Source organism: Erythrolamprus reginae, chromosome 4, assembly GCF_031021105.1.
Source record: "Erythrolamprus reginae isolate rEryReg1 chromosome 4, rEryReg1.hap1, whole genome shotgun sequence".
Classification (NCBI taxonomy): Eukaryota; Metazoa; Chordata; class Lepidosauria; order Squamata; family Dipsadidae; genus Erythrolamprus; species Erythrolamprus reginae.
Window position 1 is genome coordinate 60,083,980 of NC_091953.1, and position 65,195 is coordinate 60,149,174.

General features: G+C 39.7%; 1 protein-coding gene across 3 annotated transcripts; it reads right to left on the reverse strand.

The window, feature by feature from the left end:
- Window positions 1–11,991: 11,991 nt before the first annotated feature.
- On the reverse strand, window positions 11,992–53,688 carry RCAN1 (regulator of calcineurin 1). Of its 3 annotated transcripts, XR_011558996.1 has the most exons (5): window positions 53,316–53,688; window positions 20,425–20,598; window positions 17,011–17,170; window positions 13,141–15,527; window positions 11,992–12,925 (listed from the first exon to the last, which is right to left on the reverse strand). XR_011558996.1 is itself a non-coding variant. In XM_070750383.1 (4 exons), the coding sequence occupies exons 1-4, from the start codon at window positions 53,655–53,657 to the stop codon at window positions 15,355–15,357; spliced, it is 849 nt and encodes a 282-aa protein (XP_070606484.1). In that variant the 5' UTR covers window positions 53,658–53,688; the 3' UTR covers window positions 12,937–15,354. The 3 variants fall into 3 exon arrangements, 2 of the variants coding, with proteins under 2 accessions (XP_070606484.1, XP_070606485.1); XM_070750383.1 differs by lacking the exon at window positions 11,992–12,925 and having other exon boundaries at window positions 12,937–15,527; XM_070750384.1 differs by lacking the exons at window positions 11,992–12,925; window positions 53,316–53,688 and adding an exon at window positions 24,223–24,610 and having other exon boundaries at window positions 12,937–15,527.
- Between the last annotated feature and the right edge of the window lie 11,507 nt (window positions 53,689–65,195).

Genomic DNA, 65,195 nt, shown 5'->3' on the forward strand with positions numbered 1-65,195 from the left:
GGAGAGAGAGAGAGGGAGAGAGAGTTGGGGAGAGAGGGAGAGGGAGAGGGGGAGAGAGAGGGGAGAGGGGGAGGGAGAGAGAGAGAGAGGGAAAGACAGGGAGAGAGAGAGAGGGAGATAGAGTTGGGGAGAGAGGGAGAGGGAGAGAGAGTTGGGGAGAGAGAGGGAGAGAGAGGGAGAGTTGGGGAGAGAGAGTTGGGGAGAGAAAGTTGGGGAGAGAGAGTTGGGGAGAGTTGGGGAGAGTTGGGGAGAGAGAGTTGGGGAGAGAGAGTTGGGGAGAGTTGGGGAGAGAGAGTTGGGGAGAGAGAGTTGGGGAGAGAGAGTTGGGGAGAGAGAGTTGGGGAGAGAAAGTTGGGGAGAGAGAGTTGGGGAGAGTTGGGGAGAGAGAGTTGGGGAGAGAGAGTTGGGGAGAGAGAGTTGGGGAGAGTTGGGGAGAGAGAGTTGGGGAGAGAGAGTTGGGGAGAGAGAGTTGGGGAGAGAGAGTTGGGGAGAGTTGGGGAGAGAGAGTTGGGGAGAGAGAGTTGGGGAGAGAGAGTTGGGGAGAGTTGGGGAGAGAGAGTTGGGGAGAGAGAGTTGGGGAGAGAGGGAGAGGGAGAGAGAGTTGGGGAGAGGGAGAGAGAGAGAGGGAGAGTTGGGGAGAGTTGGGGAGAGAGAGAGGGGGGAGAGAGAGGGAGAGAGAGGGAATGGGAGAGAGGGAGAGACAGGGGGGAGAGAGAGGGGAGAGGGAGAGACAGAGAGAGAGAGGGAGAGGGAGAGAGAGTTGGGGAGAGAGAGAGGGAGAGAGAGGGGGGAGAAAGAAGGAGGAAGAAGGAGGGGAGATAAAAATACATACAAAACAGAGTGAATGGAATGGCTGGAGAGAAAAGTGATAGAGAGGAATTAAGTGTTCTTGGTTGGGAATATCGGCAGGCAGCAGCCAGTGCTCCCAGGTGCGCGGCTCTGGTATGCGCAGCTGCACATTCCCAATGCACCCCCATGTGAGATTTGGCTTCTGCACATGTGCAGCAACCCAAATCTCGTACATGGATGCACGCAAGAGTGAGATTTTGGCTATTTTTGACCAATTTTTTGTTTCTGCACATTCTCAAAAACAAAATTATCAATGGAAATAGCCGAGATCTCGCTCTTGCGTGCATCTTCGTGCAAGATTTGACTTGCTGTGCATGTGCAGAAGACAAATCTCACGCCGACAGGCACGCACATGACCAATAGGCGTGCACTTGCTCTCAACGGCCTCTGAGGGAGTTCCGGTAGCAGGCAAGAAGAGCGGCCCTTCACTGGTTGGGAATAAAGAAAAATGGCATTGATTGATTGATTGATTGATTTTGTCCAATACACAATGAGGGTTTTAGTGGGTATACACATAGTAAAATACATAATGAAGGTTAGAGAGGATATACTCATAGTAAAATATATCTAAGAAAGAATAGAAGGAAAGATGTAGGGATAGAACATATCAATGAAAGAATAGAAGAAGAGATATAGGAATAGAAGAAAGGTATGGGAGATATAGGAGAGCAATAGGACAGGGGATGGAAGAAAGGAAGGGAAGACCCCATGAAAATGGAAAGGAGGGAAATGGCTGGTTGCAGAGAGTGTCTTCACTCAGGATGGAGTGGAGCCGGTGGCTTCGCCAGAGTGAGAAGCCCTGGTCTCTGGAGAAGGACTGAGCAGAAGGCCCTGAAAGAGGCTCTTTCCCAAGACAGAAAGTCAGGGGTTTGGCTGAGCAGATCCACAAGAAAGTCAAGCCATGGTGAGCTCACGGCAGTAAATTCCAATCCTTTTTATTCTCCCTCCACAAAGGGGAAGGGAGCTGAGGGTGGGTGGAATGAAAAGGAAGCAGGACGCTAGAGCAGTGTTTTTCAACCAGTGTGCCGTGGCACACTAGTGTGCCGTGAGACATGGTCAGGTGTGCCGCAAAGCTCAGAGAGAGAAAGAAAACAAGAGAAAGAAAGAGCAAGAGAGAGAGAAAGAAAACAAGAGAGAAAGCAAGAGAAAGAAAGAGAGAGAAAGAAAGAAAGAGAGAAAGAGAGAGAAAGAAAGAAAGAAAGAGAGAGAGAAAGAGAACAAGAGAGAAAGAAAGCAAGAGAGAGCAAGAGAGAGAAAGAAAGAAAGCAAGAGAGAGAGAGAAAGATATAGAGGGAAGTAGGGAGGGAGAGAGAAAGAGCAGAAAAGAGGAAAGAAGGAAGAGAGAAAGAAAGAGGGATGGAGAGACAGAGAAAAAAGAGGGAGAGAAAGAGGGAGAGAGAAATAGAGCAAAAGGGAGGAAGACAGAATTTTTTTGTCCAAACTTTTTTTAGCCGCCCCCCCCTCAATGTGCCCCATGGTTTTGTAAATGTAAAAAATGTGCCGCGGCTCAAAAAAAGGTTGAAAATCACTGCGCTAGAGAATAGCTTGGGAGGCGATTTAGGAGAAAGCTTGACGTCAGATGAATAGTAGTATTGTGCTGCATACACCACTGCAAATACCTATTGTAAATATTGTCACTTTATGTATCATTTAAAAAAGCATAAAAGTCTCCACTGCCTTATTTTTCTGTGTCAATTGCCACCCTTGCGCAACAATGCAACTCCAGTTCAAAAAGGGAAATCTGTCACACTCTGACAGCCCCCACCATATCTACTGAGGTCCTGAACGATGCTGAGATCACTTGAGTAAGTAAGCAGCTTTGAAAAAAATTGAAACAGGCACACCTTCCCTCACCTCCTTGGAGGTGCCACCTGAAGCCACAAATTATTACATTATTTCTTTCTGGAGTGTGAAAATGAGAATGAGCCCAAACAGAAGAAACTCCTTTGAGAAAATTGGCCACCATAAAATACAACATAAAGTTATGCTAAATAGCAGCAGAGCAGTTTGATGTCAGATGATTTACCAAGAAACTAATACAGTGATGCCTCATCTTACAAACGCCTCGTCATACAAACTTTTCCAGATACAAACCCGGGGTTTAAGATTTTTTTGCCTCTTCTTACAAACTATTTTCGCCTTACAAACCCACCACCGCCGCTGGGATGCCCCACCTCCGGACTTCCGTTGCCAGTGAAGCACCCGTTTTTGCGCTGCTGGGATTCCCCTGAGGCTCCCCTCCATGGGAAACCCCACCTCCGGACTTCCGTTGCCAGCGAAGCACTTGTCTTTGCGATGCTGGGGTTCCCCTGCTTTGATTCCCCTGCAGCATCGCAAAAACACAGAAGTCCGGAGGTGGGGTTTCCCATGGAGGGGAACCTCAGGGGAATCCCAGCAGCGCAAAAAACGGCGCTTCGGCTAGCAAAAGGGGTGGATTTTGGGCTTGCACGCATTAATCGCTTTTCCATTGATTCCTATGGGAAACATTGTTTCATCTTACAAACTTTTCACCTTAAGAACCTCATCCCGGAACCAATTAAGTTTGTAAGACAAGGTATCACTGTATCTTTAAAAGTCTACTTTAGTGCTCTCTAAGTAGCTTTTGAGTTCATTTGCTTCTGGATATTTTATTTCATTACTCTACATTAGGACAATAAGATTAATATAAGACTTCTTTCTATCTAATATTTAAGAACTGTACAAGATTTAAGCAAGCAAATGTATCAAGCTTTCTGCACAGGTGATTGTAGCAACAGAGAACAAAAGAAATAAGAAGGAAGAAATCTTCTGACCTATATATTGAAGCTGTATTATTCCGTCGCAATGTATAATTAAAGTTGCATTAAAATTTCCATATACAAAAGATTCTTGGCTTAGTGTTTCAGATCGGAATCTTCAGAATTAATCAAGATGTGATACAGTAAACCCAGGAAATTCGGTATGCAAAATGTTTTTACTTTTTAGCATTTCAGTGGTTTCCATTGATCTTGCACCACTGATGTACAGTATGATTAAACTGCCACAAGGACATTTGTGGGGAGAGTCTTTTCTACACTGAGGGGAAAATGTATTTAACTATTTTGAACTTTTATAATAATTTTAATTAAAGTTTTAAAGTACAAAGGAAAAAAAGAAACTACCGGTAATACAAATTAAGAAAAATATGAAAAAAATAAATAAATTGGAAAGTGAAAAGAGAAAAAGAAAAAAGGGGGAAAGAGAAATGGGGAAGTGCAAAAGAAAGAAAAAGAAAAAATGTTTTGGGGTCTTTTTGTTGGGGGGAGTAAAAATGGCTACCACAATTTTTGCATTTATAAATGCACATTTAATAATGGAAACTGATAGAATTCCAAAACAGATCTATTATTTGTCTTGACAATTGAAGAACCCTGATATACAAAGAATGATAGATCTGAACTTTGGAAATTGGCATATAAATAAATTATTTAATATAATTGTCAATTATATAATTGAACTGGTCAATTTCTAAAAAGGTTTGAAGGGAATGTGAATAAAGCTAACTATGTGTGCACAAGACTTGTGCGCAATGGGTGCTGAAGATTTTTCCTCGCGAATTGCTGATTTTGAAAGTTTTGGCTGAAGGAGAATGGATATGGTGCAGAGGCAGGCTGCCAATTTTAGCCCTACCAGAAGACGCCGAGAGTGCGCCACTGTGTGTGCGCCCGTGCTTGGTATGTGATTTGAAGACGTGCACGCACATGATTTCTGGGTTTTTTCACACGTGAAGACGTGCACGCACATGATTTCCGCACATACACTAATAAACTGACTTAATGTGATTTCACATTGTTCTACTACTAATACTCCTCTTCCTACTACTAATAGTATTAATGAATCTGGTTCACTCATACTATCAGGTGGTGCCTTGCACTGTTAAGTATTTACAAGTCCCAGACTGTCAATCGAATTGAAAATTAACCATAATAACAATAACACCCAGAATTAACGTTCTCAAACTCATCCTTTCTTCTTAAAGAATGTGATTTATGGAATTTTGTTGATTTGTGCTGTTATATTAATTTCAAAAACTGGTAAAAGTTGCATAGTTTCAATTTAACATTAAAGTGATTGGATAATATAATATAGTTTTTTGAAAGTTTTTCATGCTTTTCAAAAGACGGTCTTTGAGACAATGAGAATTACAATAATAAGTGCTGTCACCAAAGCATGTTAGACAATCACAACATTTGGTTAATTCAGTATTAGAAATATGTTGTAGATGAAATGAAATTTGGACAGAACTTTTTTTGGGGGGAGGGTGTGTGTCAGAAAGAGCATGTGCAAATATGGTCCAATCAGAGTCCAAGACTAAATATACAGCAAGAGTTACTTAATGAAGGCTGGTCCGTACTTGGGCTGACTTACAAGGGTAAAACCTGATCTTAAATAAGATGGAGGGACACTAAGAAATAGGACAGAATTCAAAATGCATATATAAAACCAAAATTATTTATAGGGCATATACCGGTATGTTAAACTCTTAGATATGTTGTAGAGGTAGAACAAATTAAAACTGCTAGAAAAACAGATGCAAAACTTTAAAGAATCAGAAGAAGGTTTTAGTATTAAAAAAGTAAATTGTTTTCATGTTACTTTTCAACTTTTTAGCAATGTCATACTAAGCATCAACTAAACTTTAAGCAACTCTATGTTCATCTATGTTTTAGACATTATATTTAGCATAAGCATTTTCTTTTTTGAAATTTATATTTTAATTTTTTAATTGTCACATTTTAATTTTTATTGGATAGTGCTTGATTTACCACCTTTTAGTGACCATTCAAAGTTACAATGACCACACTTACAACTATTGCAGCATTTTCATGTTCATCTGATAAAAAATTCAGATGCTGGACAACTGATTCATATTTATGACGGTACAGGACACTACAGAATTGGTATTGGTACATGGTGGATTACATACATTTTGAAATTATGGAAATAAGATTAAATAATTTTGATGAGAATAAATTAGAGAAGCTGATGGTGCGATGGAACAAGGTAAAAGATTATATGTTAAGTAGAATCTGTGATGTAAATACGAAAAATAAACTACAATCACTCTTTTAGTAAAAAAAGCGTTCAAGATAGAGCCAAGGATCAATAGAGAGACAAATAACTTAAAAGTCTTTGAATCCTCCTATAGGGGTGGTGGGGGTGACGGGTGTGTGTGTGTTGTTTGGTGATGGGCACATGCACTGTGCACTGTTATATGTTTGTTTATTGTAAACCTATAAAATCAATAAAATTTATTTTAAAAAAAAATATTTATGACGGTTGCAATGTCCTGGGTTCATGTGATCACATTTTGCGACCTTCTTACAAGCAAAGTCAACGGAGAAGCCAGATTCACTTTACAAACTGTGTTACTCACTTCAGAACTGCAGAGATTCACTTAGCAGTGGAAATTTTAGGCTCAATTGTAGTAATATGTTGAGGGCTATTTGTATATAGACACTGGATTGCAGTAGTTTTGTGTTCTCCAATGTATTATTGGTATTCTGCAATGAAGCAACTACCGTTATTTTTCAGACTATAAGATGCACCGGGGTATATAAAGAAGCACCTAAATGTTAGAGGTGGAAAACAAGGAAAAAGTATTCTGAGCCAAATGGTGTACTAATATATTATTTAATAAAATACCAGTGTAGCAGAATACCTTTTACAATCTTCAAACTTGACAGCTTTAAAACTTCTAGACTTCAACTCCCAGAATTCCTCCTCCAGTCATGCTAGCTCAGGAATGGGAGTTGAAGTCCACAAGTCTTAAACTTGCCAAATTTGAATACCTGTGCAGCAGTGAAGGGCTACCAAAATGTTTACCACCACACTGTGGGCATGGCTTATGCAGGACACCATGCATTTTCTTTCAACATCTTTCAATGCAAATTGGGTGCTCTGGGGTGGAGCTCCATTTTCACTACCCCACTGTGTTCCCCTGTGTCCAGGCAGTAACCCACCCCTGTCGTGCACCCCTAATCTCTGGGATAATTAAAAGGCAAAACCTTCTAATTAGCAGATTTTTATCCATTTTTCATAAAAATTGGGTGGGGAAAGGGTCAGGGTAGCTTGTAGAGAACTCTTGGTTGCTGGGGGATTGTAAAAATGCCTGTTTTTGTGAAAAACGGGCCATTTTTCACCTGCTTTTCCCCTGCAAAAATTGAGGTATTTTTGCCTTCCCCTAGTCCCCAGGAGCTCTCTGCAGGTTTTCCAGATCCTCTGTCCAAAAATGGGATGCAGGAGGAGGGGCTTCAGGGCAGCCAATGTGGCTGTATTCGGTGTATAAGATGCACCAACATTTCTACCCTCTTTGAGGGGAGAAAAAAGGTGCGTCATTGTTGTGGTTGGCTCGGCCAGGCAGAACACGTCAAATACTCCAAAAAATACAGTAATGTGTTTTAAAATGAAAAGAGGCAAAGAAAATGGTTACCTTTTCTATACATTTAGTTAATATCATAGTTTTTTTAAAAAATAGCCGAGTTCAAAGGGGAAAATTCCAAATTGAAATCAATGCATAATTGAAGCATGAGCAATAGAAGTCTTCTGATGCTAAAAAAAATATCAGCTTTTAAAAATGAAAAGATTTTTCTAACAGAAGGGATTAATTTCTATTTTTAAAGGTTTATATAAATATACATACCATTCACAATTTTTGATATGGAGCCAACTGGGAATATGATGTTTCCCTCCTATGTTACCATGGTTAGTTTCCCCCCACAATAAAAATTATTTAATTTATCAAAAGCAACCCCTTTACTTTAGAGGTGGGATTTGTTTGCAATAACCAAAGTCAATGTTAAAATCAACAGGGTCTATAATCAAGTTATTTCTTTCTATTAATCTTGCCTTGAACTAACAAAGCGTGCAAACACTAGTCAGCTCCTCACAGAAATGAATTGGTGTACAATTCACCGGGCCCACACATGGGGGTTTGCAGGGGGGCAAATGCCTGAATAGGTAAGCTGACGACCTCATGCAAATGCAAAACATTTACAGAGTTTTGTGAAAAGTTGGGATGGAAATATATATATATATAGGTGCATTAAATATATATATACAGGTGCATTAAAAGGATAATATTCCCCGCTGCACTTGTCATTTATTTATTTATTTATTAATCAGATTTGTATGCCACCCCTCTCCGCAGACTCGGGGTGGCTAACAACAATAAAAAGACAATGTAAACAAATCTAAAATTAAAAATAATCTAAAAAACCCCAATTTAAAGAACCAATCATACATACAAACATACCATGTATAAATTTCTATAAGCCTAGGGGGAAGGAAAAATTTCAATTCCCCCATGCCTGATGACAGAGGTGGGTTTTGAGGAGCTTACGAAAGGCAAGGAGGGTGGGGGCAACTCTGATATCCGGAGGGAGTTGGTTCCAGAGGGTCGGGGCCACCACAGAGAAGGCTCTTCCCCTGGGTCCCGCCAAGCGACATTGTTTAGTCGACGGGACCCGGAGAAGGCCAACTCTGTGGGACCTAACTGGTTGCTGGGATTCGTGCGGCAGAAGGCGGTCCCGGAGATATTCTGGTCCGATGCCATGAAGGGCTTTATAGGTCATAACCAACACTTTGAATTGTGACCGGAAACCGATCGGCAACCAATGCAGACTGCGGAGTGTTGGAGTAACATGGGCAAATTTAGGAAAGCCCATGATAGCTCTCGCAGCTGCATTCTGCACGATCTGAAGTTTCCGAACACTTTACATCATGATGGTTTGCTGCAAATGTGATTTAAAAGCTCAGTTACATAGTTTTTCAGTTCTCCCACTCAAACTAGTTAAAAGTTCAAGATTGCCATAATGAGTTCAGTTTTAAACTTGCCATTTTGAATGGTAGAGACTTTGCTAACTCTGGATAATCCAGGGGTGAAATTCTCCTGTTTGACTGGTGCCCATGGATTGTTGGAGAGGTGGTCATGAAGGTAGCGTGAGGCTCCACCCCCCCCCCCAGACACCGCCATTTGGGTTCTTTTATCCTCTACGCATGCACAGAATGCTTTGTGCATATGCAGAGGGTATAAGAACCCAAATGACGACCTCCTGGTGGGTGGGCAGAACCTCATGCTACCTTCATGACCGGCTCTCTGATAACCTGTAGGCATGAGTGAACTGGAAGCATTTTACCCACGGGATAATCTATTTTGGCAATTAATGGCAATTTCATATATGCATAGCATTTTCCATTTGTTATATGTGCGGAGGGGGGGGGGCGATATATACTAAAATGTTGCCTTTAGCATTTTTTGAGAAAAAAGGTTCGTGGTGGAAATATCAGTTGCATTCATAATATAAAGAGTGTAAATAACCATGTAGTCAGACTTCCTTAACCAAAACGTTAGTTAATGGTTGAAATCACAATTTTCTTCTTGAAACAATTTCAACAATTCTGCTAGTTATTAGGAAATAGGAACGGCATCAAAACTAAGCAGTATTGTCAAGTTTACCCTGCCTGGCTCATGAATGCAATAATAGAAAACCTAAGACAGTGATGGCGAACCTATGACATGGGTGCAACAGGTGGCACGCGGAGCCATATCTGCTGGCACACGAGCCATTGCCCTAGCTCAGCTCCATCTTGCATGTGTGTGCCGGCCAGATGATTTTGGGCTCACAGAGGCTCTGGGTGGGTGTTTTAGGGTTCCAGAGAGCCTCTGGGAGGATGGGGGAAGGCGTTTTTACTCTCCCTTGGCTCCAGGTAAGCTTTTGGAGTCTGGGGAGGGTGAAACACGAGCCTATTGGGCCCACCAGAAGTCGGGAATCATGCCATTTCCAGCCTCCAGAGGGCCTCCGGGTGGTGGTGGAAGTATTTTTGCCCTCCCCAGGCATTGAATTATGGGTGTGGCCACTCACGCATGCACAATAGCGTGCACGCACACTCATTTGGCACATGAGGGAATAAAGGTTCGCCATCACTGACTTAAGAGATTGGGTTTTTTTCCTATCACAGCAATACAGGCAGCCATTGAGTTATAACTGTTCATTTAGTGACCAACATTGAAAAATGTGACTTATGGCCATTTTCATATGACCGTTGTAGCATCTCAGTGATTCAGATGCCTGACAATTGGTTCAAATTTATGACGGTGGCAATGTCCTGGGGTCATGTGATCATTTTTTGCAACCTTCTGACAAATAATGTCAAATGGGGAAACTGGATTTACTTAACAATTCAATTAACAACTGTGGCAAGAGAAGTTGTAAAACGGGAAAAAAAATAACTTAACAAACATCTCACTTAGCAACATAAACTCAGGACTCAATTGTGGTCATAAGTCGAGGACTATCTGTTCATATTATTATTATTATTATTATTATTATTATTATTATTATTATTATTATTATTTAGATTTGTACGCCACCCTTCTCCGAGGACTCGGGGCTATCATATGATAGAAGACTTGAAACCAACATTAGTCTTGGATTTCTCTTGGAAAGATCCAATGATGCATGGAAGCAGGCAGCTTCAACATTAACAGAATGAAAAGTGGACATCGTGTCAAGGTGTTGGTTGCAAGCCAAGGAAAGACATTGCTTCTCAAAATATAAGATACAGTAGTACCTCTAGATACAAGCTGCTCTACATGCGAGTATTTCCAGATACGAGCTAGGAGGGGAGAGACATTTCTGTTCTACTCCCAAGCTGAAATTCGGGATACGAGCCGAGCCTCCACTAGGTGGCGCAAGAATCCTTGCTTTTGGTTAGAATCCTTGCTTTTGGTTATCTCAGAGGGGGAAAAAGTTATTTGTTCCAGAATACGAGTTGCCTCGAGATACAAGCTCCCTTATGGAACGAATTATGCTCGTATCTAGGAGTACTACTGTATTCCCATTCCTCTGACATATCACTGGACTAAGGTAGTAATAGATGCCTAGCAAAAAGTTGTCGCATATAAAGTTTGTTTGGAGCCATGGTGGCGCAGTGGTTAGAATGCAGTACTGCAGGCTATATCTGCTGATTGCCTGTTGCCAGAATTTGGCAGTTTGTTTCACCAGACTTAGCCTTCCATCCTTCTGAGTTGGTAAAATGAGGACCCAGACTGTTGGGGGCAATATGCTGACCCTGTAAACCGCTTAGAGAGGGCTATAAAGCGGCATATAAGACTAAGTGCTATTGCTGTTGCTATTATTTTGTCCAACCTGTACTGTATGAACTAGTACTTGGAGCAATGTTTCTCAACCTTGGCAACTTTAAGATACATGGAATTCAATTTCCAGAATTGCCCAGGCAGGATGGGTTAATGTTGAAGTTCTAGCAATGTATTATTACCCTAGTTCTGATTGGACTCAACAATGATAAAAATCAGCAAAAATAAATTTCCCAGGATTGAGTCACAGCAAACAGATAAGGATACAAAACAAATGTCTTCTTTCTCACCTTAGCAAATATAACACTATTTTTCCTTAAAAAGAGGAGAAAAGTCAAATAAATCAAATGTAGCACTTTTGGGGTGCTTAACATTTCTGTGAGAAAATATCACTCGATAAAACTGGACAATTAATGTTTTATATGCGTGCTATCAAAATATTATTAAACATCAAGTTTAATATTTCAGTGGCCTATGTAATAGGAATAGGAATCATAATGTCCATGGCTATCCACTTCCTTGAAATAAGACAGGGATGGTAGGATACATTTTAATAAGCATCATAATGGAACTTATCATGCATTTGTTCTGAATTTTCTAGGAATGTTCTAAGCAATCTCAAAGTTTATGCAAATTGCTTTTGCACAAGAAGGTAAATTTCTCCAGCTTATTGTAGCAATTAATTATTGAGTATTTAGCACCCCCTGCAGGACAAGAGAGGTATTTCAAATAATTCTTATTACCTGTCCTGCAAATAATATAGTACATATTAAATACAATTCTGAAAACTAAATGCTTGATATATTTTTGACACCTGCTTATAAATTTAATTTTATATTCTAATTTATATAAGATTCTTTGTATAAATATGAGTGACAACTAAGGAACACATATTTCTCTTTTATCAGTTATTTTTGTGAAGAATCTTCTGAGGAATCATTTTGTGTTCCAAATGTAATGAAATCAATAAAGACCCTAAATTCAAAAAGTATATTTTCTTGAGTGCAATATTTGGCAAGAACAAATGACTCTTCACAATTTTTTAATCAATTAAGTTCAAAACAGAAGCAAACACTGGAGCATACCTATTCAAGAATTCCACATCCTGCAGCATTACAGATGTCTTACAATGAATGGGTAAATTCAGACAGATGTGAAGTTTCACATTCTGATAAATATATACAGTACAGTACACTCATTTTTTTGTGTGAAATATGAACAATTGGTATCTTCTAGTCCTTAGAGCTTTCAGCCTACATTTATAAAGTATATAGGGCAAAACTAGAATATTAAAATACAAGCCATTCTGTACTGCTGACTTTAGAAAACTGTTTATTTGAGATCGGCTATTTGTGGGTATATAAACTTACATTGAAAGCCCTGGTATCATTTTTTGTAACTAAAGAATAGTTTATTTTCAACATGTCTCCTTTTGACATGTGTAAATAAAACAAAACAAAAAGCAAAATAAAATCTAACCAGGATTTTTTTAAAAAAATGTGAGCAGCCTGAAAATAAAAAGGTTGAAAAAACACTTTTTCATAGCCAGGCAATTGTAAAATGTATTTTGTTTTAAAGCTTTTAAAATCCACTTGAGAATCGATTTCTCAGAGGAATACCTAGAAACATTTACAATGTAATGCCATTTGGCAGTTGAGGTTTTTTTGTCAATATGGGGCAAAAAAAAATGGCTTTCAGTAATAGCTAATTGGTCTAAAGTGCATCCTTCAATAATAATTCGGAAGAAATATTTCAGAACTTGTACAAACTCTGCATTTACTATACAGAAAAAGTCTTTTTTTCAGGCTTCTGTAGAGACCTGGTAGAAAATGGCGATTTTAAAAAACTGATTCATCAACATTAATCTGATCCTTAAAGCAGCCACATTGCTTTTTAGGATCATGTGCAAGAATTAAATAAGCTGAGTTACCTCAAAAAAACAAAACAAGAATAAATTATCTACCACAATGTACTGAGAGAAGTGTTTTTAATAGGAAAGTGAACACAAGAACAAGGGGGCACAATCTGAGGTTAGTTGGGGGAAAGATCAGAAGCCACATGAGAAAACATTATTTTACTGAAATAGTAGATGCTTGGAACAAAATTCCAGCAGACGTGGTTGGTAAATCCACAGTAACTGAATTTAAACATGCCTGGGATAAACATAGATCCACCATAAGATAAAATACAGGAAATAGTATAATGGCAGACTAGATGGACCATGAGGTCTTTTTCTGCCGTCAATCTTCTTTTTCTGTTTATTAAGGAAAAACACTGATTTTGAATGCAGGGCTTTGAATTATAGTTTAGTTCAATAGTTACCAAGCTTTGTACTGTTAACAAACTGACAGGGGCATCATGCAATATTTTAATTTTTTCTCCATTTATTTGCAAAGTTACGGGGTTTTCAATGTCCAATCTTTGTAAATCTGATATTTTTTTTGCCAGTTGCTATGAAAATAGCAGGTATTGTGTGAAAATCAGTGTAGAACAGGCAATGAGAGTGGAGGTGTCCAATCTAATTCCAAGATTTGAGAAGTTGTGTGGCCAAACATATCCCTTTAGTAATTAATTGTGGTTATTTAAGAATGATTTTAAAAATCCTTGAAATTTATGTGTGTGTTTTTTTTTCAAATGACTATTAAGCTGCTAGGACATAAAATCTTACCGTTTGAACCTAACTTAATAAATGAAATTGTTAAAATATTTCCTTTGGTCTAGAGCTGCCATGAAAAAAAAATTACTGAAATGTTAATGGCTCTGTGAGTTAAGAAAGTTTGAAAATCTCTCATTTAGTTGATGATAATTAAGCAGAATATAGTTCTATTAAACAATTCGCCACTGGCGGAGGGAGAGACAGTGGTGGGATTCAGCCGGTTTGAGCCAGTTTGGCCGAACTGGTAGTTAAATTACTAGCTGGCTCCGCCCTTCCCCACCCTTTCCAGGAACCCCAAGCGCCCCATTTTGACTCCCAGCTAAGTGAGGGAGGCCTCTTAGGCCCAAAATGGGGCACAAGGTGGTCCAGAGAGCCCGAGGCCCGTTTTTGCTCCCAGGAGAATGCAGGAAGGCCTACTAGGCACAAAATGGGGCATAGGGGTGCAGCACAGCCCCCACTGGTGGCCCCTTTTTGCTCTCAGGAGGTGTAGGGAATTCTATTAGGCCCAAAACAGGGCATGTGGGAGAAGCGTGTCCCCTTTGCCCCTTTTTTGCTCCCAAGGGGTGCAGGACGCCGAGTGCTGCCTGTCACACTCCCTGCCCATGCCCACCATGACCAACCCACCCAGCCGGCCATTATGGCAGAGAACTGGTTATTACATAATTTGAATTCCACCACTGGGAAGGGGGAAATGAAATAAGCATTCAATTGTTGCAATAATCTTTCTTGAAATTCATGAGGAGAAAAAAGGCACTACATCTTCTCAAATGCCGGAATTCATGTTTCTTAGCAAGGCAAATATACTCAAACAACTTTAACAACATTTAACAGCAACAGTTATAAATGCATACATTTGTGACCAAGACAATACAAGCTTATATCCTCTCAACTGTTGAGAAAACTGTAACAGTATTTGCAATTCCTTTTACTTCTAGTCAATAAAGAAGTCAAGGTAGCTTAAACCAATATAAATAATTGTTTTTAGAATAATTTAAAGCACTTCATCCAAATGAAAGTATGCACAGATATTTTATACATTTTCTACAAAACCATACATTGGCAATCAACATTAAGAATCATTATTTCACTAGGCTATATTGAAAGTCTGTCCCTACTTAAACAAAACCCAAACAAATTCAGAAAGAAAGCTGAATATTTGAGATATTTTTTAACATAAATTAATAGTACAGATCAAATTGAACAAGTTTACTTTTTTTAGATCTATATGCATGCACAAAAATCCAATATGGAAAATGACTAACAATTTGTTATTTCAGCATCTGTATTTCCATATTACTCCAGCTGAAATTCCTAACACACTTATTTGTATGACTCACTGATTCCAATTTGTTCACTAGTGACTGTAATTTAGAAATACAATATAATTGTCTCATGAATTAGAGGAATTTATCACAGAATGAATACATTTACAGGGAAGGCGTCGTGCTAGATTTTCAGATACCTGGAATATCTGAGTAATTCCCTAAATACAAAGTATATATTTCTGCTCCCAATGCCCCAGTTTGATTATTCTCCAAGACAACCATTCAGAAAGTTCATACTGGAATCTGCCTCATGACCCATTCAACTATAGAGATGATAGCTTCCCTTTCTGAAAAGGATTTTTACATAACAATTTCTGCTTCCACCTCTTACGTCATCAAAGTGTGGCCTGCTATCTCTTTAAAGTCTCCTTGAACATGTCAGTTTGGAACTGAGAACTTTATATAGTTCAGCTTTGAATAGTAGGAGAATATTCTGGCCGCCTAGTTTTAACAATTTTTGGCTTTGGTTTCTTGGTTTCTTCCATTGTTTCGTCTGACTCAAATTCCTCATTGCTTTCACACACATGGACCACCACGCTAGGAGTAGTTTCAGTTGCAGCATGAAGTTCATACTGATCCCCTAAAATGTATTTAAAAAACAGTAAGTGATAATAGTACACGTAAAATTTCCCAATTGAATTTATTGCATGTCGCCATTGATTACAACACTCGCAATGTGATGAAGTGCATAATACCTAGCTGCTTGGCTTTCTGAATCCAGAATACTGCTCCTGGCTTTCCAACAGAGAATTTGGAAATATCTAATATCTTCTCAATTTTGATAGAATGTGTTAGTACAGGAGTACATGTGTGTTAGGGATTGCCATTGTAAACTGCATATTGTAAACTGTACCAAACTTGTACTTAAAGAGTTAATGTGCACTTAAAGGGTTAACTTGTACTTGAAGAGTTAATATTCAAGGCTGTTTCGTCACTTCCTCATTGATGCTATAAAAGCTCATTATTTTGCTAGGTCATTTCCTTTACTTTTTCCTGAGATGGGGAAGTTGTGCTTGTATTAGCTTCGTGCTTGTATAAGCTTTGTGCTTTTATCTATATTGTATTTTGCTTTGTGCTTTAATCTTGTAATTGCTCAGTGCATATTATTCTGTATTTGCTTCGTGCTTATTCTGGATTGTTTATATTTTGTTTATATGTAAATAATACTTATTTAACTAAGTTTGTGTCCATGCTCTGTTAAAATTCTCTGCTCGGTATTGGTTTCATAGCCTAGCTAACTGAGACAAGCCAACATAACAAAATATTATATTTTATTACTTCTGACTTAAGAATTGCAGTAGAACTGACTGAATTAATTTTATTTATCATATGAATTTCATTTACTCTCCCCCCCACTTAGATTTATTTTATTTTAATCAAAGTAACCTATTTAGTTTCTTACTATATTATAGCTGATGCATTATTTATCCTTTTGTTTGTTTTACTTCACTAATAAAAAAATTAAAAATAGGCAAAAAAAGTTAAGGATTCCATTGCTAGTTCCTGATTGTTTCATCCTTAGTCCTGTTCTTAATTAATCATTTAAAATTATTCTAAACATAAAGCAGGTGATCATATGACGTCTGACTTTACAACCTTTTTTCGTAATGCTCATAAAGCAAATGCTGTTGTAATTTAGTGAACCGTTTTGCTGGAAACCGAATGTAAACACTGCCAGAAACAGCATTTGCTTTATGAGCATTACAAAAAAAGGTTATAAAGTCAGACATGGTCTTGTGATCACCTGCTTAAAGACCATCAGTACTTACAACCATAATTGCAGGCTCAATTACAGTTGTTAAGTTGGACTACTTGTATACCACGTTTTTAAGCATGTATTTTAATGGATAATAGAGCAACTTCTTAAGGACCAATTTTTTCCAGACTCATGGAAGTCTAGAATCAAGTTCCATATTTTATGAGCGCGCGCATGCACACATACACACACACACACACACACACACACACAAACACACACACACACACAGAGTGATTAAATAAATTAAATAGCATAAAATAACATGAATTTGAGTCATTAAGAATTCAGATTTTAAATGTCTTACCTGGTCCTAATTTGGAAATTGCATATAAAAGATCATAATTAATAGCAGGTCTAGCATCATCTGCTTGTTCCCAACCAACAGGAGGAGAAGTTGGAGGAGAAATCAATAATTGTCTCTCTGGATCAGGTGGTGCTAAATGTGTAGTTCCAATGTGCAATCTCTGTAAAAAGTATTAAAAAAATATGCATTCCTTATGTTTACTATGACCATTATACGAAATGAAATGAAAAAAAATATGGTGGCATGCATATAGTTGGGCTGTTTTGTATGTCACCTCACTTCTATTTATAAAAAGAGCCGGATCATATTTTAAGCTTTTGTACCAGCTTGAAAGAGCAATGACATTGCTTTAAGGAATCTACTCCTTGACGTGACTTTTACAGCAGTTGGAACTATCTCTTTGTGTGAAAAAGTAGAAAAGATCAGGCTCATATAATGCTGCTGGGCTACTCATGGATTGAGTACTCATAAGACAATAAATGCTCAAGACATAAAAGAATAGAGCATCATAACTTCAGTTAAAAACCTGACTAATTAAATAAAACTTCAAAAATATAAAAGGTTTGAGCATTCACATGAAATCATAGTTAACGAGAAAAGGCTATGTAGGTTTTATGCAAATACTTTGAATTTGGCTTGGTAACAAGACCGGCAGTTAGTCCACTTCAGTGGTGGATTTCTTTCTTTCTTTCTTTCTTTCTTTCTTTCTTTCTTTCTTTCTTTCTTTCTTTCTTTCTTTCTTTCTTTCTCTCTTTTAAACTTTTTAACAGAGCCAGCCTATAGCCCCCACAATCCGGGTCCTTGAGTCAACCTTGAGCCGGTGATGAGATTTGAACCACTGACCTTCAGATCTACAGTCAGCTTCAGTGGCCTGCAGTACAGCACTCTACTTGCTGCGCCACCCTGGCTCTTACCTTCCCTACCAGTTCAGAAGTGCACGCATCATGCTGGAAGTGCCCGCTTTGCGCACGCATTACATCCAGGTGTTGACCCTCTGCACATATGCAGAAGCCTTTGTGCATGCAGAGAGGGTTCAGTGCCAGCTGCTTTCAAGCAGCAGCGACTGGAGAACCGGTTCAGCGGTGTGGCAAGCTACTACTGATTTGGCAAACGCAGCCAAATTTCCGCCTCTGGCTTGCGTGAACTGGCAGCAACTCACCACTGGTCCATTTCCTTTAGGCAGATATATATGTTCAAGCAACTTCCTCTCCTTCAGTCTTTGGTTCTCGGCTGTGGCATCTGGGCCAACTTTATAGGCCACTTCATATAAAGCTCACTGTAATAATCTCATCTTCTGGTTAACAGCTCACAGATCAATCTGGCCAAGTCTAAACTAAATCTTGGTGTTGTTCTGAAAAAGTTACTTTTTTGCACTTGTCCCTTTGTGGGTAATGATTATTCCAAGAGCAACCACAGACTCAGAAGGAATACATCCCTGTCAAGAATGGGCAATCTCTCTAATTTCATAAAACCTCTAATTTCATAGTATCTTTGTTTTGTTTTGTTTTCAGCATCAGCTTACTGGCTCTTCATTCAACCTACCACTGCAACCAGATGCTGATCAAATGACTGTATTAATACCTCTGTATTATACCTCTGTATTATATATATATAATACCTCTTATTATATTACATAAATAATACCTCTGTAATATACAGAAAAGAAGCAGAGCTGGGCATTCGCATGATAACTCATGCCAAATCTCAAAAACAAAAACAAAAAAACCCCCCACCTGGTGATCTGGGCTAACTATTTCATAGAGATATTAAATATTATTAAGAATAAAATGTGACCACACAGAACTGCACAGGTTAATTGTCCTGTGGCTGTAATATAATCATCCAACATTATCTTCCGTACTGAATAATTTTGTTGTAAGAACTGCGCGAGAGCTGTTCAAAAGCAAATTAATCCTACAATCAGAGAAGACAAATGCTAGAACAATATTATCCTCAAAACATGACCTTATAGGTACAAATGGTATATGCTGTGACCTGAGTTCACAATCTACAAAGTGGTTCTAGAAGAATGGTATATTAATCACTGAAGTTGAGGAAGATCAGTAAGAATGGGAGACATTACAGGTCAAGGTGGCAAAGACTGAGTCACCTCCACAACCAGCCTGCATGCTAAGCTTGCTGATTATGTTACTTGTAGAAGACACTTGTCGTTTCTTGCAGCAAGCATGGAAACCCAGTTGATCTTACTATTAGCAGTTAGTAATGGAAATTAACATCAGTATCTTATGTGTGCTTATTTAGAGGACAATTCAAGCTAGAAAAACAATTCCAGGAGCAACATAGTGATTACCTCTGATAAAGTTGGAATTAAGAAGAACTAGATGTAAACAGCTAAAACTAGATCTAACCAGATTTAGTTGAGAACTAAATCAAAATGGGCTGTTTCTGGTCTCCGAAGGTCCTCCAGGGGGGAGGGGAAGGCCATTTTCCCCCTCCCCAGGTTCCTATAAAGCCTCTGGAGCCAGGGGAGGCCAAAAAACCAACCAAGCCATTATGTGCCGAAAGCGGAGGAGCGTGGGGGGCTGCACATTGAATTATGGGGTTAGGCACAGTGCAGACCCACTGTGCCCCCCCCCCCCCCCCGCTTTTGGCACGCAACAGCAAAAAAGTTAGCCATAACTGCACTAGATAATCAATAGGTAAGTGGAAAAACTTTTGGGAAAAGCAGACCATGCAACATGCCTTTTTTTCTGAAGTATCTCTGAATGTTTTAAAACATCAGTACTGTAATCAAATAATAATAATAATTTATTAGATTTGTATGCCGCCCCTCTCCGAGGACTTGGAGCGGTTTACAACAAGCAATACAACATACAAATCCAATATTAAAAACAATTTTAAAACCCTTATTAAAAAACAATCATACAACCCAAACAAATCATACATAAAATGGAACAGCTGAGGGGTATATATCAATTTCCCCATGTCTGGCAACATAGGTGGGTTTTCACGAATTTGCGAAAGGAGGGTGGGGGCAGTTGTAATCTCCAGGGGGAGTTGATTCTAGAGGGCCAGGGCCGCCACAGAGAAGGCTTTTCCCCTGGGTCCCACCAGACGACATTTTTTAGTCGACGGAACCTGGAGAAGGCCAATTCTGTGGGACCTAATTGGTCGCTGGGATTCGTGCGGCAGAAGGCGGTCCCGAAGGTATTCTGATCCGATGCCAAATAAACCGTACATATGATAGATGAATAGATGCATGCAAAGCAGATAGAAATAAGTGAAAGTTATAAATAATGTTAAGTTTCACTGGTTTCTAGCTCCTATATTGGGTAGGCATGATGTATTCTAACTGCAGTATAGTAAAGGAATGGGAAGCTAAACAAAAAATAAAAATATAAGAACGGTTTAAAAACCTATTAAAGTATAACAGGTTAGATTACCTTGTCTTACCTGAGCAAAATATAATTTAATTTCCTTTCCAAGAAATTCTGTCTTGTGTAACCGAATTTTAACCTCAGCTGCTGATAAAGGATTGCTGAAGTTCAGCCTTATCCTTTTAAAACTCTTGAAATAATGAAAGGTGACATCTTTGTCGTATGTTCTAAACAGAGCTTCAAATCTGCCCTGAAAAATAAACATGTGAACAGTTAACAAGGATACAGCATTCCTGCGTATCATTTATTGTATATTAGTGCAAAGAAGAGCCATGTTTTAGGTTCAGTTTGAGGTGGCAAAGAAAAACAAAAAGCTATAGGACAATCCTGGGAGAGGCAACTGAGGGGCAGGTCAAAATTCTGTGACTGCCCCGTTCAAAGTTCCCCTCCCACCCATCAGGCTGCATGACTCAAAGCATATGCTCCCTGTCCTGTGGTTTTCAGTGTACATGTAGGCAAAAACAGCAGGTGCGACACACCAGGAAAGCAGAAACACATATGGATATAATACAATACACTGGTGTATAGAAGAAGGAGGAAGACTAGAAAGAATCCAAGAGTCCATGGAGAGGGGCAGCATATAAATCAAATAAGATAGATAGGTAGATAGGTAGGTAGGTAGGTAGGTAGGTAGGTAGGTAGGTAGATAGATAGATAGATAGATAGATAGATAGATAGATAGATAGATAGATAAGGGATGTTCTGCATGATTTCCCTACTTTGTATACTCTTAAGAACATTTTTATCAGTACTAAACAGCACACACCTTTGTTTGTAAATATGTAAAGGCATCCTTTATTTCTATATAGATATATAGGCATCCCCAGTAGCAGGTTTCCATTCTAATTATACATGAACATCAATAAGGAATGGGCTACTACATACAAAGTTAACCAAAATGCAGAGAAAAAACTGAAAATTGCCTAAAGACACTATTTTCCTTGTAAACCAGTGCTTCTAGAACTGATGCATAATGTATCTTTGCTTTTAAAGTGTTATAGTTGTAGGGTAGGGAACAGATCAAATTCAGAATCACTGGGAGGAATCCTCCAATTATGTTATCCATAGTAGCAATAGCACTTGTATACTGCTTCACAGTGTGTTTACAGCTCTCTCTAAGCGGTTTGCAGAGTCAGCATATTACCCCCAATAAGCTGGTCCCCCTTTTACAAACCTCTAAAGGATGGATCAACCTTGAGCTGCTCAGAATCGAATCCCTACAGTGAGCAGTGAGTTAGCCTGCAGTATTGCATTCTAACCATTGTGCCACCATGGCTCTTATAGCATCAGAACAGACAAAGGCTGTATGATGATTCCATGACTTAGCAACGACAACAAAAATCCTCCAACAACAGAGATGGAATTCAGCTGGTTGTGACCAGCTCTGGCGAACTGGTAGCAGAAATTTTGAGTTGTTCAGAGAAGCGGCAAATGCTACTCCTGGCTGGCCCTGCCCCCATCTATTCACTGCCTCCCGAGTCCCAGCTGATTGTCTGGGCCTTCTTTTGTTGCCCCGCACAGGAGAACAGCTGGTTAGTAGGGTGGGGAAGAAATGAGGATTTTGTAGTATTCTTTCCCCAAGAGTCGAGAAAGAATGGGGATTTCGCAGTATGGGGCTTTTTGCAGTATCCTTCTCCTAGAATGGGGATGGAATGGGGATTATGCCATATCCTTCCCCTGGAATGGGGAGGAAATGGGGGTTTTGCAGCACCCTTCCCCCAGGAGTGGGGAAGGAATGGGAATTTTACAGTATTCTTCCCTTGCCGTGCCCACTAAGCCACACCCACCAAGCCACATCCACTAAGCCACACCCACCAAGCCATGCCACATCCATAGATCCGGTAGTAAACAAAATTGAATCCTGTTACTGCCCCACAAGCTATTAAATTGAATTGAAATATTTTAATTTTTAATCTTGGGGTGTTGTTAAATACCGCTACTATCAACACTATTGCTCAATGGCCTTTGGAAGTTTATCTATTTGGCAGGGCTGCAAATTTTATCTATACCATCCAATTCAAAGGACAGTTATTTAAAAAACAGTAACTAATATGTAAAATTTAGCTATGAGCTACATTGTTAGCTATATAAATAGCCATTAGCATGATAATATATCAAAGGAAACAAGCTATACTGAATGTGTTACTGACAAAGACTTTTAACAGATCTATGAAAAATGTTTAACAACTATATCTCTGTCACCATTATCCTGTTCCAGGAAAATCAGCATCAACTACAGAGGTAGCTAGCTGTTTCTTACAAAATCAGAACATCTAACTCACTCTTTGTTTTTCCTAGTCATCCCTTGGATGAAAATTATTTGCTATTTTATTGTCCCTCTCCTTGCTTGCTGTGCAGCTATAGCCAGACCCATCTTGCAAGAAGATGGTAAGATGGCTGTTTTTGTTGTATGAGCAACTAGAGAAACAATATAGCACATCCCAATCCTACAGTATGTGCCAATATAAGAAATATGCAGAACTAGTAGATGAAGAAGAAGCAGGGTAAAACTTGATATAGTTTAATGAAGATACTGGGTGCTTCAGCATCTGAAGTAAAGTATGCATTTAAAAAGAAGTTCATAAATACAATAGTTGCTGCCCCCCCCCCCAAATATAACTTTTACATGTATATAAATCTGCCCCGCCAAATATAACTTTTACATGTATATAAATCTGCCAACAACTGCCTTTCCTACTGAGGCACTGCTATTGGAATAGCAATTAGAAATTTTAAGCACATATTCAATCCACATTTATGTTTCCAATATTAATAAAAATAGTTGATATCTTTAAAATATATAGTGAAAAAACTAGGAGTGGAATTTAGAAGGAGAGAACATTTTTATATCTTACTTTTTATTCAACAGCAGGAGCAAAATATAATTATCACACTTTAACTAACCTGAAAAAATTAACCAGTAACTGAATTATTAGGATTTTAAAAATATTATAAATTCTGATGAATTCAAATCAACAATAAAATTATTAGTATGGAAGAGATTATTTAATTACATCTTAAAATTTTTATTGTGATTGTTTTAGTAACTATTTTATAATTATAATTACTTTAGCATTTATATGAAAATTCGAACATCCTTAAAAATTAAAATATTCAGGAAAATGCAAGACTATTCCTTTACAACTACAGCTATTTGAGGTCCAGAGTATGAAAGGAATGAAAGACAAACAAAGCATAGAGTAAAATATTGGAAATGAAACAAAATATGACATAAAATAGGGAAAAATTAGCAACTAAAAAGATTACAATGCTGACCTAATGTAAATAATGTTTAATTCCAAAAAATACGGTTCTTGTTATATGCTAAAAACATCCCTTTATAATTAGAAAGCATCATTCACTTTTATGTCCTTAGATAAAAGTACATTTCTGCTGGAATTTGGGAAGTTGAAGGCTTTTTAATATTAGTAGGCTATATCTCATGGAATTCTTAGACAGATAGACTGCTAATCTTTAGTTCTTCTATTCCAGTTATTTGCACAGTGTCAACTAATATTGTTGCATTGCCAGCACATTCAGAAGCATTGTCTGCATAACCAATGATAGCATTAAAGATTTTATCTTCTGCCCAGAAATATTTCAGAGCTTGCAAATAATTAATGAACTATTTTAAGAGTCTTTACTAGCTTGCAGTCTAACATGAGAAATTTCTAAATCACACAAAAACACCAAAGGAATGTCAGTTTCTCTACCTTAAAATGTTAATTATTTTGTTAATTAATTCAATATTCTCAACACACTCACATTTCCCAGTATGCAATATAAATTTTTCCTTAAAAAGTTTTTTACGTACCCTAATTTCAGGTTGACTGAAAATCTTCTGGTCCGCAACACAAGCAATCAAGGAACCAAAAATGTAATCAATGTTCCTGAAATGCATTTTTTTTTTTGCTTCCTTGTAAAAATTGCCAGGAGCTCAGCACACAACCAAGAAAAACTCTTTTCGAAGAAGCAGTTCAGTATTGGAAAGACAGCTTATAAGAGAGACTAAGTCCAGCCTCTCAGCAAGCACAAAAAAACCCAACACCCCAAGTTTTAGAGCATCCTCTATGTGACAGCAAATTCCTAAGCAAAGTTCTGCCACATAGCTTCAGGCTGTCAGGGACAAAATGTAAGCTTTAGCTGGAAAGCGGTGACGTCAGCATGTTAGTCAGTTTCCCTATGCTAATTAACTTTGCTCTGGAGTATGGAAAAAACAGCTGAGGTTTTCATAGGCAGCTGCTTTATCAACTCCTCTTGCAGCATAGTTTCCATTGCTAGTAACTCCATTTAGCACTCAGACAACATACTCTTCACTTGAATAGGACAACCCATTTTAAGATGGAAAAAGTTACTATTTGAGGACTAAGGTTAGCTGCAATAAACAGTAATTAGCTGGCAGGAAATATTTCAAGACTTTGGAAAACTAAGGACAAATCTTAGTCACTATGCAATCAAAGCCAATGTATGTTTACTCAGAATTCAGTCCCACGGGTCTTATGAATGAAACAAATATAGCACTCCTAAACTTGCATTTTCCATGACAGAGGTAGTTTTAAAACGAATTCTAGACAAAAAAATACCAGTTCAGGGATATGCTGGCTCTTTTGTGGCTAAGAGCCTTGTTTTTCTTCTAAATTACTGACCCAATGCCATCCAATGAAGCCTGTGATCAAGTGTAGGGCTCCCCAATCGCTGGGCATAGGTTCGTGACATACCAGAACCCCCATCCGCAGAATGCAGGCAGCACATGAAACCACACCCTCTCTGGTCTGTAGTAAAGCTCTCTCCGCTTGAACCTGGTCCCTAGTGTCCAAATGGTTGGGGGCCGCTGGTCAAATGGAAACTCATCTGCATATCTGTCACTCCAACACTTTAACCACTACATTTACTATTCCATGCACCAGTGATAGTGAACCCATGGCACGGGTGCCACAGGCAGCACGCAGAGTCATATCTGCTGGCACGTGAGCCATTGCCTTAGCTCAGTTCCAACGTGCATGTGTTTGCCAGCCAGCTGATTTTTGGCTCACACAGAGGCTCTGGGAGGCCGTTTTTGGCTTCCAGATAGCCTCCGGGAGAGGGGGGGAATGGGGGAGGGCGTTTTTACCAACTCCCAGCTCCAGGGAAACCTTTGGAGTCTGGGGAGGGCGAAACACAAGCCTACTGGACCCACCAGAACTTGGGTAACAGGCTGTTTCTGGCCTCCAGGGGTTGGGGGAAGGTGTTTTCGCCCTCCCCAGGCATTGAATTATGGGTGCGGGCACTCACGAATGCACGATAGCGCATATGCATCGTCTTTTGACACCCAAGGAAGAAAAGGTTCGCCATCACTGCCATACACCTTCACTGTGGTGAAAAACAGAGGAATGTTTCACTTGCTTTTAAATCACATAACATACTCCTGTGCTATTATTAAAAGGTGAAGACTTTACACCATTGAAGCATTCAAATACCCTATGTTGTATGCAAGAAAGATAAGCTGAAGAAACAGGAAATACTTGCATTCTATCAGCTTTAATCAAGATCATGTTGAAGCTTTCAATACTGGATTTAGATTGCTATTGTGAAATAGACAAATATAAGATGCTCACCCATTTAAAAGTAAGGCAAATAAATTTGGGTGGAGATCCTCTTCAGTTCGTCACAAATGATTTTTGGCAAGTTGTTAATTATGCCTTTAGTGTATTCCATTTAAATCTTTCATCTAGCCTAGGTTTAGAGTCCACAAGTCCAGCAGACTTCTTCCTCTGCATCACAGACTGACCGAAGATTACATTATTGGAGAAACAAACTTGTCTGTTTAAATTTCTGTTAATTCTAGATGCACATTTAAATAAACAAATCTTAGCATATATGAAGATTAAGAAAAAAGTAACAGCTTTTATTGAATGCCTTAGAAAAGACATCAGTAACACATTTTTGTCCTCATAGACTTCTGATACTTATCCTCGTACGTTGCACTTAAAACCCAAACACCCATGGCATGTTCATTCATGTTTCTCGGAAGATTTTCCATCTCTATTTTTGTTACTCAAGTTTACTTAGGAAAATACAATCACAATTTTAAGGTGTACTTGACCAAGTAGACAAATTACAAAAATGAGCCTTACTAAAAGGAAATAATTCACTTACAAATAACTGTTATTAAATATTACAAAATCTACCTAAGCTTAGAATTAACCTAAAACCATAATTTTAAAAACGAAAGATAAATTACTTTTAATTAGTATTATCTTCATATTGTACAGCTTCATTGCAAACATTCATTTAATTTGATGACAAAAATTAAGCTTTTCTACAAATGGTTAGAAATTACCTAGCGAGCTGAGAAAGTCATATTTATTCTCCCACTCTATAATCATTCCAGTTTATGAAAGTGCCACTGGACTCAATAGCAGAATACGTTTCTATGTTTCTACAATTTCCTTTCCTTTTCTACATATTACTTTATGGAATGCATTTTTTTTACCATCTTGGATTTATATAAGAAAGGTTTTGCAGTGGTTAATTAACAAAAACATAAATAATCTAATAAAGGTTTCAAATAAAGGTTTAAACATTTTTGTGAACTCTGTGTTTTACTTTTTATGTATGTATACGTGGAGGGCAATACATCTAATTTGGGTATGCTTTTAATGGAGCAGTTTGGTTGAATTGCATTTCTTTCCCGTTTCCTGTCCAGCAATTTGTAATTAGTAATTAGAACCATTAAAAACTGGGCTACTGCCCTTTGAAAACACATGAGCTAATAATCAACCCTAACCCTAAATTCACAAGTGCAATTTCACTTTATTTATTACATTTATATTTTAAATTATAAAAATGTGACAATCTTTATAGTTTTTAGGTTTAATATTTCCATTTTTCAAACTCTGAAATAAAGGCCTCTTCTCTGAATACTCCCAAACATAATAGTTCAGGTGAAAGTGAAAGTTTTCTTAGCTTTGGATCATCAGCTGTCCTCTGCTTTCCCAAGAAACTAACCTTATGCCTACCCTAATATACCTTCCAAATCAGGCAAATATCCTTTTATTATTTATTATTTCAGGCTTTATAAGGTTTACATTTCTACTATTCTGTGAATTCAGCATGCTATTTCATAAACAATAGCAAAAATTGAATTGTGAATATTTATGCATTAAAAGAAACTACTTTTTCTAGACTTTGAGGGAGAGGAAGATTTAAAAAGCAATAGCTATAAATTTCATGGAAAAACATTGCAAATAATTCATCATAAGTTCCATTTACAGTATTATCTTGATCCAGCTGCTCCATAAATCTCCGTGAAGCACAGAAAACTATTTCAATTATTACAAAATTATACTACCTTTGAGATTATTTGAAATAACAACCAACTCTTTCACAATCTCTGTTATCTTTCAATTATTTTTTTAAATAAAGCTGTTGGAAATTTACCTTAAAGAAATACAAAGCTTAACAGAGTCTTATCAACTTTACCATTGAAAACTAAAATACAACTTTTGAATTTTTCTTCTATCATGAAACTCTGGGATTCAAAACTGGGATTTTGAAATGGTTTTCCATATACAGTAAATCTAGATTGATTTATATGGCATTGCACTGTGCTCTGGCATTTCTTTAATTCTCAGTTGTAGATTGATAGTTAAGTTTCTATTATTGTTATTTTTAAATTTATTTAGAAGCCACAGTAACAAATACTTTTTAAAAATCCAGTATATAAAATTAAATAACCACAAATACCTTTCTCCCAAAAAAGGTTATTTAAATGAACAAATTTTAGTTCCTGGAAAAAGTGAGCTGTCAGTTTTACTGGTGGCTTCTAAAATTTCACAATGATTATTATTAAAATCCTCCATCTAGATTACTGCTGTATGTAGTTGCCAAAATATGGCATTAGCACAAGAAGAGGAAGAGGAAGAAGAAGGTTAGGAGGAAAGATGGTCCTTGAGATAAAAAATAAAGAGAAGCTTTGAAGATTAAAAAAGCACTGATAACATGGCCTGGGAGAAATAGATAACTACTTTAACTAGCACAGAACAGCCTGAATTTGGTTCTGTACCAGCCCTTCCACCGGAGCAATTCCACAAGGGAAAATAAAAAAGCTAGGAATCTATTATTACATGAATCACAATTGAAAAGTCCAAAATGAATGAATCTAACATTTAAAAAAAAGATTTGACTCCAACCAGATTTTTGAACCACAATAATTCAAAACAAAATTTCAGCACTTTTTAACATAATATATTTTAGTTCAAACCAAGAGCTCGTGTTTTCCATCAGAATTATCACTGGGAATTCATCATGGATTTGGCCCACTTACATTCATGAAAACAAGATTTCACCATATAGAAATAGTCTTTTAAATCAATGTTTCTCAACCTGGGCAACTTGAAGATATTTGGACTTCAGCGAATGCTGGCTGGGGAATTCTGGGAGTTGAAGTCCAGATATCTTCAAGTTGCCAAGGTTGGGAAACACTGTTTTAAATAAAAGATCCATATTTTCAAAAAATAGGTTTATACATGCTTCGTTTGACTGCTCTCCCAACATACCTTACAACTGGGCAATTTGATCTCCCAAAATAAAGTTCAGAATCAACTGGGGGCCAAGTTTGATACAGACGTTAAACTGCGGAGGTAATGGCACTGAGATGGCAAGCATGTAGTCACCAGACGCTGAGTCTGACTCAGGGACACCTAATTAGGGAGTGCCTGGGAGAAAAGAAAGTGTTCGTACACACCAACCATGGTCTACCTATCCCATCTTCATTTTGCTTCATATGAAATTTGGAACTACCAAAGTATTCTGGGGTTTGCTAAACCCAGAATGGTTTGGCAGGATATACCTGAATGTATATTTCATGAAAATGAATAACGTGAATTGTAGAGGAGGGTTGTGCATATATGCCTCTGAGTCAGTCTTGATTCTGGTAGCTAAATGAACAAAGCCGTGCAGGCTTTTTGCAAGATTTCTGGAAGATTTCACAATTCAGTGTTGGTTATGACCTATAAAGCCCTTCATGGCATTGGGCCACAATATCTCCGAGACTGCCTTCTGCCGCACAAATCCCAGCAACCGGTTAGGTCCCACAGAGTCGGCCTTCTCCGGGTCCCATCGACTAAACAATGTCGTCTGGCAGGACCCAGGGGAAGAGCTTTCTCTGCGGTGGCCCCAACCCTCTGGAACCAGCTCCCCCTGGAGATTAGAATTGCCCCCACCCTCCTTTTCTTTCATAAACTTCTTAAAACCCACCTCTGCCGCCAGGCATGGGGGAACTGAGACATCTCCCCCGGGCCTATACAGTTTATGCATGGTATGTTTGTGTGTATGTTTTCATTTTAATAGGGGGTTTTAGTGACTTTTAACTATTAGATTTGTTATATATTGTGTTATTACTGTTGTGAGTCGCCCCGAATCTACGGAGAGGGGCGGCAGACAAATCTAATAAATAATAATAATAATTTAAAAAGTGGTTTGCCATTGTTTTCTTCCTAGGGCTGAGACAATATGATTGAGCCAAAGTCACCCAGCTAGTTTCATGCCCAAGACTAAACTCATGTCTCGTGACTGACCAATTACTAGTTTGGTGCCTTAACCACTACACTAAATTTGAGCTCTAGAAGTATAGTAATAGATCCATAACTTCAGACATTTAAAAAAAACAGCCCCAGAAGCTTTCCATCTCTTAAAAATAGCTCCACATAATTTTCCTAGGTTAATTAATAATCAAACCTGATTATGCTTTCCTTTACACTCATAAAAACTTTTCTGTTTGAGGAAAAACTTAAGCATGGCAAACTGTACCCAGGAATGGATTGCTGGAAAATTATAATAAATTGGAAAGTTGGCCAATAACTTGTGAACAGCCTTTTTAAATGAGTCATCTGAATGGCACAATACTATGGAAAGTCTCTGTTTCCTGATAACAATAGAATGGCAAATCACTTTCCGTATGTGCTTTACAATATATTCCAGTTTCCAGACATCTTGGAAATCTTCTCATACAAATTGCTCTTTCTATGGAAAAACCATTTCCTTGAAGACCATTCAAAGTATACACCAGTTGTAATTCTAATTAGAAATTCTCCAAAGTTTTGATCAGAGACTGCATTATTCCCATCATAAGAACTACTCTTTCCATTATTCATTGCGAATTTTTGTGGTAATGTATGTTTTTTCTTTTTACATATTGATATTTAGTTAGCACCCTGAATTGCAACTAGCAGCTGACCGGCAGTCAATGCAATTCCTGCAGATGCACAATCATTGTTGGGGAAATTGGAACATATTCCTCATTTCCTGGGTCAATACTGTATTTTGCAATTTGCAAAGGGCGTTTAGTAACCCTACACAGAGCCCATTAGAGTAATCTAAACAGAAGATGACTAGGGCATGTGTGACTATTAGTAATGCCTCTCAATTTCATACTCTCAATTGATGCAAACAATGTACTGAAAAAAGCAAATGTCTACTTCATGATCACATGGCTAGCAATTACAAACACATTTTTAAAACAATAAACACACCTCTGGCATATTGTTTCTACATAGAAGGATCACTTAAGGCACCATTGGTTCACTAACACCACACCTGCATTTAAATGTAATGTAAATCTATTGTTTAAATGCAGGGATGGGCAGCCTGGGATACTTCAGATCTTGTTAACCCCTTGGCAGTTTGAGGATGAGGAATGATTGGCATAGAAATTCAACAATAACTGGAAAACAAAATGCACTTTTCTGGCTTGAGAATGAGAATCAGCGTGGCTTGGACATTCTCTCCTCTGCTTTTGTTTATAAAGATAAATCAGTTTACCATTTTAATCAGATTAGCTGAAACAAACTAGTTTCATAAACCATTGTGTACAAATAACTTGCTTCAAACCATTACACTTTGCCTGAACAGAAAAAACTTCCCTATTTCTTAAGCCTTTGTGAAGGGTGAGTAATATATAAAGGCTGGAAATTCCAAATAGACTCCAAGGCCAAAGGAGATCATATACTGATGCTTTGATACCACTCTTCAGCCCATTTTTTCCAGGAAGTAATGAGAATAGAAGGCTTTCATGAGAAGTTAATCGTAAACTCACCTCTCCCAGTAAAAAATAGGAACAATAACAAAAAGCTAGAAGTTGTACTGAAGAAACACATAAATTGCTAAATTTCTGTGACACAATACAATCAGGTGTTACAGGATTGCAGCTTGCCTGCCTCTGCATTTAGTTTCACTCTGGACTAGCTATGAAAGACTAACAACCCTCCAGGTGGCACATAATGGCTCTAAGAATTGGTTTCACATGAGAGGATGTATGTAGCTATCGTTGTTTATGCCTGAAAAAATAAAAGGAAAGCCAACGTAAAACAGTGGTTCAGGTACTGGACTGACACCAGGAAGACTCAGGTTCAAGCAACATGCAACATGGAAGCTGGATGACTAATTTTGAGCCAGTCTTTATCTCTTAACCCAAGTACCTCAAGGCACTTACCTTTGCCACTGGTTCGCATTGTGAATTTTTGCGCATGTGCCTCTACACTCCGCTCGCGCACACATTTCCTTGTGCAATTTGGCTTCTATTCAGCAATGGGTTACAAGCCAGAACGCTAAATTGCGCTCGCTACCGCCGCTCGTAAGTTCTTGCGGGACCAGCGCGATTTTGCTGCTGCACCTGTAGAGGTAGCAAAATTGCGCCCATGTTTCGGCGAGGTTTTACCTGCGGCTCCATGCGTGGTTTTGCTACCTCCACAGGTGCAGCAGCAAAATCACGTTGGTCCCGCAAGAACCTACGAGCCGCAGCGGTGAGTGCAAATTAACATACCGGCTCATAGCCCACTGCTGCTTCCGTGCATTCTCAGTAGTTGGAATTGGCCAAACACAGCTGAGGAGCTGATCAGCTGTGCTTCGGGTGAAGGAATAAAGGTCAGTTTAAACCCAGGGGGTGGGTGGGAGGGCCCTCTTACAAGCAGCAGAATAAAAAAAATCACCAAAAATCCTCCCCCCAAAATGTGGTGCCCCCGGACCAGCACCAAGTGAACCAGATCCAAGGTGCCATTGTCACATCACTAGTGGATCACTAACAGTTCAGGCAATCTGGTCCAAACGGAAGGAATCCACCCCTGCCTCAAAGCTTTGTTACTACGGAAAGAATTCTATTCCGGAACTTCTGAGCAAAAATGTAATATAAATCTAACAAATATATGAATAATTTTTCTCTTGTAACTTTCTTTACATACTAAGCTTTTAGTTATAGGTGAACAGAAATCATAGAAAGATCATTTTCTTTTCTTCCTCATCTGCAGTTTTTAGCTAGCTACCGAGAATATGATGATATTTTTACACCCTTGATATAAAAACATGCATTAGTTTATTTGGCTTCCATAATCCTCTGTAACAGTTTTAAAACATTAGACTGTAAAAGGACATCTAGCTTATAGTTGTATGCCCGTTACAAAGTGACCAGCATAAATATCACCAGACCTTTCATATGTACCAATATTTATTAAAATAGACTAACCTTATAAATAATGGGGGGGACGGACTACTAAACATTTATTCACATTACTAATTATTTCAACAGTTAGTAGCATCCTGACACCTAGTCAAACTCAAATTATTAGCTGCTCCGAGTCCATTTTGGAATGAGCGGCATATAAATACAATAAATAAATAATTTTTAAAAAAGAGGATTATACTAGAGTAGCACTTGAATTAAAGACCAGGCGATCCTAATTAAGAAAGGATATGTGTCTGTGCACATGGCTAACAGAATAACAGAACAACAGAATAATAGAGTTGGAAGGGACACTGTAGGTCATCTAGTCCAACCTCTACCCAGTGAAGGGCTACCACAATTTTTACTACCACACTGTGGGCGTGGCTTATGCAGGACGCCCTGCATTTTCTTTCAACATCTTTCAGTGCAAATTGGGTGCTCTGGGATGGAGCTCTATTTTCGCTACCCCACTGCGTCCCCCCCCCACCCCATCTGGGCAGCAGCCCATCCCTGCCTCTACCCAAGCAGGAGACCCTATCCCATTTCTGGCAGATGGCAGTCCAGTCACTTGAAAGCCTCCAATGATGAAACTCCCACGATGTCTGAAGGCAAACTGTTCCAATGATTGATTGTTCACACTGTCAGAAAATTTCTCCTTATTTCTAGGTTGGATATCTCCTTGTTGTTTCCATCAGAGACTTTGGAAAAGAGCTTGACCCCCTCCTCTCTGTGGCAGCCCCTCAAATATTGAAACATTGATATCATGTCTCCCTTGTTCTTCATTAGACTACCCATGCCCAATTTCTGTAATATAATAATAATAATAATAATAATAATAATAATAATAATAATAATATTAGACTTGAATGCCGCCCCCTCCGAAGACTCGGGGCGGCTCTGTAACTGTAATGACTTTCCTTTCTAGTTTCTCCACTGCCTTTTGTTTATGGGAATCTGGCAGAAAAGGTCACCAATGATGATCACATGACTGTGGCTATGATGTAATTGCGAGTCAAGCACAATTAGATTAGATTAGATTACTTTAGAATAGAATAGAATAGAATAGAATAGCAGAGTTGGAAGGGATCTTGGACAAATGATTATCCAACATTTTCTTAAAAACTTCCAGCGCTGGAGCATTCACAACTTTTGGAGCAAGTTGTTCCACAGATTAATTGTTCTGTTAGGAAATTTCTCCTTAGTTCAAAGATGATTCTCTCCTTGATTAGTTTCCGTCCATTGCTTCTTGTCCTGCTCTTAGGTGCTTTGGAGAGTAGTTTGACACCCTCTTCTTTGTGGCAACCCCTGAGATATTGGAACATTGCTATCATGTTTCCCCTGGTCCTTCTTTTCATTAACTAGACATAACCAGTTCCTGCAACCATATGTTTTAGTCTCCTGTCCTCTAATCATTTTTGTTGCTTTTCTCTACATTCTTTCTAGAGTCTCCACATCTTTTTTTACATCCTGGCAACCAAAACTGAATGCAGTATTCCAAGTGTGGCTTTACCAAGGCATCACATGATGCGAATTTTATCCCTCTGTGATCTTGATTCGATCCCTTGATTCTCAATAAAAGGGGAGGGCAAGAGGGGAGATCACTTTTGCACTGTTGCCAAGAAAAATACATGGATATATCCGTAGAGTCAACAGGAGATGAATTAAGTTTTACAGAAGCTTTATCTTTTAAATCTATTCATTTTTATTATATCTCACATTTTATAATACCCCAAAATAATACATGCATATTAAAATAGTAATTCTGTTTATAGTATACAATGAACAGTTAATGTAACAAACAATAGATTTCAAGGGCTACTACCCAACTGAGAAGATAGCTCCTCTTGTTATTATACAAACATTGTTCATGTTGGCCCTAACCAGTATAAGCAAAAATATTGTATTTTGAATACAATTTTCAAAAGCCATATAAAGAACACTTGTGAACACTCTACAGCAGGTAGAGTGCTGTACTGCAGGCCACTGAAGCTGACTGTAGATCTGTAGGTCAGGGGTTCAAATCTCATCACCGGCTCAAGGTTGACTCAGCCTTCCATCCTTCCGAGGTGGGTAAAATGAGGACTCGGATTGTGGGGGCAATATGCTGACTCTGTTAAGAAGCGCTATTGCTAACGTGTTGTAAGCCGCCCTGAGTCTAAGGAGAAGGGCGGCATAAAAATTGAATAAATAAATAAATAAATAAATAAATACATACATACATACATACATACATACATACATACATACATACATACATTTTGTGAATATTTTTGTTGAAAATCTCTTTATTAATTTTTCTTATATCATTCCCATCACATATTATTTTGAATTACAGATTATACATGTTCTCAATTAACATTCTGACAGTAAGTTTTGACCGGTTTCATTTCATTATATACATTGTATTTCATATTTTTAAATTCTAAAATCTATTACGTTCATTAATTTTACATGGTAACTGTAAGTCGTTTCAATTGTACTGTTGTTTCATATTATGTTGCTTTTATGTTCTCTTTTGAACCCATTCATGCCATTTTTGCCATGTTCTTTTTGATTCTATTATTTTATTTCCCTTAATTGAATTCGTGAGTTCGTCCATCTCCACACAGGCATATATCTTATCTATAATTAAATCTTCCGTTGGTATCTGATCACTTTTCCAGAGTTGAGCTATCGCAATTCTCGTGGCGGTGTTTATATGTGTTGTGAGGAGCATTGTTTGTTTTGAATAATGTTTTCTCCAAACTCCTAAAAGCATAGCTTCCGGTGTGAGTTCTATTTCCTCTTTCGTAATCTCTGTGAGCCAAGTATGAGTTATTGTCCAAATTTTTTGTATCATGGGGCAGGACCACCACATATGGAAAAATGTACCTCTTTCCTTTTTACACTTCCAACACGAGTCTGGTAATGTTGGGTGGATCTTTGCTAATCTCGCCGGTGGGAGGTACCATCTGTAAAACAATTTGTAATAGTTTTCCTTATATGCTGCCGAAAGGGTTATTTTGGATATTGTGGTCCATGTTCTTTCCCAGTCGGCAATATGGATCGCGTGTTGCAGATTTTTCCCCCACGCTATCATTGGTGTTTTGGTCGTATCTTTTATTCTTTCCTGTTCCAAAAGTATTTGGTATATTCTGCTTATTTGTTTGTTTTCATTTCCTATCAGAATCTTATCTAATGGGTTCATGGATTTTTGAATACCGGGTGTTTGACTGTCTTTTTTAAATCTGGATTCTATTTGGGTGTATGTCCACCAATCCATTTTATGATTTAATCTTTCCAGTTCTTGTCTAGATTTGAGTTCCCCGTTTGGGTGTAATATGTCTGTGTACTGGATGGTTTTGGCTATGTCGATCAAATTTGGGTAGATGATGGCTTCCATAGTGGAAAGCCATCTTGGAATTTTGTCGTAGTGTTTATTTTTAATTTCGTACCAGGTTTTTAGTAGTGATTTACGGATCAAGTGCCTGTCAAATATAGTTTGTTTTTGCAATTTATCTTTCCATAAATGCGCATGCCAGCCTGTTTGTAAGTCATGGCCTTCTAATACAAGTATTCTCTTATTTTTTAAGTTAATCCACTCTTTTATCCAAATTAGGCTTGCCGCTTTATAGCATAATTTTAGATCCGGGAGCCCCAGGCCTCCTCTAATTCTATTATCTTGGAGATACACATATTTTATTCTTGGACTTTTGTTTTGCCAGATGAATTTGGAGATTATTTTATTGATTTCTTTAAAAAAGTTTGGTTCCAAGTTAATTGGAGCTGTCTGAAAAAGATATAAAAATTTGGGAAGAATATCCATTTTTATTACAGATATTCTGCCTAACATTGATATTTGTAGGTCTTTCCATTTCTCTAAATTTTTTTTGGTATCTTGCAATAATTTGTCATAATTGTCTTTTTTAAGTGTAATTGTTTTGTTTGTTAATATTAATCCTAAGTACTTCATTTTTTTTGTAGTTTGGAGTTTAGTAGTTTCTTCTAATTTCCTAATTTGTCGTATACTCATGTTTTTTGTCATTAACATTGATTTCTGTTTATTTATTTTTAGACCTGCAAATTCCCCAAAATTTTCAATTTCTTTGATTAACTCTGGGCCAGAGCTGGTTGGTTCTTCTAAGAAGAACACCATGTCGTCTGCGTATGCCTGTAATTTATATTCTTCTTTTTTAATTTTAATTCCTTGTATATTTTTATTATTTCTTATTTTATTTAGTAGTAGTTCCTGTGTCAGTATAAATAATAAGGGTGACATTGGGCAGCCTTGGCGGACTCCTTTTTCTATCAAAAATGGTTTTGTAGTGTCTCCGTTTATTATTGCTCTGGCCTTTTGGGTGGTATATATATTTTTGATAATGTTTTCAAATCTGTTACCTAATTTTAATTCTCTAATTAACTCATTTAAGTACAGTGATCCCCCGAGTTTTGCGATCTCGATCTTTGCGAAACGCTATATCACGATTTTTCCACCCGATGACGTCACTCCCTTCCTTTCTCATCTTTCTTTCTCTCTCTCTCTTTCTCTATCTTGCTTCTTCCTCTCTCACACGCTCTTCCTCCCTCTCTCATCTCTTTCTTTCCTTCTCTCTCTTTCTCTATCTCTCCCCCTCTTGCTCTTGAGCGGCAAGCGAGCAGCCAGGCGGGCGGGGTGAACGGGCAAGCGGAGTGGCCGGGTGGGCGGGTGAACGGGCAAGCGGAGCGGCCGGGCGGGCGGGCGAACAGGCAAGCGGAGCGGCTGGGCGGGCGGGCAAACGGGCAAGCGGAGCGGCCGGGCGGCCGGGCAAACTGGCAAGCGGAGCGGCCGGGTGGCCGGGCGAACAGGCAAGCGAAGCGGCCGGGCGGGCGGGTGAACGGGCAAGCGAGCAGCCGGGCGGGCGGGCGAACGGGCAACCGGAGCGGCCGGGCGGGCGGGTGAACGGGCAAGCGGAGCGGCCGGGTGGCTGAACGGGCAAGCGAGCAGCCGGGCGGGTGGGTGAACGGGCAAGCGGCAAGCGATCTTGGGGTTTCCCCTTTGCCTGGGCGGCGGGAAGACCCAGGGAAGGTTCCTTTGGCCGCCCAACAGCTGATCTGCTCCGCAGCGCGGCAGCAGCGAGGAGCCGAAGATGGGGTTTCCCCATTGCCTGGGCAACGGGGAAACCCCATCTTCGGCTCCTCGCTGCTGCCGCGCTGCAGAGCAGATCAGCTGTTGGGCGGCCGAAGGAACCTTCCCTGGGTCTTCCCTGCCGCCCACACGCAAACTCCACCATCTGCGCATGTGCGGCCATGAAAAAAAGGGTGCGCATGCGCAGATGGTGTTTTTACTTCCGCACCGCTATATCGCGAAAAATCGAGTTTCGCGAGGGGTCTTGGAACGGAACCCTCGCGAAACCCGAGGGATCACTGTATTGCCAATTAACATTATCAAATGCCTTCTGGGCATCCAGGAAGACAAGAGCTATTTGCTTTCCTGGATGGGCTTCACCATATTCTAAGACGTCTAAAACTGTCCTGGTGCAGTTGAAAATTTGTCTGGAGGGTAGAAAACCATTTTGGTCTGTGTTGATGGTTTTATTTAATATTTCTTTTATTCTGTCTGCTAAGATTACCATAAAGATCTTATAATCCGCGTTAAGCAGAGAAATTGGTCTGTAGTTTTTTATTTTCTGTTTGTCTAACCCCTCCTTTGGTATCATCGTTATGTATGATTCTCTCCAGGATTCTGGAATTTTGGCTTGTTCTAATATTTCATCGTATGTCTCCAGTAATATGGGTTCAAATAGGTCTTTATTTCCTTTATAAAATTCCCCCGGGAGTCCATCCGGCCCTGGGGTTTTATTGTTTTTTTGTTTTTTTAACGCTAATTGAATCTCTTGTAAGGTAATTTTTTCATTTAAAATTTGTTTATCGAGTTCTTCAATTTGTATGGTATTATTTTCTTGTATGTATTTAGTACATTTTACCATTTCGATTGGTTCTTCTTTATATAGGTTGTTGTAATAATCTTGTATTATTTCCTTTTTCTGTTGTTCCATGTGTTGTATTGTCCCATCTTTATCCTCTAATTGATAAATTAATTTTTCGCTTCTCATTTTTTAAATTTTCTGTGCAAGCCATCTACCTGGTTTGTTAGCTGTTTCAAAGTATTTTTGTTTCGTTTGTTTTAAATTTCTAATAAGTTCTTGCTGTTCTAATATATTTATTTTGGATTTAGCTTCCCTTAGTGATATTTGTGTGAATATTTTTATATTACTTGCACAAGTCCATTTATTGTTAACATAAAAGGTTTTTATGCCAGCACTAACATAGAGTAAGCTTGAAGTACAGAAACCTGTTATTACTATTTGGGTTGGTTGCACAATCAGATGTTTAGATTGCATTTGGCATTTTTGTCCACCTATCGAGCCTTTCCAAAGATTTGGGATAGACAGATATTGTTCTATAGCAGTAGTGGTTAACCTGTGGCACTTAAAGCCTTCTCTGTGGGCACACACACCATTGCCCCAGCCCAGGGATAGGCAAAGTTGGCTCTTCTATGACTTGTGGACTTCAACTCCCAGATTTCCTGAGTTAGCATGATTGGCACAGGAATTTTGGGAGTTGAAGTCCACATGTCATAGAAGAGCCAACTTTGCCTACTCCTGCCCCAGCCCAACTCCATTGTGTTTCTTCCATGGGGGAAAGAGGGAAGGAGGGAAAGAGAGAAAGGGAGGGAGGGAAAAACAGAGGGAGAGAAAGAGAGAGGTAGGAAAAGAGAAAGAAAGAGGGGAGAAGAGAGGGAGGGAGGGAAAGAGAAATATCACAAAAGTTTTTTTATTGTTGCTAAACATAATATTTAAAAAGCAGGAAAAAAATGAAGGCATAAAAGTGCATCAACCACATTTTTCTTAGAACATCTTGTTTATCATTCTTTTAGGTAGTAAAATCTCATTATTCAGGTTAAATTGCTGTGTTGATACCTTACAATAAATAAGAGGGTTTGGGGTTGCAGTTTGGGTACTTAGGTCTCTAAAAGGTTCACCATCACTGTTCTACAGGTTCAATGCAGTGTAATTACTGTGGGCTGTGTAACTAATATCTTTGTTGCATGTTCTGCAAATGGCTTCAGTAACATAAAGGAATTCAGAGTCTTACTCTCAGTTATTTTATTAATTCTTCCCCGCTTACAATGGAAGAACAATTATTCATCCAATAAGTTACATTCTTATATTTCTTTTACTTTGGTTCTTTATCCAGATGTATACTGTATATCTTGTTTAAAGTATCCATTCATATCTCTCCTTCTTTTATAGAAAATGCAAAATATAATCGCTAGGACCACTTTTAAGAAACATTTTATTTTAGGTCCCTTTAATTACAAATGTTAAGAAGCTAGAAATAAAAGAGTTTGCTGCCATTTTTCTAACTAGATAGAAATCAATTTAAAAGACAAAGATAATTTCTCTACAAAAATTAGTTTATTCTTTTGAATTTACAAATGATAGACACAAATAATTAAAAATAATGCCAACCGACTAGAACATCCAATAACAAAATATTTATACTCCAAACATACTGCAGTGTCTTAAAATTAGATTCTTAAGAAGATAGCATCATGATGCAGAGAATCATTATTTAAATACAGTACTTAAATCTTTGTCTAATTTTAATTTTGAAGGATTACAGGTTTATCTAGTTTGCTATTTTTTCAAACTCTGCCCTATATTTTCCCATAGAAATGCAACAGGTAGCTATTTAAAACAAACACCCAAATCTATAAATAGTTTCTTAATTACAACATACAGATCAAATTTTCAGGCTTGCACCATTGCTACCAGAGTCAGTACCAAGTTATGTCATAAGTGCTTCAAGTGATCCTGTATCCATTCCTAGGCTGTAAAGCTTTCTTCTCATACTATCATAGCTACAAATCCTATGTTTACAGTTGATTTCTATTTACTTCTATTTAATGTACAACTGCAATACAAACAACAAAAACAAGTAGTGCATTGCTGTCAGAGAAATGGTTCTTGTTCAATTCTGTCTTCTACTGACAAATGTCTGCATTTTTATCATTGTAATGTAATATTGCGCATATAAGTAGGAATGAACTTTGCATGAGTTGCTGGGTTGATAACTTTGCATGTTCTCTTTCCTCTTTTTCTGAGGCTGGGGGAAGATGAATTTGAATTGTTTTGCTTTAGCTGATCCCTGATTTCTCCTATGCAAACAAAGAATTGTTTGAAAGAAATACCGTATATACTCGAGTATAAGCCGACCCGAGTATAAGCCGAGGCACCAATTTTTGCCACAAAAACTGTGAAAACTTATTGACCCGAGTATAAGCTGAGGTTAGAAAATGCAGTGGCTACTGGTAACTTATAAAAATAGAAACCAATAAAATTACATTAATTGAGACATGTTTTAGAATATTTATTTTAAAGAAAACCAGTAAACTAGCTTTAAGCGATCAAGAGATGAATGGGTGAATGAATGGACAGAGGGTGGGAAGGAAGGAAGGAAAGAGGGAAGGGACAGGAACAGAGGAAGGAAGCAAGGAAACTTATGAAAGGGGAGAGTAAGAGAGGAATGAGTGAAGGGAGGGAGGGAGGGAAGAAGGTGGGAAGGAGAAAGAGAAGAAGAAATAGAGGAAGGAAAGGTAAAAGAGAGAAAGAAAAAGAGAAAGAAAGAAAGAAAGAAAGAAAGAAAGAAAGAAAGGGGGAAGGGACAGGAACAGAGGAAGGAAGCAAGGAAACTTATGAAAGGGGAGAGTAAGAGAGGAATAAGTGAAGGGAGGGAAGAAGGTGGGAAGGAGAAAGAAAAGAAGAAATAGAGGAAGGGAAGGTAAAAGAGAGAAAGAAAAAGAGAAAGAAAGAAAGAAAGAAAGAAAGAAAGAAAGGGGGAAGGGACAGGAACAGAGGAAGGAAGCAAGAAAACCTATGAAAGGGGAGAGTAAGAGAGGAATGAGTGAAGGGAGGGAGGGAGGGAAGAAGGTGGGAAGGAGAAAGAAAAGAAGAAATAGAGGAAGGGAAGGTAAAAGAGAGAAAGAAAAAGAGCAAGCAAGAAAGCAAGAAAGGGTCACTGAGCATCTCTCACTCTCTCTCTCCCTCTTTCTCTTTCTCTCCCCCTCTTTCTCTCACTCTCTCTTTCTCACTTTCTCTCTATCTCAGTGTTTCCCAACCTTTTTTGAGCCGCGGCCGTTAGCCCGGCTGATTTTTCCCTGCTGCCGTTTTCGCGCAAAACTGTCCTGGATTCCCGGATTGCTCGCTTCTCCGGCATCGCGCCTTTTCAATGCCGTCAGAGGGGCGCGTCAGCGGCTTCCGGAGCACAGGGAAGGGCTTAAGCCGCCGTCTTTTCCCCGTGGGAGCGCCAGACCTCTTGTCTGCCCGGCCCGAGGCACGAAATCGCTGCTTATGCCAGGCGGCTCGCCTGGAACACAAGCAATGGCGCCTGGCATAAGCAGCGATTTCGTGCCTCGGGCCGGGCAGACAAGAGGTCTGGCGCGTCAGAGGGGCGCGTCAGCGGCGGGACCCGGCCGCCGCCCCCCCCCCCCCACGTAGAAGCCAAGCCCCCCCCAGCCGAGCCTGGTGGCAAGCTCGCCCCCAACCCCCGGAGATCGAGCGCACGAAGAGGCATCTTCTGCCGCGGCGGAGGAAGGCGAATGCGGCTTGGAAGCTGGGAGGGGGGGGCAGAAGAGCTTCCAAGCCGCATTCGCCTTCGTCCGCCGCGGCAGAAGGTGAGAGATGCCTCTTCGTATGCTCGATCTCCGGGAGTTGGGGGCGAGCTTGCCACCAGGCTCGGCTGGGGGGGGCTTGGCTTCTACGTGGGGGGGGGGGGGCGGCGGCGGCCGGGTCCGGCTCCCGCCGCTGACGCGCCCCTCTGACGGCGTTTGGCGGCTTCCCCGTGGGAGCGCCAGACCTCTTGTCTGCCCGGCCCGAGGCACGAAACCGCTGTTTATGCCGGGCGGCTCGCCTGGAACACAAGCAATGCCGCCTGGCATAAGCAGCGATTTCGTGCCTCGGGCCGGGCAGACAAGAGGTCTGGTGCGTCAGAGGGGCGCGTCAGCGGCGGGACCCGGCCGCCGCCCCCCCCCCACGTAGAAGCCAAGCCCCCCCCAGCCGAGCCTGGTGGCAAGCTTCCGCCCCCCTCCCAGCTTCCAAACCGCATTCGCCTTCCTCCGCCGCTGCTGGGCTGCGCGTGGCGGGAGAAGCCCGGACAACGCCGGAGCGCTTTCCCGTCGCGCCTTCCAAAGCAGCGCTGGGCGAAAGAGAGCCTTCCTCCGCCGCCGCCAGCCGCGGTTCCGAGTGGGGCTGCACCCTCTCTCTCTTCTTCCCCGCGACTGCCCCGATGGCGTGCGAGGGGAAAAAGGCGAGGGGAAGCCGGCAAGGTGGGGGGGGGGACTCGTGAAGCAGGAATCCACCCCCCGACCTCACCATCACCTTTTCCCCCCTCGCACGCCATCGGAGTAGTTGGCTGGCGCCTTTGCTGGAGCCAGGGAAGGGAAGGCACCTGCAAGAAGACTGAAGCTCCAGCTCTAAGAGCAAAGGCAAAGGGCTGGCGTCTTTGCTAGAGCTGGGGAGGAGGCAACTGCCCCACTCTTGCCACAGCCGCTTCGGTTGGAGCGCCCTTTGCCGCCGCACTTTGCCCTTTCCCACACCCGCCCAAGCCAGCAATGTCTGACAGGCTCCTGCGGTGCACCCTCTTGTGGTGATCCAGCGCCCTCTTGTGGTGACCCGAGTATAAGCCGAGGTCGGGTTTTTCAGCCCATTTTTGGGGCTGAAAAACTCGGCTTATACTCGAGTATATACGGTAATTCAATTACAGTGGTACCTCCATTTACAAACTGAATTCGTTCTGTGACCAGGTTCTTAAACAGAAAAATTTGTAAGAAGAAGCAATTTTTCACATAGGAATCAACGTAAAAGCAAATAATGTGTGTGATTGGGGAAACCACAGGGAGGGTGGGGCGCCTGTATCCTCCCAGGAGATTCCTAGAGAGACCCCACGGAGGCTTCTCCCTGCCTTTTCCGGTTCCAGTTTCAGAGGCTCGGGTTTGTAAGTGGAAAATGGTTCTTGAGAAGAGGCAAAAAAATCTTGAACACCCAGTTCTTATCTAGAAAAGTTCTTAAGTAGAGGCATTCGTAGGTAGAGGTACCACTGTATTAAATATATATATATTTAATAGCCAATTGTTTCTTCTGGGTCCTTTAAGAAAGTATTTTAACACTAAGTTGGAAATCTGCTAAAGGAGATCTAATTCTGGTTTATTTCTTTAGTTCTATAGGAACAGAGTTTTATCTTGCCATGCCTCTATACATGTTTGTTGATATATCCAGAGTTAAATTCTGCTTTGCTTTATATATAAATCTTCTGGATCTCTGCTGCCACACTGTGTAAATTTTAAAACCCTAGTAGCAATTATTTTTCTGGAGCATACTATTGATCCAGAAAACTCTGATATAATATAAAAAGCTCTGAAATTTCTCACTGGGTGCATATGTGGAACTTTAACCCGGGTTGTCTGTTTCATTTCCAGATATTGCTAAAAGCTACTGTCCAAATTATTACACAAGACTTTGAAAAGTGATTTGAAGCAAGTATGATTGCAACATTTACACCCCGCCCTTCTAGCTGGAATTAAATTAGTTCTATATACAATTTAATATAAAATTAATGTTATTAAAATAGTTTGATATGCATTCATTAACTTTTCTGTTATCATTTCTGCCTCGAAACTTTCAGTAATATTATTACTTTTATTTTTTATTTTTTTTCTTATTTGCCATTTCAGAAAAAAAAGTACTCATAATCTCATTATTTTATGTATAGCACTGCCATTAGAATAATAACAAAGTGTTATTCTATGTCATTTATTTTATTAAGTACAATTAAAGGAATGTCTCCCTAGGGAACAGTGCTTCAATGTGCCCACTATCTACCTATTGATCTTGTATCATGTTATCTGATACTTCAAGGAATGGAGACTAGTTGGTACAAAGAAATAAGTGGAACAATCTTGTTATAACTTCAAATGGAAACTTAGAACCATAAAAAATGCAAAGCTAAAAATAACTTGTTTCCTTAAGCAAAAACAAGAATCCAAAGTATGTTAATGATACTTGGGAGAATTTCATCAGACTTCCTCAATTATCCCTTTAGCCTCTATATAACAAAATTTAAATAAAAATAAAAGAGAAGAGGAACCTGGGGCAGACCCATTAATTTAAAAGGAAAAGTTACAAAGGAAGGAAAGATTTTAAATAACATATTTCAAGTGAACATAGTTCTACTTTACATTCACCATTTCTCTGTAATATTCCCATATTATTATTTTAATTATTATTTAAAAATATTCCCCAAAACATTTGTCAAAAACTATTTTTAAACATTTGAAATAAATGAAATACCGTATTTTTCGCTCCATAAGACGCAGTTTTTTTCCTCCCAAAGTAGGATGAAAAATCAGCCCCGTCTTATGGAGCGAAGATGCAGGCAGGGAGGGGGGGGAGGCGCTGGAGCAGAGGGGGGGCGGCGATATACAGTAGAACCTCGACATACGAATTTAATTGGTGCCGGAAGGAGGCTCGTGAGTCGAAAAGCTCGTATGTCGAAACATTGTTTCCCATAGGAAACAATGTAAAAGCGATTAATGCGTGCAAGCTGGATACTACAGTACTGGCAGCGAACTGGAGCAGCAGCTCCGCCTGCGTCCCGGGAAAGTGGCCGCCCGGGCCGAGTGGATGGAAGGAGCCTGGCGGCGGGCGGGGCTTGGCGGCAGGTGGGACGCGCGAGGGAGCGAGCGATCCGGCGTGTCAGGCTGCCCGGGAAGGTGAGCGGTGCGCGGTAGGCGCGGGGACAGGGACAGGGGGGAGAATCGTCTGAACGCGGTTCCGAGTTGGGGGTTCAGGGGGGGTGCTGGAAAGCCCCCCAGGCCGGCTGCGATCTTTTAAAACAGCCGCGCCGCTTCCCAGCTGACTCCTGAAGCCAAAAGCGAACTTCCGCGCTTCAGGAGTCAGCTGAGAAGCGGCGCGGCTGTTTTAAAAGATCGCAGCTGGCCTGGGGGGCTTTCCAGCACCCCCCCGAACCTCTAAAATCTAGGTGCGTCTTATCAGCAGGTGCGTCTTATAGAGCGAAAAATACGGTAAATGCCAACAATGGGCAGACTCATTCTCCTCCACAGCTGAAACACCCATTATTCCACTGAAGAGCTAGATCTTAACTATTTCCTTCTGAAATGTCAATAGGGATGAGGCCATATTTGTCTCTGAGGATAAATGGTACCAGTTCACTAAGGCGACTTATTTCCAAGAGTCCCTTTGGCCAACTTTCCCTGGGACAGCACCTATAAGATGTGTTATTGAATCAACAGAATTCAGTTGAATTGGACTAGCATCTTTAATTGAATCTAGAAACCAATCAGTAAGTAATGGTGCTCCCAAAAAAGAGGCATCATATGCAGGATCCAATCAGGTTGGTTATTGGGACCAGAGGTTTAGTCTTCTGAGATTTTGGACTCTAGCATGAGCCCCATCTTCAGCGAACTTCTCTCTAGCAGTGTGTATGCTTTCAACTATTCTCTGTGTGGTATTTATAGGGTGCCTGTTGTGTGTGGCTTTTTTGATGATGACTGGGGTGTTGAGAGTTGGCTATTGTTTCCTTTTTGCTGCCAAACTCTCACTTCTTAAGTTACTTGATAAGCTGGTGGTAAATCAGCATACAAGGGGCCCATTTCCCAGGCTTCAATCGGGTCCCTGACTGTTTTTGTGCCTGCTTGTCCAACAATCCTACTAGCTTCAAAATTGAATGTATGTCCTTGCTCATTGTAGTGTGAGGCTACCAATGAGTTTCAGTCTCCTTGCCTGACTGCCTGCTTGTGTTATTGCAATCTGGTGGTTAGTTCCTCCCCATTTGTCCTACATAGTCACAGGGGTAATCTATGTAGGGCAGGGGTCTTCAAACTTGGTAACTTTAAGAGTTGTGGACTTCAACACCCAGAATTCTCCAGCTAGCTATGCTGGCTAGAGAATTGTGAGAGTTGAAGTCCACAAGTTTTAAGGTTGCCAAGTTTGGGAACTCCTGATGTAGGGGATCCAATAGATTACATTAGAAGTATCTCCCACCTTCAAATGATCTTTAAGATTGCTTGAAGGTGGGAGATACTTTTAACATAATCTACCGGAGACCCTGCATAGATTACTCCTGTGGCTATGTAGGACAGATGGGGAGAAAGCTAATCACCAGATTACAAGGACACAAGTGAGTGGTCAGACAAAGGGCCCAAACTCATAGACCTTAGTACAATCTCTTGGTGGCTACTTCTAACAGTCAGTCAGCATCCACTGTACCAGTCCATCTCACCTGACACACCCACCTTCATATTTCTTCTCTCAACTCTTACTCTGCTTTCCATGAGTTTAAAGAGAACATGTAATTCCCCTCTAGCAGAAAGCATATAGTCCTTCCGACAGTCTCAAAATGGGTGAGCAGTGTGGTCGGGTAGTAGGAAAAGCAAGTAGGATGCTTGGCTGCATAGCTAGAGGTATAACAAGCAGGAAGAGGGAGATTGTGATCCCGCTATATAGAGTGCTGGTGAGACCACATTTGGAATACTGTGTTCAGTTCTGGAGACCTCACCTACAAAAAGATATTGAGAAAATTGAACGGGTCCAAAGACGGGCTACAAGAATAGTGGAAGGTCTTAAGCATAAAACGTATCAGGAAAGACTTAATGAACTCAATCTGTATAGTCTGGAGGACAGAAGGAAAAGGGGGGACATGATCAAAACATTTAAATATGTTAAAGGGTTAAACAAGGTTCAGGAGAGAAGTGTTTTTAATAGGAAAGTGAACACAAGAACAAAGGGACACAATCTGAAGTTAGTTGGGGGAAAGATAAAAAACAACGTGAAAAAATATTATTTCACTGAAAGAATAGTAGATCCTTGGAACAAACTTCCAGCAGACATGGTTGGTAAATCCACAGTAACTGAATTTAAACATGCCTGGGATAAACATATATCCATTGTAAGATAAAATACAGGAAATAGTATAAGGGCAGATTAGATGGACCATGAGGTCTTTTTCTGCCGTCAGTCTTCCATGTTTCTATGTTTCCATGAATGACTGTTCCCTCGCCTGAGGAATGACCATTCCAATTTCCCTTCCAATCCTTCTTTAAAATCTCTTGACTATGGCAGCCCAACTGGTTTTGCAACAAATAACCTACAAAATTCTCAAACCTGGGCTGTTCCAAACCATCTTTCATTCCGTGACAAATAAATGGAACACAATTCCTCTCAAAATTTATAATACAGTTCCTCAAGTCAAATGGCTGCTTAGGATGGTAGCTCATAGTTCCAAGTGGGGGCAGTCTGTCTAAACATGGCATTAGCCACAACACAAGGTATTCTAGTGAACATGATGCTGGATCTCCTGTGCCATATCTGCTACCCCTGAAGACATCATTATAAAACATACCCGATGATTCTCAAATTGCCACTGCCTCTGCTCACAAGCATCCTGAAGCGCCATCATTTCTCTCCTCCTTCTCATGTAGTATTCCAGGGGTATCAAAATGGCGGCCCATGGTCTGGATGCATCATGCGCAGGCCAAACCCACCCCAGCTCCAGGAAGGGGAGAACATAGTAAAATGTTCACCTCGAGGTTTGACTACTGCAATGCTCTCTACATGGGGCTACTCTTGAAGAGTGTTCGGAAACTTCAGCTCGCCCAAAATGCAGCCGTGCGGGCAGTCTTGGGCCTTCCAAGAAATGCCCATATCTCACCATCACTCCGCAGACTGCACTGGCTACTAATTTGTTTCCGGACACAATTCAAAGTATTGGTTATGACTATAAAGCCCTACATGGCATAGGACCAGATTATCTCTGAGACCGTCTTCTGCAGCACGAATCCCAGTGACCGGTGAGGTCCCACAGAGTTGGTCTCTTTAGGGTCCCATTGACCAAACAATGTCGGCTGGCAAGACCTAGGGGAAGAGCCTTCTCTGTGGGGGGCCCGGCCCTCTGGAATCAGCTCCCCCCAGAGTTTCGTACTGCCCCACCCTCGCCTTCCGAAAAAGTTTAAAAACTCATCTTTGCGCCAGGCCTGGGGTTCCTTAGACCTTCCCCCCTGACCGATGAATGCTTAGTTTGACTGCTGAATGAATGATATTGATAGTTTTTAATTAGAATTTTAAGATTTTTTTTTAAGGTATAATTGGATTGTTATTATTGTTTCCTGTTTTTCTGTGCATGCTGTGAGCCGCCCCAAGTCCTCGGAGTGGGGCAGCATATAAATCCAATTAATTAATTAAATAAATAAATCAATAAAAAAGGTAATGTAACGGCAACACGACACTGTGAGTTTGACACGCATGCTGTATTCCATCACTACTTCTTCCCATATTTTTTTACAGTTCCTCTGGTGATCATATAACCACAACACCGAAGCTCTAAAAACTACCCATACCACTTTCATTTTCACCTCTCTTGGATTCTTTTTTCAATTGTTGCTTCTAGAACAGAAAACCTTTAGATTACAGTGGTATAAACCACTTTATATGGCATGCACATGTATGGATGGATGGATGGCACCCACCCACCCATGGATGAATGTATATGTAAATGTAATCACAGAAATTCCTGAAAAATAAATTTCAAATAAAGTAAATATTCTACTAAACTTCCAGGGTTTATAAAAACTGGGTTCTTAAATCAATTTCTTTGGAAGACAATTTATCAACCAAGTGGTGTTATTTCCCCCTCTTGTGGTAGAACCAGGCATGATTTCATTTTAAGTCTGGAACAGCATGGTATTACTGTATTAACAAACAGCATTTCTGCACTGTGGCATTTAAGGTTTCCAAGTTTTTTAAATAGTCTTTTAAATCCTACTTAAAGAGTATAAAAATGTTTATTGGCTCAGAGTAAATTTTAGGTAATTTCTTAAAACCTTAGTCTTCTAAGCCAGTGTTTCCCAACCTTGGCAACTTGAAGCTATTTGGACTTCAACTCCCAGAATTCCCCAGCCAGCATTCGCTGACTGGAGAATTCTGGGAGTTGAAGTCCAAATAGCTTTAAGTTGCCACGCTTGGGAAACACTGTTCTAAGCCATCGAGTGAGCTGTTTCAAAGTAATTATATTGAAACTAAAATACTGATTTAGAAAAATCTCTTCAGAACAATCTCAGTGGTAAGAAGCATGAAGTGGCATGCTAGAAGCCAGGAACGTGCATGAAATTGATGCCTCCCCCATCAACATTTTTATCTTTACTGATCTTTGTATTCTAAGTGCATGGTTACACAGTTTTTAAGGTGAACAAAAAGTCTTTGATTCATATGGATTCAAGGCCACCTCTAATTTGCTGCTTAATTTTAGGGTTCTGCAACCACAAAAATATCGAAAGCAATGGGCCTTTTAATTGTAATGTGAGGGGAGTCGATGACTGTCCCATTCTAATTTCCTTAAGTAATGTACCTGAGGACTGGAGCTATTCTGTTCAGCTAAACTCCTGGCGTACATAAGTGCACTAGTGTGCCTTTCGTCCCGTCCAATTGTCTTTCCTTTCTTTCACCTATCATATATACAGTGATCCCCCGATTATCGCGAGGGTTCCGTTCCAAGACCCCTCGCGATAATCGATTTTTCGGGATGTAGTGGTGCGGAAGTAAAAACACCATCTGCGCATGCGCGCCCCTTTTTCCATGGCCGCACATGTGCAGATGGTGGAGTTTGCATGTGGGCAGCGGGGAAGACCCAGGGAAGGTTCCTTCGGCCGCCCAACAGCTGATCTGCTCCGCAGCGCGGCAGCAGCGAGGAGCCGAAGATGGGGTTTCCCCGTTGCCCAGGCAACGGGGAAACCCCATCTTCGGCTCCTCGCTGCTGCCGCGCTGCGGAGCAGATCAGCTGTTGGGCAGCCGAAGGAACCTTCCCTGGGTCTTCCCGCCGCCCAGGCAAAGGGGAAACCCCAAGATCGCTTGCCACTTGCCCGTTCACCCGCCCGCCCGGCTGCTCGCTTGCCCGTTCACCCGCCCGGCCGGCTGCTCGCTTGCCGCTCGAGAGCAAGAGGGGGAGAGATAGAGAAAGAGAGAGAAGGAAAGAAAGAGATGAGAGAGGGAGGAAGAGAGTGTGAGAGAGTAAGAAGCAAGATAGAGAAAGAGAGAGAGAAAGATGAGAAAGGAAGGGAGTGACGTCATCGGGTGGAAAAATCGCGATATAGCATTTCACAAAGATCGAGATCGCGAAACTCGGGGGATCACTGTATTCTCTTCCTTTCATATATCCTCTCCTCTAAGTTAACTTTTACCCTTTTATATATTACCACATGTCTATTTTTCTTCCTATGTATTTGTGTATTGGACAAACGAATAAATAAATAAATAAATATTCCAGGGGGAGGTAGTGTGTCTTATTTTCTATTCTACCAAAAGGACACAGGCATGAAAGGTAATTTCCTAAAATATTCATGAGCCACTGTACAATAAAAGTGGCTTGCCAAATTAGATGGAAAATTTCTCAGATATTAATCTGGGAGCCGGACAGACAGTAGTGCTACAGGGCACAAAAAGCTGTATAGAAGCTAGTGTGCTTCTTCAGCAAAAGCCAGAGAACATGAATTGACAAATAAAAGTTGATTAAATGGTTAAAGCAACACTAAAGTAGCCTCTCTCTTTTTTTTTGTACATCACAGTGATGGCGAACTTATGGCAAGCGTGCCTGAAGTGATACGTAGAGCCATCAGTTCGGGCACGCCAGTCACTGCCTGTTGCTTTTCCGGGTTCCAGCTGGTCTTTGCATATGCGGGGGCGCAAGAAACTTGAACAGCAGCTCCCTGGCGTGCATGCTTCCAGTTTCCGGGGCACACATGCATGCCGGCCAGCTGGTCTTCGCACACACATGCATGTCCAACACCAAAAGACCAGAAACAGAAGCTTACTTTCTCGGGGTGCACATGTATGACAATAAATTGTTCTTCTGGTTTCTGGTGCTCCTCCATTGGCATGCAAGCTCCTGTTTTGGCACTCGGTAACGAAAAGGTTAACCAACACTGGTATATCATGAGGGCATATGATCATGAGTAGCTTTGGACTGATAATTAAAGACTTAGCAAGTGGAAGGGGCATATCATTTCCAATGGCAACAGTGTCCAAAACGTTTTAATCTATTTTTTTCACAACGAATAACATAAACATATTTATTTGGCAAATAACTGCTCCACTGTACTTGCCCTCCACTGAAGCACTGTCAGTAAAGCAGCAATGTAGGATATTGTGGCCATCAAATGCATCTCCAATTCTTAATGAGGTGGGAACCAATATGGTTCTTTCCAATGCAACGTAATGCACCTACTAGAATCTAAACTAGCTGAATTTTTAATATATATATATATTTAAAAGATGACATCATATTCATTTCATCCAAGAAGGAATGCCAAGATCAGAAAGCTCAACGATCTCTTTCAGATGCTGCCAAAGCATTCTGTGCAATCTTATTTTTCCCGTGACCAACTCAAATCATTTTAAGAGGTTCCTGGGTGCAACTTGTCCACGCAGAATGGAGCAGCTGACATCTACATTAACCAAAACTGTTGCCTTAATAAAAATGTTCAAGTGAGGATTTCGGGGGTCCTTGGCACACTTCTTTTTTTTTTCAAAGGGCATGAACTGGTCCCGTAGAGAATATCCACAACCATGGAAAAGACCCTTTCAGTCATTAACCCCTTATGAGCCTCGGTGGTGCAGTGGTTAGAGGGAAGAAGCTTCTGCTGACTGTAGTTCACCAGTTCAAATCTCACGAGGCTCAAGGTTGGCTCAGCCTTCCATCCTTCCGAGGTGGGTAAAATGAGGACCCAGATTGCTGGGGGTGATATACTGACTATATAAACTACTTAGAATGGGCTGTAAAGCAGTATATAAGTCTAAATGCTATTGCTATTGGTGTTCCTGGTGCACAGTGGGCTGTAAAGCGGTATATAAGTCTAAATGCTATTGCTATTGGTGTTCCTGGTCCACAGCGGGCTGTAAAGCAGTATATAAGTCTAAATGCTATTGCTATTGGTGTTCCTGGTGCACAGTGGGCTGTAAAGCAGTATATAAGTCTAAATGCTATTGCTATTGGTGTTCCTGGTCCACAGCGGGCTGTAAAGCAGTATATAAGTCTAAATGCTATTGCTATTGGTGTTCCTGGTCCACCGCAGCAGGCATCCAGATGTTCACCTCCTGTTGGGACCAACTAACAACCGCAAATGGCTTTCCTGGGACGACGGTCAGGCCTGCCTTTCGGTCCGTCTCTCTCGAGGCCACGATCCTAGCCTGATCTGTCGATTCTCTCGCGGGCGGACACGCTTATTTAAACACGCGCGGGTACACACGACCACCCGCCCCACTCGGAAAGCTAGCCAGCTTCTCCACGCACGCGCACACACACGGGCTCCCACCCACCCACCCGCTCGCCTCTCCCGTCGGTTCACCCACCCTGCAGGGGCCCTCGGCGAAGAAGACGCCCAGCGGCAGGTTGCAGGCGATCAGCGCGTGGGGCAGGTCGTGCAGCGAGACCGTCTCCATGTCGATGAAGGTCCAGTCCGAGTCGTGCTCCAGCACCGCGTCCTCCTCGGGCTCCGCCGCCTTTTCGTCGCTTTCGGGCTCCTTCTGGACAACGGCGGCCGGCGGTGCCTCAGCGTCTTCTCCGGTTTTTGCCGCCGGCGGTGCCACTGCCGCCGCTTCCTCGCCTTGCTCGCCTCCTTCCGGCTTCTCTTCCAAGCCGCCCCCCCGATCCTCCATGCCGAGGGGAGGGGAGGAGTCAGTGGGCGGCAACATCTGCGATCGGCTTGCGCCCAGCTGAGGGAGGAAGGGGGGAAAAAAGCGGCTTAGCGTCGTAGCCCTTCCCAAATTAATCCCCCCCATGGCCCCTGAGGTCCAATGGGTGTCACGGCGCAGCCTGTCCCGAGCCAATCAAATCCCTTTCGACTCTCCCACTTCAACAGGTGACCTATCGGGAAACGTGTGGTGAGGACAACCAAGACGACCATTTTCGGTGAGGGCACTGCCCGCTTTGCTTCTCCGCTTCTTTCTCGGTTCTCCAGTTTTGAGAAGAGTTTAGAAGAGTCTTCGGAGAGGGGCGGCATACAAATCTAATAAATTATTATTATTATTATTATTATTATTATTATTATTATTATTATTATTATTATTATTATTATTATTATTATTATTATTATTAGTGTTGGTCTGCTGCGCCCCGCGCTGAGAACTTCCTTCACTTTCGTGGCATAGGCCGGGGGTCTCCAACCTTGGCAACTTTTAAGACTTGTGGACTTCAGCTTCCAGAATTCCTCGACCAGCAAAACAAAGCAAAGCTGGCAGAGGAATTCTGTGAGTTGAAGTCCACAAGTTTTAAAGTTGCCAGGAGACCCCTGGCATAGGCGCAATAATTGGAGTCTCCAAGGGTTTTTTGTAGATGAGTGGGAAAGGCGTTTTGTATAGCCTGTGTAGGCCATATTTTATGGAAGCTTAAGGCTGCATTTAAGTTACTTATCTAGTTCTTAACGTAATGAGAAATAAATAAAATAAAATAAACCATTAACACGTTTTCCATGTACTGTTAGGATGTTTTCAAACGTTGACCATTGCCTGAAGATACACTATAAACATCCTTCTTTTGGGGCTGGGAATTAAGTTCACCACCACAGCTTTTTGTAAAGATGCTCAGTTGTAATGATTAGATATTGCAGTCCTTATCCTCACTCATTTGGGAGCAACTGCTTAACACTGTGGTTCTCGACCTTTTTCTTCAACTACACCTCCTTTAAATACCTTTCGTGGCCACACATCATGGCCACGGACTCCCAAGACTTAAATCAAGGTTTAAATCATAACATTTCTTCAAATCTTTGCAGGGCCCCTGTGCTGACATTGCCTCCCCCCTTCCGCGGACCCTAGGTTGAAGATCACTGGCTTAGCTCAAAGAGGATAGAAGTACAGTGGTACCTCTACTTACAAACTTAATTCGTTCTGTGACCAGGTTCTGAAGTAGAAAAGTTCGTAAGAAGAAGCAATTTTTCCTATAGGAATCAATGTAAAAACAAATAATGCGTGGGATTGGGGAAAGGTAGAGGCCCTGTTTCCTCCCAGGAGATTCCTAGAGAGGCCCCATGGAGGTTTCTCCCCGCCTTTTCCGGCCCTGTTTCCTCCTAGTAGATTCCTAGAGAGGCCCCACAGAGGCTTCTCCCTGCCTTTTCTGGTTACAGTTTTGGAGGCTCGGGTTTGTAAATGGAAAATGGTTCTTGAGAAGAGACAAAAAAAATCTTGAACACACGGTTCTTATCTAGAAAAGTTTGTAAGTAGAGGTGTTCTTAGGTAGAGGTACCACTGTAGGGTTTCCTCCAAGTTGTAATCTTACCTTATTTTGCATCTCCTTTTCTTGTATTCCCACAACAATAACTATGTGAGGTACTGTAGGTTAGAGCTAAGAGCCAAATCACTTGGCCAGTGAGTTTCTTTGGCAGAGGGTTGACCTGAACCTGGATATCCCTGGTCATAATCCATAAAGACTGCATCATAGTCCCTGTGTCTATGGAGATCTTCATTTATCTAGGTCATGGTTGTCCCAAAGGTGCTTTTCCAAAAGGCAACTAACTGGGCTTTCTTGTGTTTATTTCCCATTGAAAATGTTTCGCTTATCATCCAAGAAGCTTCCTCAGTTCATCAGCTCAGGTCATAAAGATCAAGAAAATACAGTTGCCTTTGGAAAATCACCTGAGGGACATATTTTCTATGACAATCAGAAGGGTAGGGAAAAGGGAATGACAGTCAGTTTGAATAATTTTTATTTGTTTATTTATTAGATTTATAGGCCGCCCAATTCCTTCCGGACTCTGGGTGACATACAACAATCAAAAACCCTTAAGAGTAAAAAAAAAAAAAACCCTTAAGAATAAGACCATTCATTCATTTCTTCTTGGCTGGAGCTTGATGGTTTGTTCAATGGACCCAGGCTGTCGGCAGAGCCAGATTTTCATGGCTTTCTGGAAGGCCAGGAGGGTGGGGGTGCGGACCTCCAGGGGCAGCTGGTTCCAGAGAGCTGGCACCACCACAGAGAACGCCCTCCCATGCGGTCCCGCCAACCGACACTATCTAGCTGACAGGGACCCAGAGGAGGCCAACCCTGTAGGTCCCAATCGGTTGTTGGGAGGTATGTGGCAGAAGATGGTCCCATAAATAGTCTGGCCCTAAGCCATGTAGGGTTTTATAGTGATAACCAACACCTTAAATTGCACCTGGAAACCAATTGGGAGCCAGTGCAGCTTGTAGAGTGTTGGTGTAATGTGGGTGTACCTATACACACAACAGCTCGCGCGGCTGCATTCTGGACTAATTGTAGTCTCCGAAGGCCTTTCAAGTGTACTCCATGTAGAGCGTGTTGCTGCAATTGAGCTGTGAGGTGATAATAGCATGAATGACTGAGAAGAGGCTCTTGATCCAAACAGGATTTTAAGACATAGTTGTTTTTTTATATTAAAGGGAATAAAAATAAGGTAGGTGTAGTTAAATCCATGGCTACAAATCATGAAGTCTAGGTTTCTGAGGCAATAAGCTTCCTTAGCAGTTGCTAGGGAACAAGCGTGGAGCTCTAATGAGAGCCTGATGACTCTGGAAACCAAATGCCCATCAGTTTTTATATATACATATAATGGAAGACGGCATCTGGGAATTATATTGAGGTCTATATGCTGATATAAATGTCCCCCAACTCAAGATTTCACATTCAGGCATTTATTGCATTAAAAGCTAGCAGAGGCACCAAATGTGTTTTATCAGAGTCTGCCTCTGTTAAGTAGGGATATTTTTTGTATTTTTGTAGGCAATTAAAAAAAATCAAGGGAATCCAATATTCAAGATTAAGCATGCTTATCTTGAATATGGGATTCCCTTGATTTCTTTTTTGAATGAAAACTGAAGAATGAAGCAACAACAGAAACTCAAGTATTTTGTTCTTTTATTCACTTATTTACATCTGATACCTCATTCTGAGTACAGTATTTTCTTCTGATAAATCATTGTATTAGTATTTCTGGACTAATATTTAAGTAAGTATTCTGGGCAGAGGTATTTCCAAGGTATCTGTGGGCATCTGATCACCAAATCCGATGTTATCTGAGGAAAATATTGAGATGTTTGTTCATTCAGAATAATATGTACTTCATTATTAGATACTAATGCCAAAGGAATATTTATTTATTTATTCATTCATTCATTCATTTATTTATTTAGTCCAATACATAATACACATTGAAGATAATAGATATGTAGTAGTATAAATAAAGAAAAGAATATAAGAAAAGATATAAAAGTATAGATGAACATATTTGAAAGGAAGAAAAGATAAATGAGATAAGGAGAGACAATTGGACGGGATGGAAGGCACACTGGTGCACTTATGCACGCCCCTTAATATTGATCCTTCTGGAATGCTCTAGATACAAATATAATTATTTTGCAAAAAATTTAATAAAGCCTGCATACATGAAGCTTAATTTGTTTATTTTGAAGCAAGTCAGACAGTTTTCAGTGCAGAGAGAGAACAAATTGGAGTGAGAACAGTTTAAATTGGATAAACATTCAGACTATCAGATTATAATGGATGATCAAATACTGCCATCTAGTGGTAGCTGGTGAAGTCTGGAGACAAATGAAATTTTGTTTATTTCAGGGGGGGCTAGTACAGAATGGAACAGGACGGAATACAATATTCTTGATTGGACACATGTGGATTTTATCTCTGGTGCATAAGCTCTTAGGATATATGAATACAAACAAGAAAGTCATAAATCATAAATCATAAGATACAATAAGATCCTATTCTTTTTAATATGTTTGTGAGTGACATGGGGAAGGTTTGGTAGGGAAGGTTTGCCTATTTGCCGATGACTCTAAAGTGTGCAATAGGGTTGATATTCCTGGAGGTGTCTGTAATATGGTAAATGATTTAGCTTTACTAGATAAATGGTCAAAGCATTGGAAACTGCAGTTTAATGTTTCCAAATGTAAAATAATGCACTTGGGGAAAAGGAATCCTCAATCGGAGTATTGTATTGGCAGTTCTGTGTTAGCAAAAACTTCAGAAGAGAAGGATTTAGGGGTAGTGAATGATTTCTGACAGTTTCAAAATGTGTGAGCAGTGTGGTCGGGCAGTAGGAAAAGCAAGTAGGATGCTTGGCTGCATAGCTAGAGGTATAACAAGCAGGAAGAGGGAGATTGTGATCCCGCTATATAGAGTGCTGGTGACACTACATTTTGAATACTGTGTTCAGTTCTGGAGACCTCACCTACAAAAAGATATTGATAAAATTGAACGGGTCCAAAGACGGGTTACAAGAATGGTGGAAGGTCCTAAGCATAAAATGTATCAGGAAAGACTTAATGAACTCAATCTGTATAGTCTGGAGGACAGAAGGAAAAGGGGGGACATGATCGAAACATTTAAATGTGTTAAAGGGTTAAATAAAGTCCAGGAGGGAAGTGTTTTTAATAGGAAAGTGAACACAAGAATAAGGGGACACAATCTGAAGTTAGTTGGGGGAAAGATCAAAAACAACGTGAAAAAATATTATTTTACTGAAAGAGTAGTAGATCCTTGGAACAAACTTCCAGCAGATGTGGTTGGTAAATCCACAGTAACTGAATTTAAACATGCCTGGGATAAACATATATCCATCCTAAGATAAAATATAGGAAATAGTATAAGGGCAGACTTGATGGATCATGAAGTCTTTTTCTGCCGTCAGTCTTCTATGTTTCTATGTTTCTAATAGTAAATCAAGCTATTTTCCAAAGCGCCTGAAGGCCAGAGAAGGAATAATGGATGGAAACTGATCAAGGAGAGATGCAACCTAGAAATAAGAATAAATTTTCTGACAGTGAGAACAATCAACCAATGGAACAGCTTGTCTTCGGAAGTTGTGGGAGCTTCATCACTGGAGACTTTCAAGAACAAATTGGACTGCCATTTGTCAGAAATGGCGTAGGGCCGTGATGGTGAATCTCTGGCACACGTACTGGAAAGAGCACGCAGAGCAAAACACGTGCTGCAAAATAATTATAAACTTCAGTACTTTAATTGAGGGATACTTTGATATGCAGTCATTGGTAGAGAAAGAAAAGAATTAAAGGAGAGAGTACACAGGACACACCTGTGGTAATTGAACAGGTATTTGATGTGATTTTACTTAGTTTCACCTGCTGCTTCCTGTCTGTTAGAAATCTTATCATCCACCTACAAATGTGGCCAGGCACAGCTGGTCTAGAAAATGCATTTAAATTTACAATCTATAATAATGTACAGTTTGATAAATATACCTTTGTTTAATCTTATCTACTTAATATGCTGTAATTGTTATATGTATGTATGTATGTATGTATGTATGTATGTATGTATGTATGTGTGTATATATGTGTGTTGTGTGTGTGTACCGGTATATATAGAGAGGGGGGGGTGAGATTTGAAGGAGAAAATCTGTTTAATTATAATATACACACCTTATCAAACTACCTTTTCCAATTTTCACCCAGTTTGCCTTTTGTGTGAATCACTATTCTTTTTCCTCTTACCTTTCCTCTTCTCCCCCCCTCCCACTTGCTCTACTTTTACTAAGTTGAACATTTAATACTGTTGCCTACATAAACTAAAGGAAGTCAATTCAAAGGGATAAATGTCATCAACACAGACAATATTCAGAGGCCATTGGGGAAAAAATCCTTAATCTTCTAAAAATCTTGTTCAACTAAATCAACATTTTAAGGGTAAAAACTTGAATATTTCAACATTATAATACATACATTAGAATTTATCACTAAGTCTGACTATATTTATTTGAGAACAATCATAAGCATGTTTGTGTTACCCAGGAAAACGAAAAGGTAGAGTAGGTACTGCTATTGTGAATTGTGTTAGGTTTCATGCTTATCTTGTGTATACTTTAGCTTCACGTAGAAACATCAGGGTTGAACTTCTTATTTTTTGGTCTTCTATCCCATTGTTTACATTCTCTATTTCTCATGAAAAGAACAGGAGAGAGAAGATAAACTGGATTAGATCAGCTTTAATATATTAAATGTTAAACTATCATAAGTTTGTTTTCCATTTTTAAACCTAAAATTGACATATCTTTTAGTTTGTTATATTTAGATGAAAAAATAGTTTCCTTTCTTTTATCAAAATAATAACATCCTCTGATGTCTACATTTTGGATATCAGAAAATAATCAAATCTATGAAACATAAGAAAATATACAAATCCTAAAATACTGTTCTGTGCAGGAATCTACTAAGATATCACATACCTTCCATTCTAGTTTCTGGATATAAAAATATGGAATAGTACTAAGGATTATACCTCAGAAGCCCCACTTAATACTTATTTCCATATTGCTGCAAAATCATTTATAAGCAGAATCCTTTGGGTCACGGGTGGGTTCCATTTACCTTTGCCACTGGTTTGCATCATAACGTTTTGTGCATGCGCTCTCGCTCCACTCACGCACGCGAGCATCCCCTCGTACAATTCTGTTTCTGTACATGCTCAGTAGCTTTAATCAGCCTGAAGCACAGCTGAGGAGCTGATCAACTGTGCTTTGGGCAAAGGAATAAAGGTAAGTATAAACTTGGGGGGCAGGTGACAGGACCCTTTTTCAAGCAGCAGCAGAGGAAAAAACTTACAAACAGTAAAAAATTCGGGGGGGGGGGGGGAAAGATGGTGACTCCTATGGACCGGCACCACCCGAATTGGATCTGTGATGCCATCATCACATCAACAGTTTGCTACCAGTTCGGGCAATCTAGTCCGAAATGGGAGGAACCCACCCCTGGTTTGGGTAGACCAGCAGCAAGGCCAGTATCTAGCTCAAATTTATCCAATGGCCACGAATGTATCATGAGAGCTAAATGCTTTATTGAAATCAAGGTTCACTACGTCCACAAGGTTACCTTGGCCTACCAATTATTGCTATGCCTTTTTAAAGATAAAATTAGTTTGATATTTCTTAATAAATCCATGCTAGCAGCATGCTTTTCTAAAAAGTTTCAAATAATCTATTGTAAGATAATCCACTTTATTTAATGACTTGTCAAGGTTATAATAGCAGTGAAAAAAATGACTTATGACTGTTTTTCACAGTTAAGAACTTTGCAGCATCCCCATAATCATATGTTGAAAATCTAGATGCTTGGCAACTGGTTCATATTTATGACCTTTGTTGTGTCCCAAGGTCATGTGATCATCTTTTGTGATCTTCTGACAAGGAAAGTAAATAGCAATTCCAGATTCACTTAACAACTGGGTGACTAATTTATCAACTGCAGTAATTCACTTAACAGCTGTGACAAGAAAAATCTCAAAATGGGGCAAAACATAACTTAACCAATTTCTCACTTAATCATAGAAATGTTGGGCTCCATTGTGGTTGTACATCAAGGACTGTTGGGCTCCATTGTGGTCATACATCAAGGACTACCTGCCATGTATATTCACATGTTTAGCATAGTATATTCACATGTTTAGCATAGACATTTAGAAAATCAGATTGCAGTTTCTTGGTTTTTCTATCTTTCCAGTTTTGAATAGTGAATTTATATTTTCTTTGAATAGTGAATTTATATTTTCTCAAATTGAATGATTACAATTCAATACTTAATTAGTTCTCGAAGAGTTTTTATTCAAATAAATACTGGTATTTACTGCATTTAATATAATGTGCTATTTCATTCAACTTCTAGCCCTGTAGACTTGCATTGTTAAGCATTATAAGTTCTTATTACACTTTGATCAATGTTGAGGTTTATTTCCATACAATCATATTAAGATGGGGTCTCTCCTCTTCAATGAGGAATGAAAGACACAAAATTCCTACTCTTTATACAATCACCACCTTTCCTCCACAACAAATCATCTTATATATTCATTTATTACTGCAAATTCCTTATATTTTTATATCTAATCATTTTACTTTGAAGTTTAGCTTTTCACATTTTATCCTGATAAGTCTTAAAGGATGAGTTTGACTTCCTCTATAGTTATCCATCCTTGATTTCCTGTTTCCTTTTTGCTTTTCAGCTTGAAAATTAATTTCTACATTAGGTCTTTTAAAGCTTTGTCTTTTTTCCATGTCATTGCAGATCATTTTTGGCTCTATTTTCAATATCTCTCTTTTTGGTATTTCCCATTTCCTTTTGACTGGATTATTATACTCTCCATGATTTCAGGCTACAATACACTGCCAACCTAACCAGTTCTAACATATCTATTTATGAAAATCCTGTGCTGCTTGCTCCATATCTAAATAATGTTTATGTCTCAATGCATATAAAGTTAATGAGTAAGTCTGACTTGATTTTTTAAAATATTACATTGCCTAAAGAACATAACAATCAATTGTTCAATATTTTTCCGTTATATTTTTGTTGTTGTTGGTGGCTTGATTGGTTTCTCTGTTGCTTCATCATATTGGCAAGTTTGCCTGGTGACAAAAGGACTAAGCAAATTTTTATTTCTGAACATCCTTCAAGAATTTCTGTGAAAACAATTTTCCTAACCTTCTACCTAGCCAAAACGTGTTCTAGCAAGTATACCCCTTTGTCTGAATCATTATATAGAAGTCCTTAATAGTAATGATTATGCTAGAATTGCACTTCAGCCTTAAACTTTCCATGCTCTCCTCAATATAAGCAGGGTGGGCTACTACCCAGACCCACACAGGGGGGGGGGGGGGGGCGGCACAGGGGGGTAGCGAAAATGGAGCTCCACCCCAGAGCATCCAATTTGCACTGAAAGACATTGAAAGAAAATCCATAAGCCACGCCCACAGTGTGGTAGTAAAATTTTTGGTAGCCCTTTACTGATTATAATCAAATCTGCAGAGATTCCTGTTTAAAGTATGGATCATTTTCTACTCTACTTCTTAGATCCGTATTTGAAATACATCCCATATTTATATAAAATCTGGGCTTGTTTAGTGTTAAGCACATAGTTTGCAGAATGAGTTCTACAATAATACTTTTTTTTAAAAAAATAGGGGCTTATTTTGCTTGGTAATATTATAGCTTGTTCAAACATTATAAGACCAAAATAACCTCTCAAAAGTTATTTATTGACCTTTCCTGAAAAACCCATGTCGGCATCTATGTCCTACATTCTTTTACTTGTTGCAAAGGTAATTTTTAAACCACTTTCAAACAACACTTTGCCTGACTCTAGCAATTATTTGTAAAGCTAATCTATTGTTTCATGGAAACCCCCCTGAACATTCATAAGCAAATACTGCTAATCTATTTAAGATTGTGTCTGTCCTTGAAATTCTGTCTTTTATTAGTAACCTACTTAATTATTAATTGTAGCCTTCACGTTTAGAAAAAATGGGTTTTGTTGTAGTTTATATATCAGTTAACTAATTTGAATTTTGTATAAACATCATTGCAACTACTTGTAAGGCAATCACTTCAAGATTAGAACCTTTCAAAAAAAATTCTATATGTTATATTCTATCTTATTCACCATGGCTCTTTTGTAATGTTTACATGATAGAATGAAAGTCACTTAATTATCCTATAATCTGATTATACTATGCTAATAAACAAGCAACAGTTTATCAATTATTCAGCTGGAATTCATATCATATACTGTAAAATTATTCTGCACTTTCAAATAATTCAGTGATCTCTTATTATATGGAATATGTGAAGGAATGTTTTTGGGAATGATATTCTGTGTAGCAGCAACCACATCTGTAGTTAAGAATGTAGTATATAAAATATTATTAGCCACAAAAGATTATGCCATAACAGTACAATGTGTGCAATTTTACGCAATATAAATCTTTCTTACTTTGGATATAATTTTTTGGGGTATTTCTGAACTTTATACGACAAAACAGAAGAGGTGGCAAACAAGAAAGAAGTGTAGAAGCATCAATTGTGGCACTTTGGAATTCTCCTCTCATTTTTGCATGATTAGTTGCCTTTACTATAGATTTCATTTTCTAATTATACCTCTTTTTATAAAACCTGAACTTCCCAGAAGAAAAAATCTGATGTGCATGACATTAACAGGATTAAGCACAGGTGATAGAAATCAATTCATTAAAGAATACTGCCAAAATAAAATCACCCAATAGAGGTTTCTATCTTACGGGAATGCCCATTGAGTTTGATGGATTGGACATTTGTATGGAATGGTGTAAGGGTCTCCTACTCAAACAGGGGATGAAATAGAAAACTGTCAAAGTTCTTTCCAACTCTAATATTCTATATTTTATGTTCTGTGTTCTAGATTTTATTGATTAAATTGTGCATATTTTTTAACTGGCAATATTTCTTGGTGCATCTGACCTCTCCCAGGTCAAAATACTGTATTTTATTTATTCAGTTTCTATAGCTGCCTATCTCACTCAGACTGGACAGCTTACAATTCAAAATTGTATTTGTCCTTGTAGTCCATTTTTTTTTGTACTTTGATTGACTGTGTCTACCCAAGGTTTCAGTCAGAAATCTTCTTTATCTTTAAAACAAACATGACAACAGGAGCTAAAACAGATTCCTTCTGTACCCAGTGATTTGTTATACAATTAAATCATGGCACATCTCTTTTCTGTGAATATTTCTAGGGCTGCCCTGAAAGGAACGAATAAAAGAGATTGCCAGTAAATCCCAACACCACTAAATTCAGTCTCCCACAATGTAATTTATTTGCTAAGCAGTCATCTGCTGTGCTGGGTTTTAATTTAGTGTTTGGAGACTCCTTTATAGTTAAACTTACAGTGGCTCAGTATAATTCTATTTGTTTGTTCATTTATTAAATATCTTTTGCACTGCTTTAATATCAAGTGACTTGAAATAACTTAATACACAATAAAACATAATGAAATAAAAATTATTTTATAACAAAACTAGAGAACTATAAATGAACTTAATGCAAAATTCATTGTATACCCTTTTAACTTTACCCACTCACACCACGCTTCCCAAACACTCTTTGAAAGAATCAGGTATTCAGTACCTAATTTCAGGGCATGGATCTTAAGCTAGGGAACTGGCATTCAGGGAAGGAGCTGCTATAGAGGACATTCACCTCTTTGTATCTTACAAGGTCTGGAGACATTAAGCAAACAGTCGCTACAGGCACAACTTGCCAGTCTGGTTCTCTTTGAATCAGGCAGTATCAGATGTAGCCAAATGTCAAACAATGTAGGACTTTAAAGGTACATTAGTACCAGCACTTTGAATTGTACCTGGAACAAACCAGCATGCTGCTCTTACAGAATTGGTGCTACATGAAAATAGTGAGTTGCCTCAGTTTAGATTGGACAC

What these genes read in the sequence shown, in the direction of transcription:
- RCAN1 (XM_070750383.1), bottom strand. Translation starts at nt 53,657, where the DNA reads ATGTTGCCGCCCACTGACTCCTCCCCTCCCCTCGGCATGGAGGATCGG. An exon ending in TTAAATTATATTTTGCTCAG is followed by an intron (nt 17,171 to 20,424) that starts GTAAGACAAGGT and finishes TACTTTTTACAG; the next exon opens with AGATTGCACATTGGAACTAC. An exon ending in AATTTCCAAATTAGGACCAG is followed by an intron (nt 15,528 to 17,010) that starts GTAAGACATTTA and finishes AATACATTTTAG; the next exon opens with GGGATCAGTATGAACTTCAT.